The following is a 52173-nucleotide window of genomic DNA, read 5'->3' as shown; positions in this document are numbered from 1 at the left end:
TGTATTGGGGGCATACATACAGCTCGGGGGAAAAAATTAGAGGCCACTGCAAATATCAGTTGTCTGGTTTTACTATTTATAGGTGTGTGTTTAGTAAAATTAACGTTTTTGTTTTATTCTATAAACTACTGACAACATTTCTCCCAAATTCCACCTGCTGTCCCCAGTCCACCTGCTGCTGCTCCAGTATTAACTGTTCTGCCTGCGGCTATGGAACCCTGACCTGTTCACCGGACGTGCTACCTTGTCCCATACTGTTATAATCTCCACCCAGAAGAGGCCACCCCTCAGAGCCTGGTTCCTCTCTCGGTTTCTTCCTAGGTTCCTGCCTTTCTAGGGAGTTTTTCCTAGCCACCGTGCTTCTACAAACACATTGATTGCTGTTTGGGGTTTTAGGCTGGGTTTCTGTATAGCACTTTGTGTCATCGGCGGATGTAAAAAGGGCTTTATAAATACATTTGATTTGATATACACACACAGAATATGGGGGATTGGAAATTATGCAGATAATTATATTGATGGAAGCTACAATCTGCAATATTAAAGCGGTTCTACACCCATTTTTTATAAAATATTTCATCTCAAAAGAACACGGCTTGGGTCATGGACACAAATCAGGTCATCCAAAAGAAAACCAAACCCAAGAAGGAAAATTCCTCTGCAGAGGAGTAGCTGCCATCGATTATGGAGCCACACGGATGCCAGACCCTATCAGATAACAGGACGACAACACTTGCTCTTCCCCAGATGGTCTTTCAATGCGGTATTCCCTAATCACATTTGCAGAGATCTCAGATACTGTTGCATTGATGACATCCTGACAAATATGGGGCATCTCAGGTCATGGAGGACTGAATGCTGTAATCTTGGATTCAAACCAAATACTACTTTGAGCGGACAAATTAAGATACATCCTTCATTTTCCTTGCAAAGCAGCAACATGAGTTAACATTGAGCGATCATCAGGACCGTGATTAGTTGATTCAGGTGTTAAGAGCAGGGGCTGCTGCCAGTGCAAGCGATTGGGGTTTGCACAAGACTTTGTTTGGGGGAGCGAACCGAAGTCCTCAGGCAAGGTTACGTGTCCCGAGTGTGGTGAACCAAACTACCTTTGCTACACTTCACCCTTCTTCAACCACCTCCTCTCTGAATCAACTGACTGAATCCAAGTCACTGCACCAATTTGACTGGCTGGGTTTGCACCTGGGTCACCCGCGTGCCATGTCTGTTAGCACGCAGAGCTAAAGCCTGTAGGCATTTGCTTAAGGAGACAGCTTGTTTTCAGGCAAGATTACTCGTCACATGGTTCACCAAACCACTTCTTACAATAGTTAACATTTAATTATAAAATGGAAAAAGTACCATCTCTGCCCTGGAATGTATAAAATTGCAGGCACATGCATGTGTTGAAATATTAATGTAGTCACTGACACTTGGAAGGAAATGTGCATTTGTCCATTCAAACTTAGACCAGCTCTGCTAGTCTCCCCCCAAGACCACAACATTGCCAAGAGCTTCCCGGTACAATCCAACTTGTTTGCGACTGTTCAAACAAATGACTTTTCCATGTGCGCACTAGTGCCGGAGCTGGATACCTTTACAAAGATGGAGCATCTTCCCAGTTTGCAACTGTCTAAGTTCCTATCGGCTCAGAGGCCATACTGACGGGACAATCATTCAACAGCATGATTTTCACACCAATCATGGTGAGACATTATTGTGGCTAACAAGACTTCACATTTATCTATCAACATTAAAGCATCCAACCCACCTTCTTAACAATGGGTTGCATTTATATGGCACTTTTAACCTCAAGGCACTTTACTTTGTGCTGGGGGTACATGACACTAATATGTATCCATGTCAATACACAACTTATTGACCATAACATGGGACCTGTTGGAGGACAGTAGTCATTTCACATGGGAAAGAAATGGATGGCATGCAAAAATAATGTAAATAAAGTAACACTCCACAACATTCAATGTAGAACCAAGTTGGCTTTTATTGTACTGATTTAATGCATTTTCAGGTGGGCAGGTTTACCACTCCTTCACAATTCATACAGTTTTGAAATGGTGTTTAACACTTGTTTGCCCTTTCTCATTAAAACTTGACCCCTCCTTCCCCAACATAACAAAAACAACTCCTCTACTTTTGCGCTCAGCCCTCCTTCCTTGCTTCCCGCAGTACTGATGAGTCACTTAGCGGCCTGCCATGTTAAGACCCCGCTAAATGTCCTCTGACCCATCTCCTGGTTGACGCTCCTTTAGCTAGGCATTAGCTTGCGGGGTCGCGGCGAGGACAGCCTCTCCCTGAGCCGCAGTATGAGAACGATTAGCAGAGTGGCTTACTGCTTCAGAGGGGCTGGAAGGGAGTGGGGCTTAGCAGCAATGCAGCTATGTTACAGAGCTGTCTTTAAAAAGGAGGAAGGAGGGGGGGCAGTGAGACAGACTAGACCTTGGGAGTTGTGTGCAGCCTAGCATACATTTTGGCTATTGGGTCAACCTTGGGTGACTCACAAATTCTGGGAAACGACTGCAATAGTTATGGGAAAAAGGGAAAAAATAAAATAAAAGCAGCCCATCACACAAGTTATTTGAGTGAGGCTCCGACCAAGTACCCACTTTCCTGGGAAAGGACCCTGTACTTCAGTTCTCCTCTTGGGACTCACGAGTGTCACAATTATTCAGGATCTGCAAATAAGTATTTTTCAAATCTACAAATCCCTCTTAAGCATGTTGAGCTCATGGTCCTTATAGAGTTTGACTATTAAATTGAAATACAGCAACACTGAAATATAGTTGGCTTTTGTGACTGGAGAGAGCCAAGCTCCTGTTTTAAAAAGTGACACTACCTCTGGAAAGAGTCGGTCTGCTGCAGAGACTGGCCCATTCAAAGGAAGCCCCAATCATTTCACGACAGTTGATATGAGCTCTATCACAGACTTACATTACACCATACTGCAGCAAGTTTGCATCTTCAGTTTCTTACAATTATATATAATTATAATTTTTTTATACCCCCCACCCCCCAGAAACAGAAAAAAAGTTCAAATGAAGAAGTATTAGAATATCTCCACCCCCCCCGCAAAAAAAGAAAGAAAAAAAAGCAATTTTCCAGGGAATACATTTCATATCCTGTCCCTGGTATCAGTGTGACAACTGGTAGGTAGATGCCCCACTGGAATACCAGAACAGTAAATTTTTGGGCAAACATTCTAACACAGGTTTGTAAACATAATGTTTCCCTTGAGCTCAAAGGAGCTTGTTAATTAACGAGATCATGAAATAAAGACTCAAAAGTTGATTTTCATAACCCATCCGTCAAACTAAATCAGCATGAGTTTAATTCAAAAACCTAAAACAGAAACGCTAAATTGTCGTTCTTCCATAGTTCTGCTGCACTGACAAAACTGGAATCGAGAAGAAAATAATACATTTTTCATCGTAATACAGATTTGTCTCCAGGTGGATGCATTTTTTTTTTCTCGTCAAACAGAACACAGCCTGTTTTCCTTTAAATAAGCTGGCGAGGCAACGCTGTAGTCCTAGAGATTTGCTACTCTAGAACAGCCTCCCAATTAAGAACATGTAACTTTAGCCAGGTTGATCCTGAGGGCTCTGGCTCTTCAAACAAAGACTAAAGCAGCTTTTTTTTTTACTCTTTCCCCACTTGTGTTTTCGCCCCAACCCGTTAATCTCCCCCCCCCTTTACATTGGCGCCCACCCATACACAGGTCACACAAACCACCCTGACCTTTGTAGCCCCTCTTGATACTCCCTCACCTCTCAAAAAGGTACCACCTAACCTCAGACATATTCTTCACTGTGTCCGCCCCCCCCCCCCCCGACACACACACTGGTCTGTGTGACCTGTAGCCAGGTGGTTGTAGTTCCCCCGTGTTGCCTTGGGGACCCTAGAAGTCTCAGCGACTTGACATTGCAGTGTAAACTAAACACGTTAAGGCACCCTTTTGCACTGAGGGCAGAAACACTGGTGGTGCTCAGGGTAGCACGCCCCTGTTGTCAGGGGACGGATACTCCTAATTTACCCATCCCACCCCCATTATAAGCCATTTATAACCCATGCACACACACATTGGTGTTACATCTCAATTGCTCAAGTGGATTCCTTTCCTTGAGCCCCCTACTTTACAATGAAGATGAGCCACTTTGGACCACTGGGATGCAGCATGGGATCTCCTCTCACGTGCAAAATGGCTTCATAAAGTCAAACACATAAGGCCCATGTTTTTTTGCATTGCTTTTGGAAAATATAAACTTTTTAAACAATAAATCATCTGTGGACCGCTCCTCCATCATAACAGTCCAAAATAAATAGATCTCCCTCTTTATTTACTTAAATACAAGTGTAAGTATAATATTTTCTCTGCTTTCAAAAATAAGTTTAATTTTTGTTGTTCATTTTTAGGGATAAGTCCTTCAAAAGGTAAGAAGCGTTAAGTATTTTTGCCCTACCACCCCCTCACATGTAGATCCCTTCCTCGAGACCAGTGTTGTAGTAATAGAGAGGAGGTCCAGGAGAAACCAATGCGAGAAAAGGTAGGGGGGGGGGGGGGCAGTGAATAAGAATTTTAAGATGGTGTACTGTAGCCTCCTGTAGCCTGTGGAATCAAAAGGTAGAAAGGGTAAAGGAAGGAAGCGGTGGCAGAGGGGTCTGAATAAATAAAAAGCCAGTTGGACTCTCCTTGCTCTGCCCACCCCTTAAACCACCTCAACACTGTGGTCTTGAAGCTGGTGTTCTAGCGCCAGGACTGGGCCCTGCGCTGGTCAAAGTCAGCAATGAGGCGCTTGATGTGGGCCAGCTTGTTGTGCAGGTACTCGCAGCGCTGCTTCTCCACCTGGTAGTTTGGGCTGTGCTGCAGGGTGACAGAAAGAAATTAGAGACTCCATAATATGTTACATGAGAAAGCCATTTAAAAGGTTTGTGTTTATTTACTTTTATTTGACTGTTCAAAGTTCCAACGCTGTGTTTGGTTGATAACGCAGTGCCTTGAAGTGTACAGAATGCTTGCTTTTGTTGGCGGCCGCCCTGCGCTGACTCAGCCAAGCAAATCAACCTAGGTAATGTTAAAAAGTTCCCACTAATATTAACCCTTGGTTCACCCATTTTTGTGACACTAACAAGCTAGAGTCATTAGTGGTTTGCTAGCAATTAGCACTGGTCACATAAGCTAACTAATGCACAGCGAGTAAACCAGATAACGAGCCAACCCTTTGGCTGTAAACAAGTATCAAGATTTCCTTCCACAACTGGTTATGACTCGTGGAGCACAAGTACACAGTCAGACTTCAACTCCACTCCATCTGTGTTGGTCCCATGTTTGGTCCCATGTTTGTGATCTTTTATTTCAGCTCATGAAATGTTCCATATGCAAATTTCTTTCACATCCCTTTTAGTGAGCATGTCTCATTTGCCAAGATAATCTGACAGGTGTGGCATATCAAGAAGCTGATTAAACAACATGATCATTACACATGTGCACCTTGTGCTGAGAACAATAAAAAGGCCACTAAAAATGTGCAGTTGTCACAACACCACATATGTCTCAAGTTGAGGGAGCAGTTGCCAGATAATTGAAAGTTCATTTCTCTACCATAAGCCGCCTCCATTTTAGAGAATTTGGTAGTATATCCAACCGGCCTCACAACCGCAGACCACATGTAACCACGCAAGTCCAGGACCTCCACCTGCGGGATTGTCTGAGACCAGCCACTTTGACAGCTGATGAAACTGGGGGTTTGCACAACCAAAGAATTTCTGCACAAACTGTCAGAAACGTTCTCAGGGAGCTCATCAGTGTACTTGTTGTTCTCAACAGGGTCTTGACATGACTGCAGTTCAACGTAGTAACAGACTTCAGTGGGCAAATACTCACTCTTGATGGCAACTGGCAAACTGGATAAGTGTGCTCTTCACAGATGAATCCCGGTTTCAACCGTACCGGGCAGATGGCGGTGTGGGCGAGCAGTTCGCTGATGTCAACGTCGTGAACAGAGTGCCCCATGGTGGCGGTGAGGTTATGCATGAGCAGGCATAAGATACGGTCAACGAACACAATTGCATTTTATCAATGGCAATTTGAATGCACAGAGATACCGTGACAAGATCCTGAGGCTCATTGTAGTGCCATTCATCCACCGCCATCACCTGATGTTTCAGCATGATAATGCACGGCCCCAAGACGCAAGGAATACCTAGGATAGGATAAAGTAATCCTTCTCACACCCCCCCCCCCCTTAAATGATTTAGATGCACTATTGTAAAGTGGCTGTTCCACTGGATGTCAGAAGGTGAATTCACCAATTTGTAAGTCGCTCTGGATAAGAGCGTCTGCTAAATGACTTAAATGTAAATGTAAAAATGTAAGGATCTGTACACAAAGCTGAAATGTCCCAGTTCTTCCATGGCTTGTATACTCAGACATGTCACCAATTGGGCATGTTTGGGACGCTCTGGATTGACGTGTACGACAGCGTGTTCCAGTTCCTGTCAACATCCAGCAAATTCGCACATCCATTGAAAACACATATCTATATTTTTTAAAAGGTATCTGTGATCAGATGCATTTCTGTATTCCCAGTCATGTGAAGTCCACAGACCAGGTCCTAATGAATTTATTCCAATTGACTGATTTCCTTATTAGCTTTCAATCAGTAAAATCTTAGAAATTGTTGCATTTATATATTTTTCAGTGTATACTGCATTATTTGTTTTACTTACTTGTCTCATTTTATTGTACTCCTGCAACACTTCTTCATGTACTTCCTGAAAAAGAACAAACAATGCTTACAGTTACATGAGCAAAATGTGTTGACATTTCCCCATACATAAAAAATAAATAAAAAACTCTTACTCGTGTACGTGTGTAGTACTTGTGTAGTTTGTTATATTTAGACCTGGTACTAATGGTGCTGTCAGAGTTACCGGCAATTCTGACTGACGTTTCACTTTAACGACCCTCCAAGTAGCAATTACTAGTGGGAAACTCAAGAGAAAATATTGCTACCCAAGTTGCGATGTTTCACCACTGACCTTCCACCTTTTCAACAAAAAGATGTAGCAAGTTTGACCATATTGTCAATGCAAGCTAGCTAACTTAATTATTAGCAATGTTAGCCATCTTATCTAGCTAGCTAAAATCAAATTGGTAGAACAATCGTCTTCTGACTTCAAAAGCACTTGGAACACAATCATGTCGGACCTCTTATTGGGACGTTTTGCATTTCCGACGAGCACATGAATGCAGCATTACTCGGTGGTGAAGTTTGGTAGAATCTGGCCTGGTACTCTTTGGTGTAGTTTATTATAATTTTATCTGGTGGTGAAGTTTGTAATATTTTCTCCTTGTATTGTGGTGTAGCTTGTTATAATCTGACCTGGTACTCTTTGGTGCCGGGAGGCAGCCTCCTGGACTCGGTGTCTAGATGGTGGAAGCGGCGGGTGATGTTCTCCACACGGGTATGTAAGACGCGGTACTCCTCATACTCAGCGTTGAATTCGTCCTTGTAGGTCTGCCTCTGGTCCATAGACACCACTGCCGTGTACTTACTGTAGGGGGACAGCAGCACAGGTCAGTGACAAGGAGACATACAGGGACCTTCATGTGTATTTGAGAGGGGTAAAAAAGGAGATACCATCACCTGAAAGGCTGATGATTGGTAGCAGTGGTGCTCTTCTGTGGAAGCCTTATGTCCCACATAGGAACAACGAGTATTAAGTAAGTAAAAAGGGGGTAGTACTCACCTTATGTAATCTGGCATCACAGTGGTGGAGGATAGGTCTGACGAGTGGACTGGCCTCTCTTTAGTGTCTGGGGAACAGCAAAGACAATTATACTCCATAACCAACTGACAGCCGAACAGCTCTCTTCACTAGTGGTAGCCTTAAACTTATGAGCCATTCAAAAGTACTGGTATTGAAACAGTTGTTAGAGGCAGAAAAAAAAAGAAAAAAAAAGTCAAATGGACTGATTTCTGAGTCTGCTGCTCAGGGCAGGTCATTCTTTGACCACCTTAATATCATACACCAAATATAATAAATACTACCTACTAAATATCAGACTCCGAATAAATGCTAACCTCCCCCGTTATTGGTAAGGTTAATGTCTTGTGGGTATGATCTTTGTGCCTCCAACTTTCTCACTCAATCACAATTTATTTAGGATTATCCGTAATCATGGTTACATCCACATTAACGTAGAAGTGTTTAGAAACATATTCTATTAATTTACAATTAAAGTGACAAAATGACAATACATTATATACCATTAATTTCATATTGGGCACAACATAATCTGAAACAACCAAAACAAACTGCAAATACATCCAACAAGTCTGTAGAGTCACAGGCTTGATGTAATTATTGCGTGCTAGGAATATGGGACGAAATACAAAACTTTTGACTACGTTAATTCACATATACACACAAACAAATGTACAAAACATTAAGAACAATTTCCTAATATTGAATAGCACACACACTATCCATGTCTAAATTGTGACCGCTAACCACTGCTAGCAGTCATCAGCTAACCTTTAGCTCGAAAAGCTCTCACCAGTTTGAACAACGCGACTCAAACCAGAGCATACCAGACCTATTTTCTCTCCATATCCCCGGATTCCTACCGCAAGCTCTGGACCTTTTCACCTGGATCATCGCAGATAGCTCGCTGCTATCCGAGTGACTACTCCTGGCTAATCATCTATCCGAAATCAAGCACCAATTAGCCTGGAGCTAGCCCATCCTATAGGCCCTCCTGGGCTACAATACCCGGACCCCTTCTACTGCCGGTACGGGGCATGGAACCCCGCCAATCCTTCACGACTGGACTACGACGTAATCAGCTTGAGGGGGTATTCAACTGGCCCCAACATCGCAACGTCAACTGAATGCCCATCTGCTAGCCACAGCCGTCTCGAGAATATTGGACTGTTAGCTGAATAGAGCCATCGGCCAATTTCTTGGCCCACTATACCTATTTTGCCAATTGGACTTGGGCCCCTCTGCTACTCGGAACGCTACTAATCCATCACGACTGATCTATCGACGTCACTGCACGCGGAGGCTAAAACAGACTTTCCTCCGTCGAGACATCCCTCTAAGGCCCTTCTGCTAGATTGCTAGTCCCGGCCTGCTAGCTGTCTGAATCGCTGTGTCTCCAGCCAGCCCAACCACTCACTGGACCCCTATGATCACCCAGCTACGCATGCCTCTCCCTAATATCAATATGCCTTGTCCATTGCTGTCCTGGTTAGTGATAGTCTTATTTCACTGTAGAGCCTCTAGCCCGGCTGAATATGACTTAACCAACCACTTAGTTCCACCTCCCACATATGCGGTGACATCACCTGGTTTAAACGTCTCTAGAGAGAATATCTCTCTCATCATTACTCAGCGCCTAGGTTTACCTCCAGTGTACTCACATCCTACCATACCTTCGTCTGTACATTATGCCTTGAATCTATTCTATTGCGCCCAGAAACCTGCTCCTTTAACTCTGTTCCGAACGTACTAGACGACCAGTTCTGATATCCTTTAGCCGTACCCTTATCCTACTCCTCCTCTGGTGATGTAGAGGTTAATCCAGGCCCTGCAGTGCCTTGCTCCACTCCTACTCCCCAGGTGCTCCCAATTGTTGACTTCTGTAACCGTAAAAGCCTTGGTTTTATGCATGTTAACATTAGAAGCCTCCTCCATAAATTTGTTTTATTCACTGCTTTAGCACACTCTGCCAACCCGGATGTCCTAGCCGTGTCTGAATCCTGGCTTAGGAAGAACACCAAAAACCCTGACATTTCCATCCCTAACTATGACATTTTCCGACAAGATAGAACTGCCAAAGGGGGCGGTGTTGCAATCTACTGCAGCCATACCTGGATAGTAAGACAGAACTCTGCAGGCTATGTACCCAAACAATTCAAGCTTATAAAAATCTACCTTTCCAGAAACAAGTCTCTCACCGTTGCCGCAGACCACCCTCTGCCCTGGACACCATATGTGAATTGATTGCCCCCCATCCATCTTCAGAGCTCGTGCTGCTAGGTGACGTAAACTGGGACATGCTTAACCTCTTGAAACTCTGGGGGCGCAATTTCATTTTGGATGAAAAACGTTCCCGTTTTAAACAAGATATTTTGTCACAAAAAGATGCTCGACTATGCATATAATTGATAGCTTTGGAAAGAAAACACTGAATTTTCCAGAACTGCAAAGATATTGTCTGTGGGTGCCCTAGAACAGGAGCTACAGGCAAAACCAAGATGAAACGGCAACCAGGAAACGAGCAGGATTTTTGAGGCTCTGTTTTCCATTGTCTCCTTATATGGCTGTGAATGCGCAAGGAATGAGCCTGCCCTATCTATCGTTTCCCCAAGGTGTCTGCAGCATTGTGACGTATTTGTAGGCATATCATTGGAAGATTGACCATAAGAGACTACATTTTCCAGGTGTCCGCCCGGTGTCCTCCGTTTAAATTGGTGCGTCATTTTCAGCTGCTGGTATTTTTCCATGCGATTCTGAGGGGAAAGCAGGCTTCCACGAACTGCATATCAATGAAGAGATATGTGAAAAACACCTTGAGGATTGATTCTTAACAACGTTTGCCATGTTTCGGTCGATATTATGGAGTTAATTCGGAAAAGGTTTGACGTTTTGGTGACTGAATTTTCGGTTCGTTTCGGTAGCCAAATGTGATGTACAAAACGGAGCGATTTCTCCTACACAAAGATTCTTTCAGGAAAAACTGAACATTTGCTATGTAACTGAGAGTCTCCTCATTGAAAACATCCAAAGCTCTTCAAAGGTAAATGATTTTATTTATTTGGTTATCTGGTTTGTGAAAATGTTGCATGCTAAATGCTACACAAAATGCTAAGCTAGCTTGCAATACTCTTACACAAATGCTTGATTTGCTATGGTTCAAAAGCATATTTTGAAAATCTGAGATGACAGTGTTGTTAAGAAAAGGCTAAGCTTGAGAGCAGGCATATTATTTTCATTTCATTTGCGATTTTCAGAAATCGTTAACGTTGCGTTATGCTAATGAGCCTGAGGCTGTATTCACGATCCCGGATCCGGGATGGGTAGTATCAAGAGGTTTTAACACCCCGGACATCCAAGCTTGATGCCCCCAATCTCACACAAATGATCAATTAACCTACCAGGTACAACCCCAAATCCGTAAACATGGGCACCCTCATAGATATCATCCTAACCAACTTGCCCTCCAAATACACCTCTGCCTTTTTCAACCAAGATCTCAGCGATCACTGCCTGCATCCGTAATGGGTCTGCAGTCAAACAACCACCCCTCAATCACTGTCAAACGCTCCCTAAAACACTTTCTAACCAACCTGGCCCAGGAATCCTGGAAGGATATTGACCTCATCCTGGCAGTAGAGGATGCCTGGTTATTCTTTAAACAGTGCCTTCCTCAAAGTCTTAAATAAGCATGCACCATTCAAAAATTGTAGAACCAGGAACAGATATCCCTTGGTTATCTCCAGACCCGACTGCCCTTGACCAGCACAAAAAAATCCATTGGCGTACCCCATTAGCATCGAATAGCCCCCGTGATATGCAACTTTTGAGGGAAGTTACGATCCAATATACACAGGCAGTTAGGAAAGCTAAGGCTAGCTTTTTCAAGCAGAAATTTGCATCCTGTAACAAACTCAAAAAGGTTCTGGGACACTAAAGTCCATGGAGAATAAGAGCACCTCATTCCAGCTGCCCACTGCACTGATAGTGGATTTGTCGGTAGACAGTGTTTCCTATGATTGAGAATTTCAATAAGCATTTTTCTACAGCTTTCCACCTGGCTACCCCAATCAACAGCCCTCCACAGCAACACGCCCAAGCCTCCCCCATTTCTCCTTAACCCAAATCCAGATAGCTGATGTTCTGAAAGAGCTGCAAAATCTGGACCCCTACAAATAAGCAAGGCTAGACAATCTGGACCCTCTTTTTCTAAAATTATCTGCCGAAATTGTTGCAACTCCTGTTCAACCTCTTTCGTATCATCTGAGATCCCAAAAGATTGGAAAGCTGCCGCGGTCATCCCCCTCTTCAAAGAGGGAGACACTCTAGACCCAAACTGCTACAGACCTATATCCTACCCTGCCTTTCTAAGGTCTTCGAAAGCCAAGTTAACAAACAGATTACCGACCATTTCGAATCCCACCGTACCTTCTCCGCTACGTAATCTGGTTTCAGAGCTGGTCATGGGTGCACCTCAGTCACGCTCAAGGTCCTAAATGATATCATAACCGCCATCGATAAGAGACATTACTGTGCAGCTGTATTCACAACCTGGCCAAGGCTTTCGACTGTCAATCACCACATTCTTATAGGCAGACTCCACAACCTTGGTTTCTCAAATGACTGCCTCGCCTGGTTCACCAACTACTTCTCTGATTGAGTTCAGTGTGTCAAATCGGAGGGCCTGTTGTCCGGACCTCTGACAATCTCTATGGGGGTGCCACAGGGTTCAATTCTTTGACTCTTTTCTCTGTATACATCAATGATGTCGCTCTTGCTGCTGGTGATTCTGATCCACCTCTATGCAGATTACACCATTCTGAATACCTCTGGCCCTTCTTTGGACACTTAACTTCTTATGGCTGGGGGCAGTATTGAGTAGCTTGGATGAATAAGGTTCCCAGAGTAAACTGCCTGCTACTTAGTCCCAGTTGCTAATATATGCATATTATTAGTATATTTGGATAGAAAACACTGAAGTTTCTAAAACTGTTTGAATGATGTCTGAGTATAACAGAACTCATATGGCAGGCAAAAACCTGAGAAAAAAATCCAACCAGGAAGTGGGAAATATGAGGTTTGTAGTTTTCAACTCATTCCCTATTGAAGATAAGTGCAATATGACAAATATCCCACTTCCTAAGGCTTCCACTAGATGTCAACAGTCTCCAGAACCTTGTTTGATGCTTCTACTGTGAAGGAGGGGGGAATGAGTCAGGTCTGCCAGAGAGCCACAAGCTGGTGACCCTCGTTCACGTGAGAGCGAACTCTGTCCCATTGCATTTCTACAGACAAAGGAATTCTCCGGATGGAACATTATTGAAGAGTTATGTTAAAAACATCCTAAAGATTGATTCTATACATCGTTTGACATGTTTCTACAGACTAACGGAACTTTTTGACTGTCTGCTCGTGCGTCATGAATTTGGATTACTGTGCTGAACGCGCTAACAAAAAGGAGGTATTTGGACATAAATGAACTTCATCAAACAAATCAAACATTTATTGTGGAACGGATTCCTGGGAGTTCATTCTGATGAAGATCAAAGGTATGTGAATATTTATAATGGTATTTCTGACTTCTGTTGACTACACAACATGGCGGATATCTGTTTGGCTTGTTTTGGTCTCTGAGCGCTGTACTCAGATTATTGCATGGTTTGCTTTTTCGGCAAAGTTTTGTTTAAATCTGACATCGGTTGCATTAAGGAGAAGATTATCTAAAGTTCCATGTATACGGCTTGTATTTTCATCAACATTTATGATGAGTATTTCGGTAAATTGATGTGGCTCTCTGCAAAATCACTGGATGTTTTTGGAACTACTGAACATAACGCGCCAATATATACACTGAGATTTTTGGATATAAATATGAACTTTATCAAACAAAACATACATGTATTGTGTAACATGAAGTCCTATGAGTGTCATCTGATGAAGATCAAAGGTTAGTGATTAATTTCTCTATTTCTGCTTTTTGTGATTCCTCTCTTTGGCTGGAAAAATGGCTGTATTTTTCTGTGAATTAGGCACTCGCCTAACAATCGTTTGTGGTGCTTTCGCCGTCAAGCCTATTTGAAATCGGACACAATGGTGGGATTAACAAGAAGTGTATCTTTAAAATGGTGTAAAATACTTGTATGTTTGAAGAATTTTAATTATGAGATTTCGGTTTTGAATTTGGCGCCCTGCACTTTCACCGGCTGTTGTCATATCGATCCCATTAGCAGGATCTCAGCCTTAATTAACCTCCAAATGAGCTTCAATGCCATACAACTCTCCTTTCGTGGCCTCCAACTGCTCTTAAATGCAAGTAAAACGAAATGCATGCTCTTCAAGCAACCACTGCCCGCACCCTTCCGCCCGTCCAGCATCACTGCTCTGGACGGTTCCGACTTAGAATGTGGACAACTACAAATACCTGGGTGTCTGGTTAGACAGTAAACTCTCCTTCCAGACTTACATTAAGCATCTCCAATCCAAAAATAAATCTAGAATCGGCTTCCTATTTTGCAACAAAGCATCCTTCACCCTCGTAAAACTGACCATCCTACTGATCCGATGTCATTTACAAAACAGCCTCCAACACTCTACTCAACAAATTGGATGCAGTCTATCACAGTGCCAGCCGTTGACATCGAAGCCCCATATACTACCCACCACTGCGACCTGTACGCTCTCGTTAGCTGGTCCTCGCTTCATACTCGTCGCCAAACCCACTGGCTCCAGGTCATCTACAAGTCTCTGCTAAGTAATGCCCCGCCTTATCTCAGTTCACTGGTCACCATAGCAGCACCCTCCCGTAACATGCGCTCCAGCAAGTATATCTCACTGGTCACCCCAAAGCCAATTCTTCCTTTGGCCGCCTCTCCTTCCAGTTCTCTGCCGCCAATGACTGGAACGAACTGAAAAAAACCCCACTGAGGCTGGAGACTCGTATCTCCCTCACTAGCGTTAAGCACCAGTCGTCAGAGCAGCTCACAGTTCATTGCACCTGTACATAGCCCGTCCAAATACCTCATGCCCATACTGTATTTATTTATTTTGCTCCTTTGCACCCCAGTATCTCAACTTGCACATTCATCTTCTGCACATCTACCATTCGTGTTTAATTGCTATATTGTAATTACTTCGCAACCATGGCCCATCTATTGCCTTACCTCCCTCATCTATTGCCTTACCTCCCTCATCTATTGCCTTACCTCCCTCATCTATTGCCTTACCTCCCTCATCTATTGCCTTACCTCCCTCATCTATTGCCTTACCTCCCTCATCTATTGCCTTACCTCCCTCATCTATTGCCTTACCTCCCTCATGCTACATCATTTGCACATACTGTATATACTTTTCTACTGTATGTTTGCTTATTCCATGTGTAACTGTTGTTGTATGTGTCGAACTGCTGTGCTTTATCTTGGCCAGCTCGCAGTTGCAACTGAGAACTTGTTCTCAACTAGCCTACCTGGTTAAATAAAGGTGAAATGAATTAAACATATACATACATGCTCCAACTCACACAAGGCAATGCAAGCATGCCATCATGTTCAAAGCTTACACACTTATTGCAGTGTTATTTTTTTTTCCCCTCCCGAGGTTTGAAAGCAACCACTACGTCACTTGAAAATGAAACCTTTGGGAATTGGGCCATGCACGCTAATAAGCAAGCACACTTTTCCCTTTAGACCATGAAACCAAACCAAGACATTAAGGCAGACTACCTTCGTCCAGGCAGACTGGGCTCTTGGCGGGGATGACTGGCGTTTGTCTCTCCTCCGCCTTGTCGCGGTGTCTCTTCCTGGGCCTCTGAGCGTCCACAACCGGCACCCCTCGGGGGCTGACACCAGGGCCATCGCCTTTACTGCTTCGCACATCCTTGCGCCTCTCCTTCTCGCGGTCCTTCTCTTTGTGCTTCTTTGACTTTTTCTTGGACTTCTTGCTACTGCTTGGCGAGGGAGGGGGGATAATGGTAGAGGATGAGGAGGATGAAGAGATGGTGAGGGCTGGGTGGCTTTGAGGACTGGAGCTGGCTGGTGGCGGCATGCAGGGGCCATAACGGTCAGTGGTCCTGCTCGGGGGGCTGGAGGTGGCTATCGGTGAGGGGGGTTCCAGGCAGGTGGAGCTCTGGTCCAGGGGCAGGTCCTGGGTGCCACGGCCCTCGGGCGTGCTGGGCGAGTTGGAGTTGGAGCCCGGGCCAGACTGATGCGACGGGGGAGGGCGTTGAGAAACCTGGAGCTGGGAGGGAGGGGGAAGGTGGTGGTGGTTGAGGGGCGGGCCAGCAGTGGTGGTGGTACTGGCTGGGAGAGACGAGCGCTTTGTGTTGGTGGTGGCAGCAGCGCTGTGGTGGCTGTTGTCCTCCTTCGGGGGGGCGCGGCGCTCTCTAGAGGACGAGGTGGGGATGGGGGTTGGGGCGGCAGGGGGCCCTTGGCTGGTGACATGGGAGATGCGGGGCTTCTTCGGCATCAGGGGGTCGGTGAAGTGAACCGGCAACTCGGGCTGGCACTTCTGCTAAAAGACCATAACCAAACCATCAAACAAGGATTTCTACAGTGAATGAGTGATAAAGGACCAATGTTTCCTTTTGATCTTAGCAAACAATTCATTGCATAGGTTTAAGATAAAAATGTGTCTTTACAGGAGAGAACTGGTCATTTAGTTTGGCTCGGCTTGTCTGTTCGCTCTGCATTGGTTTGTGCGAGTAATACTGAAAGTGTTTGTGTCCAGCAGGGTGTACTGTTGAGGGGTTACCTGTGGGGAAGCCGGGAGGCCGTCTTTAAGAGGACTGCTGGAGGAAAGTGTCTCAGTGGGAAGGCCCAGTTTCCTGAGAGAAAGAGGAGACGAGAGGGTCAACTGACCGTAAGCCGCCGCTACACGGAGTCCCGTTCGCAATAAAATGGAGAGGCCTGTTCTGGAGGGTGCAACGTCGCAAAAACATTCAGACAAATGCGTTGTGACCTACCGAACCAAGATGCCGTTGACCTGAACGCGGTCATCCTCGGAGTAGCCCGGCCAGTCCCTCTGCACATCGCGGTACACAAAGTCCTTCAGAGAGTAAGAGTTATCTTTGGGGTTCAGGTTGGCCACCTGCGGACAAACAGACACGCGAACAAGATCAGCAGCGTCTAATTTTGTAGTCGTTCCTTTTCAAAAAAGTGTTGCCCAATAATTTGGGATCATTAAAAGCAAAAAAATACAACCGCTGGTAATATTTTTGCCTCTTTACTTGAGTCAAAGAAATCCTAAGGGTTAAAGACTTTTGTTGGTCCCTGCCCTACTTGCGTCAACCTGGGTATGAAGTCAGAGCATTTAATTAGCATTTCATCCCCAAACTCAGTGTCTCTGCATTCTCCATCACAACATTATGCAAATCCCTAAGCGAGTCTGTGTGTTGTGTTTTATGTAGCCCAAGCATGGGGGTAGTCAGCATTATAGTCAGACAACTCATTTGCTTTAGGCAAATAAACCAGTTTGAGTATGTTATCTATAAATGTGTGGTTCATGCTGTGTGTGTGTGTGTGTGTGTGTTTGTGTGTTTGTACGACTAATGGCTTTAATGTATAGCCGCTTCATTCTTGCTGTGTGCTATGTTCAGTAGTGGTGAATGAAGGTCTTTGTACTCCAGGGAACAGGTCCTCTGTGATTTGCATTCTGTGGTCTAATGCTTCAGAAGGGTGAAGATTCCTAGGGGCAAACCGGGACATGTGTCTCCTCATACACAGTGCTACCAGTTACTCATACTTTAAAATATCTATGAACTTAAGTGCATATTTAGGAATCACTTTATATATCCACGTATTATTTATTCAAGCTCTAACCATCTTATCTATGCGTTCTAGTGCTGAGCGATTAACAGACATCGGTTTTTAAAACTAATTGACCGACATCGGTTCAACGATTAGAATGTCATTGTTAGGTTTTTTTCTGTGAGCTCAATGTGCACATTGCGCAGTTGCTATAGAAATAGTAGGGTAGTAGGGAGTTGTAGTTTCCAAAAGGCCAATAGTGAACATAATCACCATGTTTTCTGTGCTAAACTAACTACAATGACCATAATCCATTGTGCTCGTACTTTCCCAGTTTGTGTTTCTTTTACATCTGCGAAGTTAAAGAAGAACGTGTGATCAATAATAACTCGAGAGCAGTTGCTTCGCAAGCTATCTCTACCTGAAAATACATGATCTACTGCAAGTGATTGATAGCTGGTATTCAGCAGTCATAAAAGCATCCCTTATTTACGTTGAAGAACTTCTCAAATAATGATTTTGCCGGACAGCGTAGACAGCAGCTCTATAGAAATGACTTGGAATGAAATAGTAATCAAATAATAATGTATGTAATAATCACAACTTATTCAAGTGATTAATAAGTGATAATGGAATGGGCAGTCGCTACCATTTATGGGACTTATTATTTTATTCTGTGTGTTCAACCCACATATTGCATGTAATTATTATTATTATTATTATTATTAAACGTGATTATAAAAAAGATTATCAGCGCTTAATGTGTTCCCCTACCAGTTTCAGGGAAGGCTCTGTAGATTTCTTGGCCCCTTCTCCCCCCGGTTTCATCAAAAACTACCTATGAAACACTATCCTCCACCCTCTTGGTTACTTGTTGCAGGGCACTAGCCTTACTTGTTGCAGGGTGCTCCCCAGAGAGCTGCGGTCCTTCTGGCTGACCCCGTCCCGTTGCAACCTGGCCAGTAGCTCCAGCTTCTTGTAAGAGCGCAGAGCCAGCAGGTGGACGAGGCGGTCGCGGTAGGGCCGCTGGGACACCGGGTTGTTGGCAAGGCACTTGCGGATGGTGTTGGCTGGGTTGATGGGGGTGGAGCGTTTGCGCTCCGCAACTGGTTCGGAGCCTGACGGCGCTGGCTTGCGGATCTGGACTTTCTTACCTGATGTTAGAGGGGTGAGGAAGGCATAGACGAGAAATGTATTTATTTGATCTGTTTTTGGTTTCTCTTATGCTTAAAATTGACCAATTAAAATGTTTTCTTGCTAATACCTCAGAATTGAGTTTACAGCAGAAATGACTAACTCGTTAACTAGCAGCTAAGTCACTTGCTGTCAATCCCACAATGACATTTTTTATCAACATGACAACAATGTTATAGGGTTATTGGATACTGACTGAAAGATAAGGACAAAAGCCAGCAGACACTTGGAACCCTAGAGGGTCAAAGTCATTAGGCAACCATTTTGTGTTTGGAAATGTATGTGGATTGAATTTGAACTAACCGTGCACTACTAGTACGAGTTGAATCATACAAGCCTGATTTGAAGAGACTGAGTACCCAATGTAAAATGTCATTAAGAGCCTACATAGAATCTGGCCCCCAGCTCATTAGTCTTCTGCTTAGTCAGGATGCCTTGACATCTCTTCATACTGTTCTCAGTGATCATGAAAACCTAAAGCTCTTTAAGAGATTAAGGTTAGAGAGAAACTTGTACCCTCATCTGCCCCCTAGTCCCTTCGTCTAGGCAAATGCTGATAGACATGCGAGAGATCTCTAAGCACACAAACCACACACATTTTTGCTGTCTCAGCCTGGTGAGACTGAGGCAGGTATGAGTTTTGTCTGCAAGCATTTGGCCAGCCTAGTGAGTCTATACAGTGAGAGATAAAGGACTGCAAGACAACACAGCAAGTCTTGGTTTCCTAACAGAATTACATGGTTTCTGCCATTATATGCACGTGTTTAGTGTACTAAACTCTGAATGACATCAAGTAAATATGACAAACACTGTATAGGGTCCCAGACCAATATACCTAACTGACATACCCTAAACAAGATAAAATGCAGGTTAGGGCTCATTTTTGCTAATGTTAATAGGGTGCTTCTATTGAGCCAGCTGTTACATGCCCAAACTCCACCCCTTTCCTCTGCTCCCCTCTCAGTTTCCATCTGGGCCATTGTATGCAAATTAATTCCCAAGGGAACAGGGTTTAACTGACTAAGTTTCTGAGTGGGTGGGACTTCAAGTTCAGAGCCACAACGAGGAAAGCAGATTTCAGGGATTCCTGCAGTCAACTATAGTTCAAGAGTGGCGTTAAGAGGTATTAGAATAAACCTCCCACCAAAGATAAGAATGTGCTTACTGTTGAATTTGGTTAGACAGACAATACCAATTTATATGTGGATAACTTATTTATTTCTACTGGTAAGCCCTGACCCCCCCCCCCCTCCCCCTCCACTCCACTAGGGCCCTATAAAATCTGTTAAATGCTTTGCCCTACTCAGTTTTTTCCCCAAAATTCAATTGATTCCTCCATTTTGTTTTTACAGGTTTCAGATTTGTTCATGTTTTTGCTCTCAAAAAAAAAAAAATCACAATTAGTTTAATTTAACTTGGCAAGTCAGATAAGAACAAATTCTTATTTACAATGACGGCCTTGTTCAGGGGCAGAACGACTGATTTTTTTTACATTGTCCGCTCTGGGATTTGATCGAGCAACCTTACGGTTACTGGCACAACGCTCTAACCACTAGGCTACCTGTCGCCCTTGTTTTTATTATAGATTTAGGTGTTTTAAGTCCCCAACATAATTATTTTTGGAGCGTAGATATCGTTTTATTCAAGTGTGCACCAGCAAGAGACTTGCTTGGTTAGAGGTGTTTCTGTAGCACACGTGATTGCAGTTTGCTAAACAAATCACCACTGGATTGATGCATATAATCATGATATCATTCTGCCTGGTAGAGCACCTACTTTGTAGGCAACGTTTAATTGAGGTTTTTGAGAAAGCATTTCCAGCTACTGGAAAACGGTCGTCATTAGCATAATCACTAACGGCAACACAAAGTGTTATACAAATGCTCACACACACACAGAGGGGAATGTCCACACTGTTTCCTCTTGAGAAAGATGAAGGAAAATACAAATCACCTAGGCATTTTGTTCATGTCTTATAATCTTGGGCAAATTAATACAAATTTGAATAAGTTTAATATATTTAGAAGCATATATATGAGTTGAATTCCGTAATTCGGTCATCACGGATTTTAGAGCCCCACTACACTCTCTCCACGATCGTTACCATGTGAGAACAAGACAGATTTATACTAGAATATATCACAAAGACGTCTATGGGGAACATATTTTAGAGTTCTATAACTGGTAACAAAAAGGGCCATTTCTGTGACACCAAACCTCTGTAGCAGTTCGGGGCTAGAAAAGAAACGATTTGCCAGTGAAGCTCAGTATATGGTTCTCTGCTGTGGGAGAACTGAGTCCCAGGTCAGCAGAGGCAGATTTGGCATGACCAGTTAAATCAACACTGAGCTGTTACATTACACACTCTCAATCTCCATCATATCTCCACCGGCCAGACAGGACGGGAGATTGTGACAGAGTGAGGGGCCAAATTAGATTAGCTTTTACTTTTCCACTTGCCCAACCTCAATCTAGTTGCAGCGTATTAGAAAAGGCAAGACAATTGGTTTACAGGTGTGTGTGCGTGTGTTGGGAGAGTGGGGCTGTAGGCCAGGGTTGTTAAATAAGCACTACTTAAGAGTGCAACTTTAACCCAGATTTGGCTGTGTTGGCAGACCGTGTCAATATTCATAAATAGCCTCCTTCCCTCACCTTGTGTAACCACTAATAGACTGAACCCAAAGGGCTTAGTCAGGTACAAACGATGGAAAGGTGGGCTTTAAGTTCCATTGCTTTTGACCAAGCTAGTTCTTAAGAGAATCAGTGGTTCAAAAAGAGAGGTTAGGAAAACAAAGCCATTTTGGAGTAGTGGGACCCGGCCTGTGAGAATACTACTGTTGGGGGTAGATTAGTGCATGGAACTTGCCTCTGAACTGGCCCACAGGCTTGAGGACCTTGGTCCCCCGTTTGCGACTGTCCTCCTCGGCCTGCGCCATGCGCTCCCGGGTCACCTGGTAGGAGTCGTTGGTGGCACACACTGTGACTTTGTCCTGAACCGTCCCCAAGGACACCAGGTGTGGGGTCCCTGAGCTGGAAAGGATGGGGGGGGGACTTCAGTCATACAGCACAGGGTTTCTCACCTTGGACCCAATTCAGTTAAACCAATTCCTCATTAACAAGGCTCAATGACATGGTCAAATTCTGACACCAGAGTGACATGCATTCCAGTTAACGAAACCAGTTTATGTTGTCAGTAGCGAGCACTGGCGCATGCTCGGTTTAGTTCCAGAGGGTGCTTACCTGGACACATATTGTTGGATGCACTCAAAGCTTCCCTGAGGGTTGTCCTTGCCCACGTTGGACAGATAGAAGTCAAAGTTCTGAGAGCCATCCAGAGAGTCAGTCCTTGGGATCTTAATGCGCTGTGAGGTTCACATAAAAAGGACAATTAAAGAAAATTAATTGTAAATAAAATGTACCACAGAAAACCAGGAAGGCCTCTCTTTGCCCTCAAGCTGTATGCATTAGTGAGGAATTGAATGGAGGTACTCAATCATTCTGAATGGGGTGTGAAATGGGGATTAATTTTGCTCTACTGCTATAGCGTCGGGCTGGGAAGAGATTTCGCTCATATTTGAATGTGAGAGTCAGTCATGGCAAATAGCGAACCATCTGTAAAAACACTTCAAGTGGGCCTCATTTCTCATGGTCTTGTAACATTATCCCTGTACAGTGATGTGTGTGTATTGCCTCTGTCAATATAGACTGATCTGAGCTATGGGATCTCAGATTAATGAATGCGAGTTTGCATGACAGGCAGATCTTTGAGGTCTAAGTTGCTGGTAGTGTGTGTGTTGACAGTCTGCAGCTGGGCCCAGAGCACAGGTACCAGACTAGGGTTGCTACATTCTGGGAAATTTCAATAAATTCCCTGTTTTTTCTGAAATCCTGGTTGGAGGTTTCCGGATTTACTGCTTTCATTTACATTACATTTAAGTCATTTAGCAGACGCTCTTATCCAGAGCGACTTACAAATTGGTGAATTCACCTTCTGACATCCAGTGGAACAGCCACTTTACAATAGTGCATCTAAGTCATTAAGGGGGGGGGGGCTTTCTCCCCCTGATGCTAGGAATCCACAAAAATTAGATGTTGGGAAAACCAGCTAATTTATGGAAATTTTTTAACCTTAGTCTGGTGCTCTGGGCCCAGTTGTAGACTGTTAGTGCAGTATTTATAGATCTTAGGACATTGGAGAGTTAAACTCTTCATAGTGCACAGCCAGGGTAGTCAAGGGTTAACCGGATGCTTTCAGTGGGGTAGCAAGAGTCAGGCAACAAGCCACCAAATACACCTCGTAGCTGAATAAATGCACATTTCACTGAAACCAAGACAATCATTGGGTCTTCAACAACATTGGTCATTTTAATTTTCAGCACTCAAATGTTAACTTATTCAACCTTTCACGGTTGATTTACAAAACTCAGTCTACCAGCCACAGGGTTTGGCCCGTAGTACTGTAGTCAAAATGAAGATTTTAGGTGTGAACATACTTACCCCTTGGAGTCCCTTGAATTGTATTGTTGGCCGCGAGGACGGTACATTCTGAAAAAGAGAGGACAGGGATTGGACATCTTCAACGTAAGTGTTGACTGCGAGATTGACATTTGACTGATTATGATGGAAATCTGTTACAATTGGAGTATCACTGAGCTGTGGTTGAGAAAAACACCCAAAGCGTTTTCTAATTTAGTGACAAAATTAGGCTATTCTGTTACTACTATCCTACTGGTGTGCTAGCTAGCATGTTTATAGTTTCATACATTTGTGACGAGTAAAAGTAGGAATTAAGAGCAGGAATTAGCAACTCCACTCACCTAAATCATAGGCATCTCAAACAAAGTGGTCAGGAATATCAGCTTTTCCTCAGAATTAGCAAATGGAATTTATGTCAGATTATGATAGCAAATCACATGTCTTCCAATTACATCAGCAGGTTGCATATAATGGTAGCACCATGAGGAAACGTCGGCACTGCAGAATAGGTTCTTCCTGAAGTTTCAAAACAGCCAGTGAACTTCCCTCGAGCAACTTTCCCTTAACAGTGTACACCGAAAATGATTAGGGTAAGTAAACTTGCACAGGGATAGACCATACGAACATTTCCCAAAGTTTGTTTCCTGGGCAGGGCTTACAGGCCACAAACCATTTTCTGAGCTCACAACATCAATTCTAAACAAAATCCCAATAACACACAGCCTAAGCCACACAAAATTCATGAGTTAGCGTATATTTGTGGCTCTTCAGCATAAATATCTTTAGAGTAGGCTAAAGCCTAGTCTCAAATAAACAAGGTTTTATTTCTGGGTTTCTAAGAAAACTCGTTGCCATACTCCCATCATTCAGCCATTTCCTAACAAACGTGTATCACCATTTTATTTTGATATCTGTCCTCAAACAATAGGTAAGTGATATTTTACAATAAAAAAAAAGTGCAGTTCACTTCACACACACCAAACTAACTAGCTACAGTCCATTAGCCCATGATGAGTAAAGTTCTGTAAAGTAAACAGTGTTCTCTTGCATTTGGTCTGAATGCTGAATTCGGCACAGTTTCCTCTACAGAAGTTTGTAGAACCAGCCACAGCATTTCACCCATCCCCCAACACACACTCCCAGACCATCCAGTCCACACATACACACTCCTGATCACATTTCATGCCACACCACAGTGCCAGGGCTAGGCAGCTTTCCCACTCTAGTAGATATAGTTCAGCCCCCACAGAAATCAGAGAGAGAGAAAGAAACAAAAAGCAGGCAGTTTTGGCTGCTCAGTCAGCAAGAGATGGTAGGCAGGTCATTGCAGCATACAAGGCCTACTGTTACACTTCCAATAAAGGTTGTTGGGTCATCAGAATATAGGCCTAGGCTAACTACTAGGACTTGGAGTAGATTTTAGTATAGAGGTTTCATTATCCCCCTACGGCAATATACTTTGCAGCAAGTAGGTCTAGTCAGAAACCATTTAGATATAAAAACAGGCAATAGAATACAAAACACTTGTGATGTCTGCTAGGCCTATCATGTATTTGTGTGTTCTGTACCAGTCAGATACAGTGACGCAATCCTGTTAATTTTCTAAATTTGATTGGCTTGTCCTAAGCGCCTATTCACCAAGGCGGTGTTCCTTCCCATAGCACCGCCTGACACCCTTTCAACCCCAGACTTGAATTAGCCTACTCCAGAGGGGTAACTAACTACAAAACAAGCTAGATCTACTCAGCGTTTTCTAAAGCTAGCTTCCCATTCCAGCTCAGGCTTTATCTATACTACGATTGTGGACCTTTTTTCTTTTTTATCTGCCTGCCGCTATCTCTAGCAGGCTTGTAACTGCGCCAGTTTCTCAATTTCAAATGAAATCATTTTGATCTGGATTTTTTGTTGTTGAATTAACTAGGCCCTGAACATATGCTACACCAAGTCTGACTAGCTTGTTGCTGGAATTATGTAACTGTTGTTGACAGTCCGTTGAACTTCCCAGGGCTCCTGGCCTCAGTTGATCACAGGCACCTGAGGCCCGTTTACTGCATCTCTGAAGTGCATTCAGATAATACAGGTTGTACGGCCATCGGATTAACATGTTAGTTTATTTGGTCCCTACTAGAGGTCGACCGATTATGATTTTTCATGACTAGCTAGCCATTTCACATCGGTTACACCAAACTAATCTTGGGAGTTGATAGGCTTGAAGTCATAAACAGCTCAACGCTTGAAGCATTGCGAAGAGCTGCTGGCAAAACGCAGGAAAGTGCTGTTTGAATGAATGCGTACGAGCCTGCTGCTGCCTACCATCATTCAGTCAGACTGCTCTATCAAATCATAAACTTAATTATAACACAACACAGAAATACAAGCCTTTGGCCATTAATATGGTCGAATCCGGAAACTATCATTTCGAAAACAAAACGTTTATTCTTTCAGTGAAATACAGAACCGTTCTGTATTTTATCTAACGGGTGACGCTAAGTCTAAATATGGCTGTTACATTGTACAACCTTCAATGTTATGACATAATTACGTACAATTCTGGAAAATTAATTACGGTCTTTGTTAGGAATAAATGGACTTCACACAGTTCACAAAAAGCCAGGTGGCCCAAACTGCTGCATATACCCTGACTGCTTGCACGGAACGCAAGAGAAGTGACATAATTTCCATAATTATAAGAAATTCATGTTAGCAGGCAATATTAACTAAATATGCAGGTTTAAAAATATATACTTGTGTATTGATTTTAAAGAAAGGCATTGATGTTTATGGTTAGGTTTGGTGCAACGAGTGCTACATCATCACCCGTTTGGCAACGTAGGTTGTGATTCGATGAGAAATTAACAGGCACCGCATCAATTATATGCAACGCAGGACACGCTAGATAAACTAGTATTATCAACCATGTGTAGTTAACTAGTGATTATGTGAAGATTGATTGTTTTTTATAAGTTTAATGCTAGCTAGCAACTTACCTTGACTTCTTGCTGCCCTCACGTAACAGGTCGTCAGCCTGCCACGCAGGCTCCTTGTGGAGTGCAATGTAAGGCAGGTGGTTAGAGCGTTGGACTAGTACAAAAACTAATCCCCGAGCTGACAAGGTAAAAAAAAAAAATCTGTCGTTCTGCCCCTGAACAAGGCAGTTTACCCACCGTTCCTAGGCCGTCATTGAAAATAAGAATGTGTTCTTAACTGACTTGCCTAGTGTGTGTAATATTAATATATATATATATATATATATATATATATATATATATATAAAATGTGGTGTCCAAAAATACAGATTTCCGATTGTTATGAAAACTTGAAATCGGCCCTAATTAAATCGGTCGACCTCTAGTCCCTACAGGTTGGTTCCCTAACAGCATCTGTAAGGGCCCAGACATAATAGGCCTCTGCTACAGCAATTTTTATCAGCACAAAATCTGCAATTCTGTTGTAGTGTGAGATATGCAACAACATATTTTGAGAAGGGTGATCAGCAATTGCCAATGAGAGCTTGCCAGAAAGGAAGCCAGTGAGATGTTGTATCACACATAGAAATCCTATTAAATTACTATTTATTCCTAATGCTATGGTATTGCATCACCCTGAATGTATCTGGAATCTGGTTTTCAACAAAACCAAAGCCAAATCGTTAAAGCTCTGAAGTTCACAAGCAATGGGATTTAATGAAAAATGTAGGCTATTGGCTAAATATTTCAACTCTGTATGGTGTGTGAATCTAAATCACATACTTGTTTTCACGAGACAACGTGGTCTTCAGGATTCTCTATACCACGCTAAGAATCTTAGTGTGTGTGACCCACGTACTATGTATGCCACATCGTTTAGTGTGCGCACCAACCACTATGCTGGTAAAACTAAAAAGGAAAGAGTCAGTGACTGTTAGTGTCATGGCTAGATGGGATCTAGCTTCTGTCAAATTAACGTAGATTTTACTTTTCGTAGCAGGTTATGAGAATTTACGCAGCATATTAGGATAATTATCGCAAAGGGTTAGGCGAATGAGGTTATGGTTAGAAAAGGGTTAAGGTTAGCTAAAATGCACAGAAAAATAACATTTGACGCTAATTTTACAAAAGCTGGATCCCTTCTAGCCGAGACCCCATTTAGAGGCTCAGCGATGTTGGGATTTTGAAAGTTGTGTAAGGTACAGTACTGTAGCTTTAAGGGAGAACACCAGATTAGAAGTAAAATGCGAGAAAACACGAGAAATCGTCATCGAGTGAATAGTATTTTGAGGAAAACAGCAAATAATCCGATCAATATTAAATGGGCCTAGCTGTAACGTTTTCATAACAAATCGCAGTCAACCGACAACATATCCTAGTCTACATGACTGTGTATTGACAAAGATTAGCAAAATGTGTCGTAAAGTTACTTGCCTGGGAAGATAGCTAGAGAAAATAATATTCACATTTAAATCAAGAGTTTAGTCATGAACATAACGCGCCGTAAAAAAATGGACGAACTTTCAGTGTGGAATGCAATAGCAACTGGATAGGTCTATGGCCAAAACAGTAAAGTTATGTCATATGGTGTAGCCTATTGCCATTCCAATTTTGGGGGGGTATAAAACCAACATTTTGATGCGGATTAAAGGAAGTGACAATGCCAATGGAGTGAATTTGATAATTTGTGAATAAAAGGTGATTTTTGGGGGGAGATAAATGTAAGTGGTAAAATACACGTAAGAAAATATCGACCATAGTGGCGTGAAAATGTAAGGTATATATTTTTTAAATATTGAGAACTGATTTGAACTCCCTATAATTGTATGGTAACAGCCGGTGATAGTGGCTAAGTAAACACAAACGGTTGACAACTTTCAACATTAGTTAATTTATTTTGTAATTTGAGTAATGTCACTTCAGCTACTTTGTTAGTAGCTAGCCATTTTGCCAGGTAACGTTTAACGTTATCCGATAATATGTTTCTCAACTAGATTGGCTGTCTAACGTTTGACTATTGTCAGAAATTCAGTTTACGTCTGCCAACTTCTTTATAGGTAGGACGTTTGTCACTCATAGCCCCCAGATAACTAACGTTAGCTAGCTAAACTTGTAATGTTAAACTCTTTAACACATATCCAAACGCCCAAATACTGACTGCAGTGCCAATCCTCCTGAACATACGGTAAATTATCGTTAGCGAAAGATGTCACGCGAAACTGCCATCCAAATATTCATCTATTTCACCAAAGTACTTGAAGTAGAATAAAACTGACTTGGCCGGGGATAATGTAGCTCTAGACAGCTAACGTTAGCTCAAACTGGCTGTGCGTGGCAGTTTGTTCACCAGTTTTGATAGCCTCGTATAACGTAAGCTATAAAACATTCATTCAACTTACCTTACAGGTTTGGTGGCTCTCTATTGCTCTGAAAGCTGTCTCTGTCAATTTTACGTGCAATACGGTGACTCGATCTGCATTCCGTCGGCCACAATTCAGTCCATACTTCCCATCCTCGGAGAGCGCCGCCATCTTTACCAGCCCTCCACCATCGTCCCTCTGACGTCCGAGCATATAGCAGCTCTACCTCGCTAAAATTCAAGGGAGGGACTTCCACAAAGGCTTGTTCTAGATTTTTTCGTCTGATTGGGTTGACTTTTTTTTGCTCCCTCACAGACTTCTCTCCCTCAGTATATGAATGCTAGTACAGTTCGTAATTGTATAACTATTTGAAAGGTGATCGATCGAATCAGATGTGTTCTGTCCACTATTATGTCATAGAGCTATGTATACTTTGAATTTTTATCAGTCATGTCATTATGCTTAACAACAGAACAACCTTCACTGCTATCAGTAGAAATGTATGTGTGCTGACATGGTACAACGAACAACGTTTTATTGCTGACATTTTTTTACTATATAAAGTCATACTTACAGGGATTACTTTGACATCTATTATTTTTGTTTGCTTTTCACTGACAATTCAGATGATCTCACAATTAATATATCTTGAAGGGAACCCAGTTGTCTCAACCTTTTTTGTTTACACATTTTGCTCTGTCTGGAGTACCCCCGAGGTACCCCCACGTACGTTTTACCAGTACCCTATGTGGATAGGCCAAGTACCTCCAGGGGTACATGTAGGCTACCCCAGGTTGAAAACCACTGTTCTATAATGCACTTTTTTTTATCATGCTTGAAAATAGTAGGGGAGTGAACTCAAAAGGGCATTAAAGCACAAGTCTCCTTGTGTGTACACACCTGCACTATCTCACCCAGTCAGTCCTCACTGAAGGTTGATTATGCAGCATGTTTTGGTGTGGTGTAGTATCAGCCAGGGTGTGGGAAAGCCTGTGTGAATCCAGCAGATTACTGTAGCCTGTCCACCACACCCATCCTGTCAGTTTAGTCAATCTCACACACACACACTAGAGAATGACCGATAATCGGCCGGGCCGATATATCAGGCCGATATTGACTTTTTCTAGTCTATTGGCCCTTCTCTATCGGTTTTGCCGATAGTCCCGCTACATAGCAAAACTGCTGCTCTATGCCAGCCGCCACTCACCACCTGAGCCATGACCACTGCACAAGGCAGGGGAATGTCTAGCTGGGAAAATCAGCAGAAGCAACAAGCTAGCTAATTTTTCAACTGAAAGGTGCGGTATTGAGAAATGGAGGAATTGACACAGTGACCAAAATGTAACACCTGTTGCAAATATTAATAAGTCTTGTGTTGACGTGCCTATTCTTTAACACACACACATGATGTAAATGCAATACATAAGCTAGCTATGTAACCTGTTAGCAAAGATTACAATACCTAACCCTTTCATCTGTGGTGTTAGCTAGCTAGTTATATTAGCTAGTATACTAGCTAGCTGGCTAGATAAACATGGTGCTAAGATATCAGATAGGAGATAATAACCAACGTAGCTAGCTAACGTTAGCTAGTTATTATTTTGAACAAGCACCATTTTTGGCAACAAGACATCTGACTTGCGGTGTAACGTTAGCTATTTACTGTTGTGCTGATCTGACCAGCGAGAATCGTATCCTTAAATTGACAGTTGATAGTCGGATTAGATGACTGTCATAATAGGAAAATAAGTGTTTTAAAATTCCTAAATAAAGGTTGGCGATAGATTTAGATACCTAAGAATCTTTCTGCATGTTTATGGACAAAGAAAGCTGTAGATCAGCGTGTGTATGTGTGCTGACTGTGCGGCCACGCACTTCTCCAACTCAACTATCCGATAATATGTTTTTCTCAACTAGATTGGCTGTCTAACGTTTGACTATTGTCAGAAATTCAGTTTACGTCTGCCAACTTCTTTATAGGTAGGACGTTTGTCACTCATAGCCCCCAGATAACTAACGTTAGCTAGCTAAACTTGTAATGTTAAACTCTTTAACACATTACCAACAACAACAACGAGACAGCCTACATGGAGGAGGTGAAGGCCCTGGCAGAGTGGTGCCAGGAAAATAACCTTATCACTCAATGTCAACAAAATGAAGGAGCTGATCGTGGACTTCAGGAGAGCAGAGAGAGCACGTCCCTATCCACATGGAAGGGGCTGCAGTGTCGAGGGTGAAAAGCTTCAAGTTCCCCGGCGTGCACATCACTGACAAGCTGAAATGGTCCACCCAAACAGACAGTGCGGTGAAGAAGTCACAACAGTGCATCTTCAACCTCACTTGGCTTTTACAGATGCACCATTCAGGGCATCCTATCGGGCTGTGTCATCGCCTGGTACTGCAACAGCACCGTCCGCAACTGCAGGGTTCTCCAGAGGGTGGTGCGGTCTGTCCAACACATCACTCTGCCTTCCCTCCAGGACCTCTACAGCGGCCAAGAAAATTATCAAGGACCTCAGCCATCCAAGCCATGGCCTGTTCACCCTGCTACCATCCAGAAGGAGGAGACAGTACAGGTGCATCAAAACTGTGACAGAGAGACTGAAAAACAGCTTCTATCTACTGGCCATCAGACTGTTAAATAGTCACCACTTGCCGGCCTCCTCCCAGTACCCTGCCCTGAACTTAGTCACTGTTACGAGCCGGCTACCATCCTGTACTCTACATTGCACCTGAGACTGCTGCCCTATGTACAGTGCATTCGGAAAGTATTCAGACCCCTTGAAGTTTTCCACATTTTGTTACGTTACAACCTTAATCTAAAGGTGATTCAATTGTTTTTCCCCCTCATCAATCTACACACACTACCCCATAATAACAAAGAAAAAGGTTTTTAGAAATGGTAACACATGAAATATCACATTTACATAAGTATTCAGACCCTTTACTCAATACTTTGTTGAAGCACCTTTGGCAGCGAATACAGCCTCGAGTCTTCTTGGGTATGACGCTACAAACTTGTCACACCTGTATTTGGGGAGTTTCTCCCATTCTTCTCTGCAGATCCTCTCAACCTCTGTCAGGTTGGATGGGGATCGTTGCTGCACAGCTATTTTCAGGTGTCTCCACAGATGTTCGATCGGGTTCAAGTCCAGGCTCTGGCTGAGCCACTCGAGGACATTCAGAGTTTTGTCCCGAAGCCACCCCTGTGTTGTCTTGGCTGTGTGCTTAGGGTCATTGTCCTGTTGGAAGGTGAACTTTTGCCCCAGCCTGAGGTCCTGAGTGCTCTGGAGCAGGTTTTCATCAAATATCTCTCTGTACTTTGCTCCATTCAGCTTTCCCTCGATCCTGACTAGTCTCCCAGTCCCTGCCGCTGAAAAACATCCCCACAGCATGATGCTGCCACCACTATGCTTCACCATAGGGATGATGCCAGGTCGCAGTTGTAAATGAGAACTTGTTCTCAACTGGCTTACCTGGTTAAATAAATAAATAAAACATTTAAATGCCAAGTTTCCTCCAGACGTGACACTTGGCATTCATGCCCGAAAAGTTCAATCTTGGCTTCATCAGACCAATACATCTTGGTCTGAGAGTCTTTAGGTGCCTTTTTGCAAACTCTAAGTGGGCTGTCATGTGCCTTTTACTAAGGAGTGGCTTCCGTCTGGCCACTCTACCATAAAGGCCTGATTGGTGGAGTGCTGCAGAGATGGTTGTCCTTCTGGAAGGTTCTACTGTACCATCTCCACAGAGGAACTCTGGAGCTTTGTCAGAGTGACCAACGGGTACTTGGTCACCTCCCTGATCAAGGCACTTCTCCCCCGATTGCTCAGTTTGGCCGGGCGGACAGCTCTAGGTAGAGTCTTAATGGTTCCAAACTTCTTCCATTTAAGAATGATGGAGGCCACTGTGTTCTTGGGGACCTTCAACGCTGCAGAAATTCTTTGATACCCTTCCCCGGATCTGTGCCTTGACACCATCCTGTCACGGACAATTCCTTCGACCTCATGGCTTGGTTTTTGCTCTGACATATTCTGTCAACTGTGGGATCTTATATAGAAAGGTGTGTGCCTTTCCAAATCATGTGCAATCAATTGAATTTACCCCATGTGGACTCCAATGAAGTTGTAGAACCATCTCAAGGATGATCAATGGAAACAGGATGCACCTGAGCTCAATTTCAAGTTTCATAGCAAAGGGTCTGAATACTAATGTAAATAAAGTGTTTCTGTTTAATATTTTGAATGAATTTGCTTAAATGTCTAAAAACCTGTTTTCGCTACAGACGCTGGTTCGATCCCGGGCTGTATCACAAGCGGCCGTGATTGGGAGTCCCATAGGGCGGCGCACAATTGGCTCAGCGTCGTCAGGGTTAGGGGAGGGTTTGTCCGGGGTAGGCCGCCATTGTAAATAAGAATTTGTTCTTAACTGACTTTCCTAGTTAAATAAATGTTAAATATTATATATATATATATATATATATATATATATATACACTGCTCAAAAAAATAAAGGGAACACTTAAACAACACAATGTAACTCCAAGTCAATCACATTTATGTGAAATCACACTGTCCACTTAGGAAGCAACACTGATTGACAATACATTTCAAAAGCTGTTGTGCAAATGGAATAGACAACAGGTGGAAATTATAGGCAATTAGCAAGACACCCCCAATAAAGGAGTGGTTCTGCAGGCGGTGACCACAGACCACTTCTCAGTTCCTATGCTTCCTGGCTGATGTTTTGGTCACTTTTGAATGCTGGTGGTGCTTTCATTCTAGTGGTAGCATGAGAAGGAGTCTACAACCCACACAAGTGGCTCAGGTAGTGTTGCTCATCCAGGATAGCACATCAATACGAGCTGTGGCAAGAAGGTTTGCTGTGTCTGTCAGCGTAGTGTCCAGAGCATGGAGGCGCTACCAGGAGACAGGCCAGTACATCAGGAGACGTGGAGGAGGCCGTAGGAGGGCAACAACCCAGCAGCAGGACCGCTACCTCCGCCTTTGTGCAAGTAGGACCTTAAGGAGCACTGCCAGAGCCCTTCAAAATTAGCTCCAGCAGGCCACAAATGTGCATGTGTCTGCTCAAACGGTCAGAAACAGACTCCATGAGGGTGGTATGAGGGACCGACGTCCACAGGTGGGGGTTGTGCTTACAGCCCAACACCATGCAGGACGTTTGGCATTTGCCAGAGAACACCAAGATTGGCAAATTCGCCACTGGCGCCCTGTGCTCTTCACAGATGAAAGCAGGTTCACACTGAGCACGTGACAGACGTGACAGAGTCTGGAGACGCCGTGGAGAACGTTCTGCTGCCTGCAACATCCTCCAGCATGACCGGTTTGGCAGTGGGTCAGTCATGGTGTGGGGTGGCACTTCTGTGGGGGGCCGCACAGCCCTCCATGTGCTCGCCAGAAGTAGCCTGACTGCCATTAGGTTCCGTGATGAGATTCTCAAATCCCTTGTGAGACCATATGCTGGTGCGGTTGGCCCTGGGTTCCTCCTAATGCAAGACAATGCTAGACCTCATGTGGCTGGAGTGTGTCAGCAGTTCCTGCAAGAGGAAGGCATTGATGCTATGGACTGGCCCACCCGTTCCCCAGACCTGAATCAAATTGAGCACATCTGGGACATCATGTCTCGCTCCATCCACCAACGCCACGTTGCACCACAGACTGTCCAGGAGTTGGCGGATGCTTTAGTCCAGGTCTGGGAGGATATCCCTCAGGAGACCATCCACCACCTCATCAGGAGCATGCCCAGGCTTTGTAAGGAGGTCATACAGGCACGTGGAGGCCACACACACTACTGAGCCTCATTTTGACTTGTTTTAAGGACATTACATCGAAGTTGGATCAGCCTGTAGTGTGGTTTTCCACTTTAATTTTGAGTGTGACTCCAAATCCAGACTTCCATGGGTTGATAAATTTGATTTCCATTTATAATTTGTGTGTGATTTTATTGTCAGCACATTCAACTATGTAAAGAAAAAAGTATTTAATAAGAATATTTCATTCATTCAGATCTAGGATGTGTTTTTTTAGTGTTCCCTTTATTTTTTTGAAGCAGTGTATATTTTTAGAATAAGGCTGTAACGTAACAAAATGTGGAAAAAGTCAAGACGTCTGAATACTTTCCGAATGCACTGTACATAGTCATTGAACACTCGTCACTTTAATAATGTTTACATACTGTTTTACCCACTTCATATGTATAAACTGTACTTTAGTCCAGGCTCATCCTGTATAACTACTGCTGTATACACATTTTCTATTCATATACATAATGGATGTATTTATATTCAGGACTCTTGACATTGCTTGTTGTAAATATTTCTTCATTCCTGTCTTTAAATTTGTGTGTATTGTTTTGTATTGTTAGGTACTACTGCACTGTTGGAGCTAGAAACAGAAGCATTTTGTTGCACCTGCGATAACATCTGCAAAATACACTGAGTGTACAAAACATTAGGAACACCTTCCTAATATTGAGTTGCACCCACGTTTGCCCTCAGAACAGCCTCAATACATCGGGCATGAACTCTACAAGGTTTCAAAAGCGTTCCACAGGGATGCTGGCCCACGTTGACTCCATTGCTTCTCACAGTTGTGTCTAGTTGGCTGGATGTGCTTTGGATGGTGGCCCATTCTTGATAGCGTGAAAAACAGAGCAGAGTTGCAGTTCTTGACAGCCTCAAACCGGTGTGCCTGGCACCTACTTCCATACATACCCAGTTCAAAGGCACTTAAATATTTTTCCTTGCCCATTCACCCTCTGAATGGCACACATTAATGGCTTAAAAATCCTTAGTTAATTTGTCTCCTCTCTTCATCTACACTGATTGAAGTTAATTTAACAAGTGACATCAGTAAGGGATCATAGTTTTCACCTGGTCAGATTATCTCATGGAAAGAGCATGTGTTCCTGTTTCGTATGTATGGGTGTGCGACTAATACAATTTGATTTGCGTTCTCACTTCTCAAACTATGAGCAGATTTTAGGCATTCAGAGGCATACCCCCGCTCTCCTTGTTAGATATTATCCACATTTATGGCTTGGTAACAAATTTCATCACTATTGAGCTACAGGAGTTCTCATAGTAGCAGTAAATGGCAGCAAGCGATATGAGAGATTTGAAAGGGACAGGAGTTACAGCCTTGCTCTATCTAATCGAAAACAGTAGGATCAAGTTACAACACCGTGTCTTGACAGATAGCTGAACTAGCCAATTGATTTGTTTCTAATTTCTAATTTTGTTCTGTTAGCAGAGATGCGTTCTGATCAGCCCCAAAAAATGACATTTTCCCGCTCATGGAAAATGACAAAAAAATACTAGTTTCATAAGCATCAGTGATCACAAATCATGACGTTACGTTGGACCCATTTTCACTGAATAGGTTTTTGTCGTCAACAGTTTAAAATGTAATTATATTGAATATCTGCCAAAAATATCAGCCATTGGCCTCCTTGACCCCCAAAAATCGATATCGGTCCTAAAAAAAACTACATATTGTCGTTCTCTAACACAAACACACACCTGAAACAGTCATCCGGACCTTGATAAACCAGTCAACGTACCCTGATGACATATTGTCGTCGTCGTCTTACAGGAATTACTGCATAATAACAGTGAGATTTCTTCACAGAATCATGTAATCTCATATGATGACATTTCCTCTGTAGCATGCCTCCTCTTTGTTGACACAAGTGCTCATTGTTTGAGGTTGTCAGTACTGAGTGGGGTGACAGAAGAGGTCCTCAAGACTGTGCTCCTATTCAAGCCAGGCACCCTGCTGGGCACATAAAGCGCAACACGGATGTGATTGGGCTAATTCACTTAACAGCCATTGTTTTTACAACAGCCTAACATATCCTAAAGCATCCACTACACAGGGTCTTAAGACCTGTGTCACTGAAGAAAGTCACTTTGGGCCCTATTTATTTACATTTGCATAATATTAAACAAAGAAATACATTAGATTGAGTACTGAGTACACCTCTCTTTGTTTAGGCTGATTTTAAAGTGAAAGTGATCATGACATTTACCTACAGTAACTTCAGAAAGTATTCATTCCCCTTGACTTATTCCAAGTCTTGTTGTGTTACAGCCGGAATTGAAATAAAAATCAAATCAAATTTTATTAGTCACATGCGCTGAATACAACCAGTGTAGACCATACAGTGAAATGCTTACTTACTAGCCCCTAACCAACAATGCAGTTTAAAAAATACAGATAAGAATAAGAAATAAAGTATCAAGTAATTCAAGAGCAGTAGTAAAATAACAATAGCCAGACTATATACAGGGGGGTACTGGTAAAGAGTCAATGTACGGGGGCACTGGTTAGTTTAGGTAATATGTACATGTAGGTAGAGTTATTAAAGTGACTATGCATAGATGATAACAACAGAGAGTAGCAGCAGTATAAAAGAGGTGGTGGGGCATTACAAATAGTCTGGGTATGTAACGGAGCTCTTCGTCGTCTGACGACGAGTATGAAGGATCGGACCAATACGCAGCGTGGTACGTGTCCATGTTACTTTATTAGCACTGAACATACGAAACAAAATAACAAAGTGAATGGAAGAAATGAAACAGTTCTGTAAGGTGACATACACTAAACAGAAAACAACTACCCACAAATCATAGTGGGAACACAGGCTACCCAAGTATGGTTCTCAATCAGAGACAACGATTGACTGCTGCCTCTGATTGGGAACCATACCAGGCCAAAGCAGAAATACAAAACATAGAACAAAAACATTGAATGCCTACCCCAACTCGCGCGCTGACCAAGCTAAAACGGACATAAAAAGGAACTAAGGTCAGGACGTGACAGTAACCCCCCCCCCCCAAAGGTGCGGACTCTGGCCGCAAAACCTAACCCCATAGGGGAGGGTCTGGGTGGGCATCTGTCCGCGAATGGCGGCTCTGGCGCGGGACGTGAACTCCGCTCCACCATAGTCTTGGCCCACTTAAGTGGTGCCTTTGGAGCGGCAACCCTCGCCGCCGACCTCGGACTGGGGACCCTTGCAGCGGGCCCCGAATAGACGGGAGACTCCGGCAGCGCCGGTGTGAAGGGCGACTCCGGCAGCGCCTGAGTGAAGGGTGACTCTGGCAGCGCCGGAGTGAAGCAGCTCCTGACTGACGGTCGGCTCTGGCAGCTCCTGACTGACGGGCGGCTCTGGCAGCTCCTGACTGATGGGCGGCTCCGGAAGCGCTGGACAGGCGGGAGCACCTGGAGGGAGGAGACGGAGAGACAGCCTGGTGCGTGGGGCTGTCTCTCCGTGGGGCTGTCTCTCTGCCTGGTGCGTGGAGGAGGCACCGGATGGACCGGACCGTGGAGGCGCACTGGAGGTCTCAAGCACCAAGCCTGCACAACCTGTCCTGGCTGGATACTCCCCGTAGCCCGGCAAGTGTGGCAGGGTGGAACAGACCGCACTGGGCTGTGCTGGCGAACCGGGGACACCGTGCATAGAGCTGGTGCCATATACCCCGGGCCGAGGAGACGCACTGGAGAACAGATGCGCTGAGCCGGCCTCATTTCTCCTGGCTCGATGCCCACTCTAGCCCGGCCAATATGAGGCACTGCGATGTAGCTCACAGGGCTATGCCTGCGCATTGGGGACACCGTGCGCCTCAGAGCATAACACGGTGCATACCCGGTCCACCTCTCTCCACGGTAAGCACGGGGAGTTGGCTCAGGTCTCCTACCTGACTTAGCCACACTCCCCGTGTGGCCCCCACAATAATATTTTGGGGCTGCCTCTCGTCCCTGTTGCACTGCCGTGCTAACTCTTCATAATGCCGCCGCTCGGCTTTGGCTGCCTCCAGCTCTTCCCGGGTGTGGCGATATTCCCCAGCCTGTGCCCAGGGTCCCCTACCATCCAAAATCTCCTCCCAAGTCCAGAAGTCCAGAACCGCTGTTCCTGGTTACCACACTGCTTGGTCCGGTTGTGGTGGGTAGTTCTGTAACGGATCTCTTCGTCGTCTGACGACGAGTATGAAGGATCGGACCAATACGCAGCGTGGTACGTGTCCATGTTACTTTATTAGCACTGAACACACGAAACAAAATAACAAAGTGAATGGAAGAAACGAAACAGTTCCTTCTGTAAGGTGACATACACTAAACAGAAAACAACTACCCACAAATCATAGTGGGAACACAGGCTACCTAAGTATGGTTCTCAATCAGAGACAACGATTGACAGCTGCGTCTGATTGGGAACCATACCAGGCCAAAAGCAGAAATACAAAACATAGAACAAAAACATTGAATGCCCACCCCAACTCTCACACCCTGACCAAGCTAAAACGGACATAAAAAGGAACTAAGGTCAGGACGTGACAGGGTAGCCATTTTATTGAATCTCCTTTACATAATATCTCATTTACATAAGTATTCACACCCTGAGTCAATACTTTGTAAAGCACCTTTGGCAGCAATTACAGCTGTGAGTCTTTCTGGGTAAGTCTGTAACACCATGCTCAAACCGCACGCATAATAAGATCTATTACCACGACCGACCGACCTCAGTTCATCTTTCAATCACCCACGTGGGTATACCCATGTGCCAGCTCCTCATTGGTTATCTGCTTCTATAAACCAATGAGAAGGGAGAGGCAGGACTTGCACCGCGTTCAGCGTCACAAATATAATTGACTTCTATTTTAGCGCTTGGCAACACAGACGCTCGTTGGCACGTGCGAGCAGTGTGGGTGCAATGATTAAATAACATGTAGGTGTTACTTTATTTTGCAACGCTCGCGAATGCGACAAGCCGATTTAAGTCAAAACTGTAACTAGGCCACTCAGGAATATTCAATGTCGTCTTGGTAAGCAACTGTGTTGTGTTTTAGGTTGTTGTCCTGCTCAAAGGTGAGTTTGTGTCACATTAGTTGAAAGGATCGGACCAAGGCGCAGCGCTGTATGCGTACATAAACAATAAATTAATCCCGAACAAACCAACTAAATAGAACAAACGAAACGTGAAGCTATACAAAATAGTGCTGACAGGCAACTAAACATAGATAAGATCCCACAACTAACAATGAAAAAATGTCTACCTAAATATGTTCCCCAATCAGAGACAACGATAAACAGCTGTCTCTGATTGGGAACCATATCAGGGCAACATAGACATACAAAAACCCTAGATGACAAAAACCCTAGACATACAACAACTAGCGTACCCACCCTAGTCACACCCTGACCTAACCGAAATATATAGAAAAAATGAGAATCTAAGGTCAAGGCGTGACAGTACCCCCTACACCCCACAAAGGTGCAGACTCCTGGCTACAAACCTGAACCTATATGGGAGGGTCCGGGTGGGCATCTACCCTCGGTGGCGGCTCCGGTTCTGGACGCAGAGACCCCTCCTTATACTGATCCCTCCGCTTTTGTGGTACCGGACAGTGGATTGTCGCCGGAGGCTCTGGACTGCAGCTCGTCGCTAGCGGCCCCGGACTGGGGACCGTCGCTGGAAGCTCTGGACTGGAAAACGTCACCGGAAGCTCTGGACTGGGAACTGTCGCCGGAAGCTCTGGACTGGAAACCTTCACCGGAAGCTCTGGACTGGGAACTGTCGCCAGAAGCTCTGGACTGGAAACTTTCGCCGGAAGCTCTGGACTGGGAACTGTCACCGGAAGCTCTGGACTGGGAACTGTCGCCGGAAGCTCTGGACTGTGGAGGCGCACTGGAGACCTGATGCGTGGGACCGGTACAGGTGTCACCGGGCTGATGACACACACCTCAGGGCGAGTGTGGGGAAGAGGCACAGGACGTACTGGACTGTGGAGGCGCACTGGAGACCTGATGCGTGGGACCGGTACAGGTGGCACCGGGCTGATGACACGCACCTCAGGGCGAGTGCGGAGAGGAGGCACAGGACATTTTAATTTACCTTTATTTTACTAGGCAAGTCAGTTAAGAACAAATTCTTATTTTCAATGACAGCCTAGGAACAGTGGGTTAACTGCCTGTTTGGGGGCAGAACGACAGATTTGTACCTTGTCAGCTCAGGGATTCGAACTTGCAACCTTTCGGTTACTAGTCCAACGCTCTAACCACTAGGCTACCCTGCCGAAACGTGAAGCTATACAAAATAGTGCTGACAGGCAACTAAACATAGACAAGATCCCACAACTAACAATGAGGTAAATGGCTACCTAAATATGATCCCCAATCAGAGACAACGATAAACAGCTGTCTCTGATTGAGAACTATATCAGGCCAACATAGACATACAAAAGCCCTAGATGACAAAAACCTTAGACATACAACAACTAGAGTACCCACCCTAGTCACACCCTGACCTAACCAAAATATACAGAAAACAGAGAATCTAAGGTCAGGGTGTGACAGTTTGTCTCCCAGTGTCTGTTGGAAAGCAGACTGAATCAGGTTTTTCCTCTTGAATTTGGCCTTGCTTAGCACTATTCGTTTCTTTTTATCCCCCCAAAAAATGATATGGTCCTTGCTGATGACAAACATACCCATACATGATGCAGCCACCACCATGCTTGAAAATACGAATAGTGGGACTCAGTGATGTGTTGTGTTGGATTTGCCCCAAACATAACGCAATGTATTCTGGACATAAATTTAATATCTGAGCCACATTTTTTGCAATTTCACTTCAGTGCCTTATTGCAAACAGAATGCATGTTTTGGAATATTTGTTATTCTGTACAGGCTTTTTTCTTTTCACTCTGTCATGTAGGTTAGTATTCTGGAGTAAGTAGAATGGTATTGATCCATCCACAGTTTTCTACTCTCACAGCCATTTTAAACTCTATAACTGTTTTAAAGTCACCATTGGCCTCCTAGTGAAATCCTTCAGTGGTTTCCTTCCTCTTATATTATGGGGCATTGTGTGTCGGCCAGTGAAACAGCATTTAATTTGAATCCATTTTAAATTCAGGCGGTAACAAAACAAAATGTGGACAAAGTCAAAGGGGTGTGAATACTTTCTGAAGGCACTGTAAAGCCTTAAGTGTCCATTTTTATTCCAAAATGGCTTCATTAGTCTTATATCACATTGCATTGTGAATACCCGTAGGTAAGGTTCAGCACAGGGATTCTTGACAGCGGGGAAATGTACATCCCTGAGATACACAGGTTCTGGCCTATCTCCATATGCATATTGTACAAGAACTCACTTCTTATAATTTCCATTCATTTTGCAATACACGCTCTGCCTGTCTGGCACTCAGACTCTCCTCCCACCTCTGAATCTATTTTGAACGACAAGAAAAAAAGTCAATCATTAATCAGCGTGCTATTTGGACAGGCTCCCTCATCGGTGATAATCAACAGCACATGGTCACTGGACTGCCCCTAAAGCCTCTAATCAGTACACAAAGAGATAAAGATGCTCTTTCTCCTTTGCCAATACTCCGAGGCCCTGTTAATGAATGTGTTATGCCCCAGAATTTTAGGTCAATTATAGGATATTGATTTTTTATCACAAATCTAAATTTGAGTTAGAAATAGCATTTGGAAGAAATCCACTTGATAAGCCGCACCCCAGAAAAGTTTAAGTGAAACACTAATTCTGGCTTATTCTAAAATTGTGGCCCTCCAGATTGTTCAGACTCTTGGCCTGGTCATAATCCGACCGAAACCCAATTGAGATGGTTTGGGATGAGTTGGACAACAGAGTGAAGGAAAAGCAGCCAACAAGTGCTCAGCATATGTGGGAACTCCCTCAAAAAGCATTCCAGTTGAAGCTGGTTGAGAGAATGCCAAGAGTGTGCAAAGCAGTCATCAAGGGAAAGGCGGGCTACTTTGAAGAATCTCAAATGTCAAATATATTTTCATTTGTTTAACACTTCTTTGGTTACTACATGATTCCACATGTGTTATTTCATAGTTTTGATCCCTCCACTATTATTCTACAATGTAGAAGATAGTAAAAATAAATGAATGAGTAGGTGGGTCCAAACTTTTGACTGGTACTATATCTAAAATGTTATTTTGGGATGCAAACTCAAAATTGAATACATTTCAACCATATATATCTGACATGGTACAGGTGTCTTCTTTTCTAACCATGTGTGTATACTTTTGTTTCAAAGTAGATATGTTTAAGAATACCAAGAAACACTCTGTGTAACCCTGCTTCAGCCCACTGCAGTAAAAGGTTTAAGACACTGCCCAGACAAACTCATAAAAGTTTATCTCAGCTGGTAATCACAACATTTTGAGGTACCGCAAATGAAGAATTGTGATGATGCTCATTGACATTGTAGGAAATGATAGGGAATAACCAATTGCGACGAGGCATCACCAGTTAGTTAGTTGACCCACTTTTCCTAGGCAGTCATTGTAAATAAGAATTTGTTCTTAACTGACTTGCCTAGTCAAATAAAGGTAAAAAAATAAAATAATGTTGAACTCTTATTGAAACACATGAAAGTCTGCTATGGACCCAGAGAGTCAGTGATCCGACATTTGGGGTTTTGTTTACTAAGCAACAGCTTAAAATGATTGAGTTCAAAAGAAGAGGTAGGACCTCTGTTAGCATTCTTCAAGTAGCATGAGAAAATCACTTATTCCTTTTATCAGTGTTTAAAGTTAATATCGGTGTATAAAGATGAAACGTAGTGGTTTATTTGAAGTTTGAGCTTGCTTTTCTGTTAACTTGCACTAAAGATGAGGATGCATAGTTGTGACAATTAAAGGGCAACTCCGCCACTTTTCAACCTCATATTCATTATCTCCAGCACCAAAGCAATGTCTACATACATGTGAAAACAGTGCGTTTCTGTGATCTGTGGTTAAAAATATTAGAAGAAAGGGCCTAAAAAAATGCTTCTCTGTGACTTCACATGGTAGGATTAAAAGTAAGAAAAACAGTGATTTTCCAAACCTGGAACAATTTTCTAGCCAGAGAGAGCGTATCTTCTTGCTGCCCACATCACAATCTCATAGTGTTTGAAGATCAGGTGTACATTTAAAAAAAACTTTTGATGATGTCACTGGGTAGAACTTTTTAACATTTATATTTTTTTTCTACAAAATGTAGAAATGCAAAGTTTTGGTTTGGTGCTGGAGATAATGAATATGAGGTTGAAAAGTGGCGAAGTTGCCCTTTAAGCTAACAGCTATGCAAATGACATAAATATCCAAAAACTTGTTTGTGGATATTTTGGATAGTTTGAATCTCTACAGATGTTTTCTATCAAAAAGAAGTGTTACTGTGGAAGCGTGACCAAGACTGTTAAGAGTTCACTGGGACTGTGAGAAAAAAACTGAAGAATGACTACACGTGGCGATTTGGCTCTGGAGACAGCCACTTTTGGCAGTGGGAAAAAGCCATCTGCCTGTGTTAGCCTTCCCATTGAAGAGTAGTAGCATGCAAGAATGGGAGGAGGGAGAGCGCGATAGAGAAACAGAGAGAGAGCGTAATGCCAGAACATGTTAAAGAACCTAAAAAAGTACTATTTTATCAAATACATAAAACTAAGAATGAGTGTCTTATGAGATGGATATCGCTAAGCTTCTCTTCACCTGAGGAAGATATTGAAACATTTGTGCGTTTAAAAAGTTGGTGAGTTATAGCGGGTCTTTTTGTGGAATTTTCAGTATTCTCATGTTTCTTCCTAAAAGCGCCTGTCACTATATTGATATGCCGTGTGCATATTCTTTTTCACCCAGGACCGAATGTGTTGTTAACGACCGGTTGGGGAACAAACATTTTCGTAAGCAGTATAAGAAAGAGGATACTTATTATATTGACAATGGGAAAACTTTGCCTAGCGTCCTCTAGTTCTGCACACACACAGCCCTGAACACAAAGGCCAACATGGCACGTGGGGAAGCAGCATCCCACTGCTGTGTATTTAAAGACCTTGAAACGGCAGCTCCACCAGTTAATGATTGGCCAGTGCAGTGAAAGTGGGCACTTACAATGTTGACTCTTATTGGAAACCACAAAAGCCTTTGGAGTCATATCTCCAAGCTGACATTAATGGTATAGGCCTGTGTCTAAAGAGACAGGTTCATTCATTTTTTTGTCTGGTGCAGAAGAGATAGACTGCAAATACACGCACGCACACACACACACACACACACACACACACACACACACACACACACACACACACACACACACACACACACACACACACACACACACACACACACACACACACACACACACACACACACACACACACACACACACAGTATTCACTCCAATGGGTCTGCTGCCATTAGTTTATTTACTGACACATCAACAGATTCCAAGGGATCCTTGTGTTTGCCTTAAGATTGCTTTTTGAATTTGTCTACATTTTATGGTTGTTCTAATTCTATGACAAAGCAAAGAAATAACCCTCTCAGCAGTCCTGCTCCTGTCTCTTTTGTGGCTCCAGGGAGTCACACTGCCTCCCCAGGGACACCACCCTTCTTGTGGGCACGTCGGCGGCCAGGGATGAGTCCCACCAGCTGTACTCGGGCGAGAGGACACAGGTGGGCCTGCGGTTGATCAGGTAGCGGTTGAGGTAGCTCTCCTCCAGTCCACGAGCCCTCAGCCCCTTTTCCTGGTCCTGGAGGATGAGCTGGGAACAGGCCTGGGCCATGGCGTACACATCAGCGCACAGACCCCCGTACAGCTCCGACGTGTAGTAGTAGTCGCCCTCGTCCTCCTCCACGTGGGCCAGCGAGTCGGGCTCATGTTCGTACGGGAAGGTGTGGCGGGGCATGCCGTAGAGCTCCGGGTGCAGCGTGGCCACCAGCTTCCCCAGGATCTCAGTTCCCACCGGGGCCACCAGCTCCTGGTCCACGTCCATGCAGAAGACGTACTCCACCTCGTGCCTAACCGGCTCTTTAATGGCGGCTGCCAGCAGGGCCATGCGGCCCTGGGCCAGACGCTCCCAGCCGGGCATCTCTGCCACAGGGACCACCCTCAGCTCTCTGCCAGGGCCCAGCGGGGTCAGGGGATCCAGGGCGCGAGGGCTGTCCGTAAGAACATAGTAGACCACGGTGTTACCGGGCAGGAAGTAGAGCTCGGCCGAGGAGAGGAAGCGGCGTAGGAAGTGGCCGTAGGGCCCCACGGCGAGCGTCAGCAGGCCTGTGCGGACGCTGCGGTGGGCAAACTCGGCCCTCCGCCACACTGAGCCGTCAGAGTCGCCCCACACCAGAGGAGCGCCCCAGGATGTCTCCAGCGGGAGGCGCTGTTGCTGTTCCTCCACACTGCCCACCACTATGTCTCTGACCACACTTCCTGATTCCGCCTCCAGAGAAAGAGGAAGAGGGTGCGTGTCCACCTTGAGCACTGCTCTCCTCCATCTTAAAAAGTCTGAGGAGAAAAAAAGTCAACAATTTGTCAACCATGTTCATAACGTGCAATTTATTCACTTTTACAGATGAATTACATAGAAACACATCAACTATACGATAGGAACAAATCAAATATTTAGTGTGAGTGGTTCTATTACAATGTGAAGCAATAGGAGCAGTGTACTTTTCTAATGAAGTTTAGAATGTATTGTGTCTTAATTATCTTCATCTGTCCATATTACCACAGAATGTTTGGAAAGATGTGTCACCGAATTGTTTGTCAGTATCGTATTTTCTTAGCAGACTGCTGAAAATGGCTGAAATGAAGGGAACTACTTTTAGACACCAGTCAGGGCAAATGAGGTTACAGCACGAAAGGTACCCTGACAAAAACAAAAGCGTTCTCCACTTCCTGAGCACAGAATGTGACGAGAGAACAAATACTGATGTAACACTCACATACAAGCAGAGATAGGAGCAGACAGTACAGGACCAGCTGCTTCTTGGTCACTCTGACTGAACCTGATGGATATAACACAACATAGCCTACTGGTTAACTGACCTGGGGCTGGTGTGTACGGACACGCACACGCACACACACACACACACACACACACACACACACACACACACACACACACACACACACACACACACACACACACACACACACACACACACACACACACAAACAAAATTACCACACTGGTTCCATCAGCCTAGAATACACAGTAATGGACAGTCACACATTCCTGTCTTATTTACTGCACTAAGTCAGGGTCACAGTGTTTCTTGGTAGTCTTAAACAAATCTATTTTGAAACAATAGTATACACACACATGGTTACACACAAACAAAATTACCACACTGGTTCCATCAGCCTAGAATACACAGTAATGGATCTGTGGCCCTTTTGAGTCAAAGAGTGAGAACATACATTCCTGTCTTATTTACTGCAGTGGGCTAAGTCAGGGTCACACAGAGTGTTTCTTGGTAGTCTTAAACAAATCTATTTTGAAACAATAGTATACACTTCACACACATGGTTATGGGCTTAAAAAAAAGAAAACACCTATACCGTGTCAGATATAGAGTTGAAATGTATTCAATTTTTATACACTATACTTTACAGTTGAAGTCAGAAGTTTACATACACTTAGGTTGGAGTCATAAAACTTGTTTTTCAATCACTCCACAAATTTCTTGTAAACAAACTATAGTTTTAGCAAGTCGGTTAAGACATCTACTTTGTGCCTGATACAAGTAATTTTTCCAACAATTGTTTACAGACAGATTATTTAACTTAAAATTCACTGTATCACAGTTCCAGTGGGTCAGAAGTTACCATACACTAAGTTGACTGTGCCTTTAAACAGCTTGGAAAAGTCCAGAAAATGATGCCATGGCTTTAGAAGCTTCTGATAGGCTAATGGACATAGTTTGTGTCAATTGGAGGTGTACCTGTGGATGTATTTCAAGGCCTACCTTCAAACTCGATGCCTCTTTGCTTGACATCATGGGAAAATCAAAAGAAATTAGCCAAGACCTTAGAAAAAAATTGTAGACCTCCAGAAGTCTGGTTCATCCTTGGGAGCAATTTCCAAACACCTGAAGGTACCACATTCATCTGTACAAACAATAGTACGCAAGTATAAACACCAAGTGACCATGCAGCCGCCATACCGATCAGGAAGGAGATGCGTTCTCCTAGAGATGAACTTACTTTGGTGTGAGAAGTGTAAATCAATCCCAGAACAACAGCAAAGGACCTTGTGAAGATGCTGGAGGAAACAGATTCAAAAATAAAACGGGACCTATATCGACATAACCTGAAAGGCCGCTCAGCAAGGAAGAAGCCACTGCTCCACAACCGCCATAGAAAAGCCAGACTACGGTTTGCAACTGCACATGGGGACAAAGATCTTACTTTTTGGAGAAATGTCCTCTGGTCTGATGAAACAAAAAATAGAACTGTTTGGCCATAATGACCATTCTTATGTTCGGAGGAAAAAGGGGGATGTTTGCAAGCCGAAGAACACCATCCCAACTGTAAAGCACAGGGGTGGCAGCATCATGTTGTTGGGGTGCTTTGCTGCAGGAGGGACTGGTGCACTTCACAAAATAGATGGCATCATTAGCAAGGAAAATTATGTATTGAAGCAACATCTCAAGACATCATTCAGGAAGTTAAAGCTTGGTCACAAAAGGTTCTTCCAAATGGACATTGACCCCAAACATACTTACAAAGTTGTGGCAAAATGGCTTAAAGACAACAAAGTCAAGGTATTGGAGTGGCCATCACAAAGCCCTGACCTCAATCCCATAGAATATTTTAGGGCAGAACTGAAAAAGCACGTGCGAGCAAGGAGGCCTACAAACCTGACTCAGTTACACCAGCTCTGTCAGGAGGAATGGGCCAACATTCACCCAACTTCTTGTGGGAAGCTTGTAGAAGGCTACCCAAAATGTTTGACCCAAGTTAAACAATTTAAAGGCAATGCTATCAAATACTAATTGAGTGTAGTTAAACTTCTGACCCACTGGCAATGTGATGAAAGAAATAAAAGCTGAAATAAATAATTCTCTCTACTATTATTCTGACATTTCATATTCTTAAAATAAAGTGGTGATCCTAACTGACCAAAGACAGGGAATTTTTACTAGGATTAAATTCAAGGAATTGTGAAAAACTGAGTTTAAATGTCTTTGGCTAAGGTGTATGTAAACTTCTGACTTCAACTGTATATAGATCACAGAAGACTGAAATATAACAAAAACATTTTATATAGAAACACCAGATTTTAAGCAGGTTTTTGAAATAATGTTGATTAGTTATGAAATTATGAACAATATTAATAACATTCCACCCATGAGGCCACTAGATGGCGATTTGGTAATTTCACTGCAGGAAAGGGCTACAGGCCCAGTGCAGTCAAAACATTTTTTTCTATATATTCCCACACTATGAGGTTGGAATAATACTGTGAAGTTGTGAAAATTATGATAATGCCCTTTTAGTGTAACAGTTGTTTGAACAGCCTACCTGAAAATGCAGCCTGGTGACATCACCAGGCAGTAAATTAGTTAATAGACCAATAATCAATCATTCAATTAAATGTATTAAAAGTGCTATACAGAAACCCAGCCTAAAACCCCAAACAGCAAGCAATGCATATGTAGAAACACGTAGAAGTAGATAGAAGATAGTTTCAAAACTCTCTGCCAATAACAGCTAGTTTTCAGTTTTCCCCTCCCTGCTCAGAACACTCTCAGACAGTCCTAGCGAAATTCTTGAAATTGTTATTTTCTCTTTGCTAAAAAGCTATTTTTCTTATTTTAGAGTAGGGTACTTAATTGTTACCTGGAAATGATTTGATATTGAGATAAAAACAGCTGCATTGGGCATTTATGTACACAGCTTACAAATGTCTCAGTGGCTCTGAAAATGAAGCATTGATGAGGGAAGAAATGTTACAAGTCCAGGTTGGGAATGAGAAGAATGCACTTACACTTTGGAACCGTGACAACTTGCAATTCTTTTAGTAGTGAAAGTATCTCTCTGTATCATTACAGAACTTGTAGGCTGTGTCACCCAAGGCTACTTTCTAAATTATCCTGCTTCATGTAGGCCTACCATCGTGTCCTGAAAGTCTTGTAGTCAGTGAGCTCCCAAGATCTTATCTATGAAACAACTGTGTTAGATCTAAAATATAAAATTCAGGACACCAGGATTGTGTTCATTAGGGGACACAGTAGAAACACTTTTGCAATAGAAAATGAAAACAAGTGTTTCTTTTTGTGTCTCCTGTTTCACTCTGTTTTGCAGCGTTTTCTTCTGTTTCTTCTGTTTCTACTGAACAGGTTGATTGCTTTGGATAGAACAGTATGAGGTTAAAACATGAACCAAAAAAACATCTCTCACTCTCCTCCATTTCGCAATTGGAAAAACCATGACCTGTTTACCAATTGCCTTCGATGTGAGGATTCACAGAGAGGGGAAAGTGAGGTATAGAGAGAAATAAGGAGAGAGAGAGGGAGAGAGAGATGAAAGAAGAATTGAAGGTGCCTTGATGGATAAGTTGGACTGACCTGAGAGCAGTTTGCAGAGTGGGAACAGCACCATGTTCTGGACAGACAAGAAGCGGCAGCAGGACCTGGCTTTGGGCTGAGGCCTGGATAGCTGCCAGGATACTCCTATTCTGTGTGTCTCTCTCTCTCTCTCTATATATATATATATATATATATATATATATATATACACATATATATATATCTTTCTCTACGTCTAGCACTTTTTAAGATATCAATATTGTCTTTCTCAGTCGTCTTTCTCCGTTGTGTTTTCCTCTCTCATATCCCAGTCCCTTGTCTTTCCTCCTCTCTTTCTTTTCTCCCCCTCTTTTTTCACTCTTTCCGCTTCAGGATTCTGGAGGCTTCTCATCTGGAGCATGCCCAAAGCAACCAGATGTTTTGGGAATCTGGGCAGATGGGATGAGTTTGGAAATAAGATATGGAGAGAAAGCAGACGAGAAGGAGTGGAAGAGGGGAAATTAGAGTGGAGGGTGCTTTCAAATGATACATGAGGCCTTCATTTAATTCTTTACAAGAAAACAAATGCATAAAGGTTGTGGTAGTCTTAAGTTAAGAGAGGTGGGCTAGTAACCTGAGGTTTGCCTGTCTGAATTCCAGTGAGCTGCAGAGATATCACACAAAATGGATGATGGAGTACAGAATTGGATGACGTAGTATACAAAAAACAGGGACCCGTTTTGGCTAGTGAACACCTCTTTCAAAACTACTGGCTGAAATTACACAAACGTTAGAAAATGCATCTTTATGGCCACAGAGGGCAGCCTAGAAAAAACCACAAAGCATCTTTACGGCCACAGAGGGCAGCCTAGAAAAAAACCACAAAGCATCTTTACGGCCACAGAGGGCAGCCTAGAAAAAAACACAAAGCATCTTTATGGCCACAGAGGGCAGCCTAGAAAAAAACCACAAAGCATATTTACGGCCACAGAGGGCAGCCTAGAAAAAACACAAAGCATCTTTACGGCCACAGAGGGCAGCCTAGAAAAAACCACAAAGCATATTTACGGCCACAGAGGGCAGCCTAGAAAAAACCACAAAGCATCTTTACGGCCACAGAGGGCAGCCTAGAAAAAATCACAAAGCATCTTTACGGCCACAGAGGGCAGCCTAGAAAAAACCACAAAGCATATTTACGGCCACAGAGGGCAGCCTAGAAAAAACCACAAAGCATATTTACAGCCACAGAGGGCAGCCTAGAAAAAAACACAAAGCATCTTTACGGCCACAGAGGGCAGCCTAGAAAAAACCACAAAGCATCTGAATGAGGACATCAAACACCTTCAGGAGAAAGACAACTGGATGATATGACCAATCAAGTGAGAGAGAATGGGAGACTACTGGAAAACGCTATTAAAGAGCTGGAGAAAAGTAAGAGACAACTGGAGGCACTGGGGAAGGACCTGCAGGACAAGAACAACCAAGTAGATAACTTTAGTCCTACTGCAGGAAAAAATACATTCAACTAGAAGCCAGGAACCACAGACTGGCAGAGAAGGACAACCTATTGGAAGACAGAGATAAACAAGTGGAGGATGCCAGCAATGAAAATGTATAACTGGGTAATATTATTTCAACAATTTCATCACCATCTTTACTGTACAGTGTACGTTCCTCAACCAGGTTATGGAAGTAGACTCTCCTCAATGTTACCAATACGGTTGAACATCACCTCATACTTTCCATCTGCCTAATATTTCTGCCTAATGACAGTTCTCCGCTGTCATTTCAGCTAAACAGGTACAGTGCCTTCGGAAAGTATTCAGACCCATTGACGTTTTACACATTTTGTTACATTACAGCCTTATTCTATATTGGATTAAATTGTTTGTTTTTTCCTTCATCAATCTACACACAATACCCCATAATGGCAAAGCAAAAACAGGTTTTTAGGAATCTTTGCCAAAAACAAAACAAAAAACTAATGGAAATATCACATTTTGATAGTTATTCACACCCTTTACTCAGTACTTTGTTGAAGCCCCTTTGGCAGCGATTACAGCCTTGAGTCTTCTTGGGTAGGACGCTACAAGCTTGGCACACCTGTATTTGGGGAGTTTCTCCCATTCTTCTCTGCAGATCCTCTCAAGCTCTGTCAGGTTGGATGGGGAGCATTGCTGCACAGCTATTTTCAGGTCTCTCCAGAGATGAATTAGCAAGCCTTCCTTCATGACCTGGCCTCTGTAAATTGGTATAGAATAAGCTTGATCCCCTCTATCGAATACGCTTGGACCTTCGGTTTGGCATTTTCAGTGGTATTGTTAAC

At 43.5% G+C, this 52173-nt stretch overlaps 2 protein-coding genes across 3 annotated transcripts; both read right to left on the bottom strand.

The window, feature by feature from the left end:
- Window positions 1-1980: 1980 nt before the first annotated feature.
- LOC135539644 (RNA polymerase II elongation factor ELL2-like) lies at window positions 1981-28749 on the bottom strand. 2 transcript variants are annotated; one of them, XM_064965660.1, is made up of 12 exons: window positions 28561-28749; window positions 23217-23264; window positions 21960-22081; window positions 21586-21749; window positions 18420-18679; window positions 16742-16866; window positions 16531-16603; window positions 15504-16287; window positions 7771-7837; window positions 7404-7575; window positions 6748-6792; window positions 1981-4882 (listed from the first exon to the last, which is right to left on the bottom strand). In XM_064965660.1, the coding sequence occupies exons 1-12, from the start codon at window positions 28732-28734 to the stop codon at window positions 4766-4768; spliced, it is 2151 nt and encodes a 716-aa protein (XP_064821732.1). In that variant the 5' UTR covers window positions 28735-28749; the 3' UTR covers window positions 1981-4765. The 2 variants fall into 2 exon arrangements, with proteins under 2 accessions (XP_064821732.1, XP_064821730.1); XM_064965658.1 differs by having other exon boundaries at window positions 15504-16290; window positions 28561-28742.
- Window positions 28750-44723: 15974 nt separating this feature from the next.
- On the bottom strand, window positions 44724-50242 carry LOC135526852 (histo-blood group ABO system transferase 2-like). The gene is made up of 3 exons (XM_064955527.1): window positions 49908-50242; window positions 46278-46340; window positions 44724-45837 (listed from the first exon to the last, which is right to left on the bottom strand). Exons 1-3 carry the CDS (start codon window positions 49939-49941, stop codon window positions 44876-44878), a joined length of 1059 nt encoding a protein of 352 aa, XP_064811599.1. The 5' UTR covers window positions 49942-50242; the 3' UTR covers window positions 44724-44875.
- Between the last annotated feature and the right edge of the window lie 1931 nt (window positions 50243-52173).

This window comes from Oncorhynchus masou, chromosome 5, assembly GCF_036934945.1.
Source record: "Oncorhynchus masou masou isolate Uvic2021 chromosome 5, UVic_Omas_1.1, whole genome shotgun sequence".
NCBI classification, from domain to species: Eukaryota; Metazoa; Chordata; class Actinopteri; order Salmoniformes; family Salmonidae; genus Oncorhynchus; species Oncorhynchus masou.
The sequence above is the reverse complement of the archived record's forward strand: the minus strand, read 5'-3'. Positions and strand labels throughout refer to the sequence as shown.

Excerpts from the sequence above, each read along its gene's own strand:
- LOC135539644 (XM_064965658.1), bottom strand. The coding sequence starts at position 28,734 with ATGCTCGGACGTCAGAGGGACGATGGTGGAGGGCTGGTAAAGATGGCG. Across the intron at positions 23,265-28,560 it reads AGAGCCACCAAACCTGTAAG|AATGTACCGTCCTCGCGGCC; the intron begins GTAAGTTGAATG and ends TCTCTTTTTCAG. Across the intron at positions 7,838-15,503 it reads CCCAGTCTGCCTGGACGAAG|ACACTAAAGAGAGGCCAGTC; the intron begins GTAGTCTGCCTT and ends GCTGTTCCCCAG.
- LOC135526852 (XM_064955527.1), bottom strand. The coding sequence starts at position 49,941 with ATGGTGCTGTTCCCACTCTGCAAACTGCTCTCAG. Across the intron at positions 46,341-49,907 it reads ACTCTGCAAACTGCTCTCAG|GTTCAGTCAGAGTGACCAAG; the intron begins GTCAGTCCAACT and ends TATATCCATCAG. Across the intron at positions 45,838-46,277 it reads GCTCCTATCTCTGCTTGTAT|ACTTTTTAAGATGGAGGAGA; the intron begins GTGAGTGTTACA and ends TTTTCTCCTCAG.